General features: G+C 42.3%; 1 protein-coding gene and 1 long non-coding RNA gene across 2 annotated transcripts; both read left to right on the forward strand.

Moving 5' to 3' along the window:
- Positions 1 to 7,396: 7,396 nt before the first annotated feature.
- LOC109896605 (uncharacterized) lies at positions 7,397 to 42,484 on the forward strand. The gene is made up of 5 exons (XR_004210960.1): positions 7,397 to 7,579; positions 15,608 to 15,698; positions 24,919 to 25,016; positions 39,656 to 39,723; positions 40,454 to 42,484. It is a non-coding gene; the product is annotated as an uncharacterized LOC109896605 (long non-coding RNA).
- Positions 42,485 to 56,376: 13,892 nt separating this feature from the next.
- On the forward strand, positions 56,377 to 60,117 carry LOC109896596 (normal mucosa of esophagus-specific gene 1 protein-like). The gene is made up of 4 exons (XM_020490875.2): positions 56,377 to 56,634; positions 56,928 to 57,016; positions 57,263 to 57,323; positions 59,009 to 60,117. The coding sequence occupies exons 1-4, from the start codon at positions 56,536 to 56,538 to the stop codon at positions 59,075 to 59,077; spliced, it is 318 nt and encodes a 105-aa protein (XP_020346464.1). The 5' UTR covers positions 56,377 to 56,535; the 3' UTR covers positions 59,078 to 60,117.
- Positions 60,118 to 60,948: the final 831 nt, after the last annotated feature.

Here is a 60,948-nt window from a genome sequence, read left to right on the forward strand (position 1 = left end):
TACAGATGGACTATTCATATAAAGTGTTATACTGCATTGAGGGACCCAAAACAACCCCAGAGTATGTGCAATATTAGGGCATATGTCAAGTAACAATGGGTTTGTAGTATCTGAATGATGATGCTCTCTGACTTCAAATTATTGAGGACTTTCAGTAAAGTATTATCAAATACATTTGCATGTCATAGTAAAAGTTCTTAATCAGACTGTTTATCCATACAGCAAGTGAATAAATGATGTCTCTGAGCATTTTTCTCAGGCCCCGTCAGTGAACACTGTTACACCCTCCATCCCTCCACCCCACCACCTATACCCATCCACCCTAGCTTCCTCCATCCCTCCACCCCACCACCTATACCCATCCAACCTAGCTTCCTCCATCCCTCCACCCCACCACCTATACCCATCCACCCTAGCTTCCTCCATCCTGAGAAATGAGAAGGGACAGCCTTAGTCAGGGACCAGCACAACAGGCAATTAAAAAGGAATTAAGAGCATGCAGGGGAAATCAGATATGATACACAATGCCTCGTAAATGTCAGCGTTATTATTGTGTTGTTGATTCTCCATTTCTCCTGCTGCTGTTGCCGTTTCAGAAGCAGGGACATATAATCCAGCAGACTTAATGAAGCTGCCGGCACCGGCGAGGGTCTCTGCGAGGGTCTCGACACCAGCGGCGAGCGCCCATGACCTTTCCCTTCCTCAGAGCCTTCTCTGGGATGCCTTGGCTCCAGAGAAGAGGAGAAAGCTATTTGCCGTGATGGTTTACTGTCTGCCTACGTGTAGGATTTTTGTGTTGGTCTGTTTGCCATCATAAAGTCTGTTCTGACTGCTTGCTTGTCTATATGTCTGTGTGTGTTTTTTGTCTGTTTTCATGTTTTCCCCATTGTCAGTTGTCTGTAATGATAACAACATAATGGGCTTGTTTGACATTGCAGTTGACAGTGCAGGGGACTGCCGAATGACTGATCTTCAAAGAACCTTGCACTCATTATTATTTGTAGATCAGTCACTCAATTTACCCATGATACATTGTGGTTTTGATCCTCTTCAACAGGGGCAATATATTTTTTTAATTCTTCCCGTTTGTCTCATTGTGGTTGATTTTCAAACCTCTGTTTAGCAATTCCCGTTTTCAATTCCCGTTTCCTTTATTTAACTAGGCAAGTCAATTAAGAACAAATTCTTATTTACAATGACGGCCTAGGAACAGTGGATTAACTGCCTTGTTCAGGGGCAGAATGACAGATTTTTACCTTGTCAGCTCAGGGATTCGATCTAGCAACGTTTTGGTTACTAGTCCAACGCGCTAACCACTAGGCTACCTGCCACCCCAAAACTACTGTATGTTTGACAGTCTTTCTAGTCTAGTCTATTGCTTTTGGGCGACCAACCTGACTATCTGACGTGAAATATTTAACTATGGGCTTAAGGATTCATGATTTGTTCCCTCCAAATGAATTCCCTGCATTGGAAACCGATTGGCTACCCCTGTGACATTCCATTTAGAGGAATAGCAGTCAAATAAGTCCAATGAACAGAGGAGAAAATAAAATGAAAAATTGTGAGGGCAGAATGAAACTCAGGACAGGTCAAATGAACAGCCTTGGGTGGACAGTAGACACACAGATCACACCGTCCGAACATAGAACACTCAGGTCCCTGGGCAGAAATAGAAAGGGATAGCCTCATCCACAGGTTATTACGTATGGCTTCAACATGACAGATATGCTATATTACATTCCCTAATGGGTTCTTCGCGGGCCAGGTAAACAAGGCTCTTTAATACATTCATCTCTTCATAGAGGCTTTTAGAGACGGCACTATTGGAAGCATGTAGAAATCCATAAATCAATGTTGGGGCCGAATGGACTCTAAACTGAACAACGAGGAGCATTTTTCAAAAGTGAAATGTACATTGCAATGTTTCATGAATAACCTTTGTGCTATGTTAAGGTGTGAAAGGCTGTTATTTATGATAAACGTGAAAGGTATGCTGCCATTTTGTTTTGCTGCATAGAGTGTGTAGAGAGCGAGAGATGTTCACGAATCAAGGCTTATCAACTCCAGATAATGGCAGAGACATTCTGATATCACAGAGACATTGTGATGGTCATAACACCAATTGGTAGTTACAATCTTGTCCCATCGCTGCAACTCCCATACGGACTCGGTAGAGGCAAAGGTCGAGCACCGCGCATCCCCCGAAAAACATCCCCTCCAAGCTGCACTGCTTCTTGACACAATGCACGCTTAACCCGGAAGCCAGCAGCACCAATGTGTCGGAGAAAACACTGTCCACCTGGCGACCGTATCAGCGTGCATGTGCCCTCCCATAACCTGGATGACGCTAGGCCAGTTGTGCGTCTCCTGGTCCCGGCCGGCTGCGACACAGCCCGGTATCAAACCAGGATCTGTAGTAGCGGCGTCAGCCCTGCGATGCAGTGTCTTAGACCTCTGCTCCACTTGGGAGGCCCTATCACAGAGACATTCTGAGGTCACATAGACATTCTGAGGTCACAGAGATGCAGCTCATCATCACCTGTACCTGGAAGAAGGTAAAACATTTAATTGAAGTTTCCCAGACAACAAATGGAGTAAACAAGTTTACCTGAGCGGTAACAAATTACCTGAGCGGTAACAAGAAGAAATATAAGCTCTGTATCACACTGCACAAGAACATACTCACACGCGTATGCAAGTACACAGACACAGCAGTGAGGTATAGACAACACCCTGAGACACTAATTGTATCCTCTTCTGCCAGAACTGGAAAATAATATTGGAGAGAGCAAAGAAGAAAATGGTTTGTGGTCATACTGTAGGTGTGTGTGAGGTGTGCACTGTTTTTGTGTACGCATTCTAGGAGAAATGTGTGTGCAGACAGTATGTGAGTCCTTAGGCATGAGTGTGTGTTCCCTTGTTCTCCATCCCTGTCTCTGAGTCAGTCCTCAGTTTGTCTTTGCTTATCTTCTGTATATCTGAACTGGATGACAGCCATCTGACATCAGGATGAAAGACACTATTACCAGCTGAGTTTCTGGCCAGTGACATGACCTGAATGAAGACTGGAGCACACACACACCAAATGTCATATCCATATACATTACCAGTCAAAGGTTTGGACACACCTACTCATTCCAGTTTAAATGTTTACTATTCTCTACATAGTAGAATAATAGTAAAGACATCAAATCTATGAAATAACACATATGGAATCATGTATTAACCAAAAAAGTGTTGAACAAATCGAAATATATTTTATATTTCTTCAAAGTAGCCACTGCACATTCCCCCCTAACTGATGTCTTCATAAAGCTGCATGTGTTGTCTGACTCTCTCTCCATGTTGTGTCTGTGTACAACACAATATCCATCTCTCTCTGTCTGTAGTGCATTCTCTGTTCCTGTTTCAGGATCTCCCTGTGCTCTGTAATCTGTGTCTCTGTCTCTGTGCGTGCCTGTGCACTGATGGCCCTACTGTGTGAGTGTGGGTGGCAGAGAGAAGCACCTGCACAGGCACCGTGCTCTGTCTCCATGCCCTTGAGCTGTAATTGGCTGAATCTCACCGATAACGAAGGCTTTAGGGCAGGGAAACCACAGCTCCCAATCAGCCAGCTGTCAATCATTCCTGCTGCCAAACTAATACCTGGGATAACGGCAGAAGAGTCCAACAAGTTCATCCTAGAGATAGAGTTGTGGTTATCCTCTCAGAGGCAGACAGGGTCTGGTACTCTGAGTACAGCACCGTGATACCGCCATAGACACTCTGAGGGCTGGTGCTTTCAATGGAGAATCTTTTTTTTTAAAGGTGGAATATACAGTGCCTTGCAAAAGTATTCATCCCCCTTGGTGTGTTTACTATTTTGTTGCATTACAACCTGTAATCTGTATTTTTATTTGGATTTCATACAATAGACATACACAAAAGAGGTGCGTGCATAATTATTCACCTCCTTTGCTATGAATAAAAAACAAAGTATTTCACCTTTATTTAACCAGGTAGGCCAGTTGAGAACAAGTTCTCATTTACAACTGCGAACTGACCAAGATAAAGTAAAGCAGTGCGACACAAACAATAACACAGAGTTACATATGGAATATACAAACATACAGTCAATAACATAATAGAAAAGTATATATACAGTGTGTGCAAATGAGGTAAGGTAAGGGAGGTAAGACAATAAATAGGCTATAGTGGAGAAATAATTACAATTTAGCAATTAAACACTCAACTTGATAGATGAATGTGCAAGTAGAGATACTGGTGTGCAAATGAGCAATTAATTAATTAATTAATAACAGCCCCTAAATAAGATCTGGTGCAACCAATTACCTTCAGAAGTCACATAATTATTTAAATTAAGTCAACCTGTGTGCAATCTAGGTGTCACATGATCTGTCATATGATCTCAGTGTGTATATATACACCTGTTCTGAAAGGCCCTAGAGTCTGCAACACCACTAAGCAAGGGGCACCACTAAGCAAGTGACACCATGAAGACCAAGGAGCTCTCCAAACAGGCCAGGGACAAAGTTGTGGAGAAGTACAGATCAGTGTTGGGTTCTAAAAAAATATCTGAAACTTTGAACATCCCATGGAGCACAATTACATCCATTATAAAAAAATGGAGGGAATATAGCACCACAACAAACCTGCCAAGAGAGGGCCACCCACCAAAACTCAGAAAAGGAGGGCATTAATCAGAGAGGCAACAAAGAGACCAAAGATAACCCTGAAGGAGCTGCAAAGCTCCACAGCGGAGATTGGAGTATCTGTCCATAGGATCACTTTAAGCCGTACACCCACAGAGCTGGGCTTTATGGAAGTGTGGCCAGAAAAAAGCCATTGCTTAAAGAAAAAGATTTTGCAAACACATTTGGTATTTGCCAAAAGGCATGTGGGCGACTCCCCAAATATATGGAAGAAGGTACTCTGGTCAGATGAGACAAAAATTTAGCTTTTTGGCCATCAAGGAAAGAGCAATGTCTGGCACAAACCCAACATCTTATCACCCCGAGAACACCATCCACAGTGAAGCATGGGGGTGGCAGCATCATGCTGTGAGGATGTTTTTCATCGGCAGGGAAACTGGTCAGAATTGAAGGAATGATGGATGGTGCTAAATACAGGGAAATTCTTGAGGGAAACCTGTTTCAGTCTTCCAGAGATTTGAGACTGAGACGGAGGTTCACCTTCCAGCAGGATAATGACCCTAAGCATACTGCTTAAGCAACACTTGAGTGGTTTAAGGGGAAACATTTAAATGTCTTGGAATGGCCTAGTCAAATCCCAGACCTCAATCCAATTGAGAATCTGTGGTATGACTTAAATATTGCTCTACGCCAGCAGAACCCACCCAACTTGAAGGAGCTGGAGCAGTTTTGCCATGAAGAATGGGCATAAATACCATAACAACAACATACCTCAAGAGACTTGCAGCTGTAATTGCTGCAAAAGGTGGCTCTACAAAGTATTAGCTTTGCGGGGGGCATGGATAGTTACGCACGCTCAGGTTTTCTGCTTTTTTGTTTTATTTCTTGTTTGTTTCACAATAAAAAATATTTAGCATCTTAAAAGCAGTAGGCATGTTGTGTAAATCAAATGATACAAACCCCCCCAAAAAAAACATTTTAATTCCAGGTTGTACGGCAACAAAATAGGAAAAATGCCAAGGTGGTGAATACTTTCACAAGCCACTGTACCTTTAATGTGCCACTGGCTTTAAAAAAATGTGTTGATTTCACATTTTTGATTATATGTTCCAATTAGGTGTTTCAAAACGTCAAGATAAGATTCCGATCTCTCTGATCCAGATATCTTGGTGGTCGTCCAATCTGACATTCTGTCATAAATGCAGCAACTGTTTCTTTTTCAGATTTCAAAGGTGGAGATTGGGATCCTTTTGATCCTGTATATTGGGATAATTAGGATCCAACTCAGGGAGAGGATTTGGACGTTTAAATGCTATATCAACAGTTTATTTGACATAATTGGTATTGCATGTCTGTTTTCTTTACATTTGACATTTATGCCAGAGAAAATGCTATGACCAATTTAAAAGCAAATATTTTTAACACAAGTCAAAACAATCTTTGCATACAGTATTTCTCAACTACATTCCATTAGTTCCTACTCAACTACATTCCCTTAGTTCCTTCACTCAACTACAAAATCCCTTCTCTTAGGTCTCTCTCCTTCCCCATTCCTCCCTCTCTTCTCTCTTTCCCTCTGCAGCCAGTTCTTTCCCTCACCTTTCTTTCTCTTTCTCTCTAGCCTGTGTACTCATTCTCTCCCCTCTGCTTTTCCTATCTTCCTCCCTCATCTCTCTTCCTTTTTCACTCTCTCTACCCCCCCCCCCCCCCCCCCCCCCGCCACACTCCACTCCCCTCCCCACTCCCCTCCCCACTCCTTTGCTCTTGATTATGCCGAGCCTGAGAGGGGGAAAGAGTCACTATGGAAACAGGGGATGAGGCAGTGTGTGAGAGCTCTCTTTCGTAGTGAAGGGAAGAGCAGAAAACAGAGGGGGGTGGAAGGTAGAACACCGACTGCAGTCAGAGTCCAGGGATGATCTTACCCGCTCTCCCTCTGGCACTGATAATAGCAGGGAGAGCACTTCACCTTTTCTGCCATCATCAGCTCAATCCTCTGAGTGTGTTTCTGTGTATGTGAAGAGACCACTCCGCTACTCTACCATTCAACTGCTACAGTGGCCATAAGCTGACCTGTGTGTGTAATGTTTGTATTTCCTCTTCTACAGTATATTGGAGCATTGGCAAAAAAAATGCATGTTTTTGTGCGTGACAATCAATAGGCATTAAACAGAGTTCACGGATGATGGCAAGAGCTCATCGGCATCTCTGCTATTCTGAAGGATGGGGCGATCAGCGATCACTACTGACCAGCTTCTCAGGTCCTACACACACACACACACACACACACACACACACACACACACACACACACACACACACACACACACACACACACACACACACACACACACACACACACACACACACACACACACACCTCAACCTGTTTCTAGACTTAATTCATTGTTCCTAAACCACACACACTCGGGCTTGGACAAAGGGGTTCCATCCTACGTACGCAGAGGGACAGGTGATACTTAGTCAACTCCCTCCATTCAGGATTTCTAAATAATCCTCAAATATTCATAGAATTTCAGAATTTCATTGGGATAAAAGCAATTCTAAAGATTGAGAGGAGTAGGGTTGTGTAGGGAGGGAGAGAGAGAGAGACAGGTAAAGAAAAAGGTGGGCAGAGTAGAAGAGAGAGAAAGAGTGGGTTAGAAAAGGGGGGGAATGTAGAGGGGTAGAATGAGGGGAGGAGAGAACGAGGGGAGTAGGGGAAGGGAGGGAGCAAGACGTAAGGCAGAGAGAGTGGGGGAGCGAGTCAGAGAGAAGGAGGGAAGAGAGGAAACAGCTCCTCTCCTGTTAAAGGATGTCAAGTCTTCAGCTGAGAGCTTGTTGAGGAGCACTGATGCATCCATCCTTCCTGCTCGTCCAGATGAATCTCACCACTGCGACTCCACAGCCTCGGCACAGCCTTGTAGGTATGTACCCCTCTGCTGTACTCTCTCCGCTATACTCTCTCCTCTCTACTCTCTCCCCTCTACTCTCTCCCCTCTACTCTCTCCCCTCTACTCTCTCCACTCTACTCTCTCCGCTCTATTCTCCCCGCTGTACTCTCTCTGCTCTACACTCTCTGCAGTGTTCCCACCATGTCCCTCAGCTGTCCTGACTGCCTACACTTAGCTCAGATCAGACTGGCTCTTGTGTGCTTAGCTCTATAGCAAGGGAGTGACAAACGCTACAGAGTACAAAGCAGACTAGTCAATGGCAGGTTGGAGGAATGTGTGCGCACGCACGTGTGTGTGTGTGTGTGTAGGAAAGAGAAGGTGCTTTATGCAACCTGGAGTATTGTGCAACTAGTATGTCTACATCTGCATGAACCTACTAAATGTGCTGTTGCTAGTGACCCAAGTGAAGAAACTGTGGATGTGTGTGTGTTTGTCCGCGTGTGCAAGTGTGTCATAAAGGGAAGTTTGCCAGGTGCGCTTTTTTAGGAGACAATTTGAGCCGGCTAATAAAAGAGAGCAGATTGTATGTACTTTCTGCATTACCTCAACAACAAAGGATACAGGTTTTACAGGAGGTTTACAGGGGGATTACAGTAGGTTTTGTTGGTGTCTGCATCATTTTCAGCAATTGTGTTGGGTTGCGTTCAAGAGAGACATGGTAAGTTCGAACATTGCGTCAGCGGTGTCTCTGCATCTCTAAGCCAAGAGAGAATTGATTTGACTTCTAACTGATATGCTTTCTGGTTTATAACCTGTGTGATTGTGGATATATTTTGTGTACATTTTAATACGAACAGGATGAATGCTGCTATATATAATACTAAACATATACTACTAAATAGTCGACGTGGTTGTTTCCTTTGTGGTCTTAGGTAAAAATATATTGATAGATTTCATATAAAGTTGGTCGAGCAGTGACAAAAACATTTGTTAAAAAAAATATGAACCAATGTGCATATTTGCGGAATGGGGCTATTCACATAGCTAGCTCATTGACATTAACCGTCCTCCTGCGGCCAGGTTCCTATCCTTCCATGTTGTTCTACTAAGTGTGGATGAATTTACATACATGTGTGCTCTATTCATCAGCTCTATTCTCTATTTGTATTCATCAGCTCCAGCTATATGTCCAAGAAAATCCTTGTGGCGGTTTCCAAATGGACAGTACTTTGTGAAAAAAATATAATAATTGTCATAGCAGTTTGTTCAGGTTGTGGCAATATTGCAGTAGTTCAAGTTCCTATATCACAGTGAGAAATATTAAATGCAACTCTTATTTTAATATAGTCGTGATACCTTTCCATCAGTCATTATGGAAACTGTTCTACAAGCGGTCAAATAATTTGCCAACACAATCCCTCAGCCATCATAGGGCACAGTGTAATTCAGCGGGTGGACAAAACATCAAATCTCATAGTTTCCCTTTGAAACTCGACGTATTATGGATGAAAGTCTATTTTTGAAGCATTAATTCTGCGTGGGTACATGGGTTGATTCCGTGTGGTTACAGAGTTAAAACAGAAACAACTCTAAAGGCTAATAGTTTAGGCATTACTTCTGAGTGGTTAAGGTTAGGGCTATGGTTTGGGGCAGGAATAAAACAAAATCATAAAAAACAATGCCCTGTTTCTATCATCAAGTATTCTCACGGTTTGCTAGAGCATTGTGAACTGCGGTGGCGCAGTGGTCGAAGCAGCGCGCTCCGGCTCTGAGCATGATGAGTTTGTGCCCATTGCTGGGCGAGTGCAGAGGAAGGCAGACATCCACGCTCTCAGGACCTTTTCACATCCAAGTCCATTTCTAGTGCTCAGGCTGGGACAAAACCACCTCATTAGTCCTGTGAAGATCATGTAAACATTGAGGAATATGTTGAATATAGCTGTACGGAAAGAAATCCATACACATATTTGAAGTTCAGAAGAGAGACAAGAGCACTGAAGTGCCTTGGGAGAGTATTATATATATATATAGTGCTATAAAGGCCTTATTCATACAACTTACTGTTTGAACATAATGAGAAACTCATTCTAAATCTAATTCTTTAAGAGGTATACTAAAACAGTGGAACGTTTAATATACATATGTAGGATTTTGTGTCATTTTGTATCAGGCTCACATTTGGCTTATGTTTGTGTGAGTGTTTATAACAAGTTTGCATTTAGGTATGTGTTTGTAGTCTATGTGTAGATGTGTGTGTGTATTTAGGTATGTGTTTGTAGTCTATGTGTAGATGTGTGTGTGTATTTAGGTATGTGTTTGTAGTCTGTGTGTATGTGTGTGTGTGTATTTAGGTATGTGTTTGTAGTGTGTGTGTATGTGTGTGTGTGTATTTAGGTATGTGTTTGTAGTCTATGTGTAGATGTGTGTGTGTATTTAGGTATGTGTTTGTAGTCTATGTGTAGATGTGTGTGTGTATTTAGGTATGTGTTTGTAGTGTGTGTGTATGTGTGTGTGTGTATTTAGGTATGTGTTTGTAGTGTGTGTGTATGTGTGTGTGTGTATTTAGGTGAGTGTTTGCTCAATCTGTTACGTCTGTTTCACTGCCCGTCTCTCGTAATGTGATCATGGGTAACTGTGGGTCCCTTGAGAAAGGTTTTCCTCGCTCTCTGTAGACAGCTCTCTTCATTAGCGCCAGTAGGAAGTGGCTAACGTTATTCTGAAGATTGGCTGTATCGATCTCCAACCTCTCCCTCTGGGAGCAATGGACGATGCAGCTGCTGATCTGAATGCAGCTTTTCAGTAATTCTCGATTCAACATCTTAACAAACCAAGTGTCATATATCGTATTGATGAGTTAAGATGCTTTTAACACACTGATCAATTGGTAAGTTTAAAGAGTAGGACTGGGGTAGGGAGAGATTATCCTAGACATGTATTTAGGGATAACTTCCACCTGGGGTGTATTCCTCAGAGCTGATCCTAGGTCTGTACTTAGGGTTAACTTCCAGCTGGGTTGTATTTCTCAGAGCTGATCCTAGGTCTGTACTTAGGGTTGACTTCCAGCTGGGGTGTATTTCTCAGAGCTGATCCTAGGTCTGTACTTAGGGTTGACTTCCAGCTGGGGTGTATTTCTCAGAGCTGACTCTTTCTTATCTCCTGTCGTTCTCCGGGGGATCATCCCTGGAGGGTTTCCCATGATTCACTGTACCATCACTAGAAAAACGATCGTTCCTAGCAGGCTGTATTATAGACCGAAAAGAAAGAGTGTGGTCAACACAGTATTTTTTGTAAACCTTGTATACTACTGTAGCCCCACCTTCCCCCGCCTTGCCCTGACCTTATTTGTCCAACTCATGAGATCATCAGATTTACTCATGCTACTTGGGACAGGCCTGCACACCCAGTAGCTCTTCAGGACTTGTCATATGGAGAAACTCACCACATCGTAGAACCCACCTGGGTGATGCACGACAGCCATTTTGTGCCAGAACTCTCACCACATATCCACTGTCACAGTGAAGTGGTTATGCTAATTTGACACTGGGAACCAGGCTACATGGCCACGATGGAGTGATGGGACAGGTTTGGAATTTAACCAGGACACGGATGAACAACACTCTTGCGATAAGAGCGTTGTTAAGAACTTGCACTTGTCTTGTTTTCCATGAGCATATCCAGTCGTAGATAAAATACATTTAGTACTACCAGCATGGTTACCATAGCACTGTTGCAATGCCCTCTTTTTGAATAGGTCAGATGTGTTTTACAGCTCTCTGCTTTGCATCTGAGTGAATGGGACTGTGCAGTCAATATTACATGGGTGACCACAATTTGGTGAGCACTCCCTGTGAAAGATACGTTTTGACATGCAAAGCACACTCAAGGTGCTATCAGAAACAATGAAAGAGACATTTTGCATCGAGACCCGTGATTTGTCCTTGAATTTCTCTTGAGAATGTAAGACATTCATCTAACTTCACATACAAGGCTGAAAATGGTGCATCATATTAATTTAGCAAGCCAGGCCCAGGGGAAATAATTAGCTTATTCAATTATATGATCATAAATTGAAAATTCTATTTGATTAACTAACTAGACTTGCTGAGGTTATTTGGTCACTGGAACAAAATCAGCAGAGGGTGTTCTCATAAGGTGTTCTCATACTGTAGGTTGTTTTCATTGGGTGTTCTCACAGGGTGTTCCCACAGGGTGTTCTCATAGGATGTTCTCATAGGGTGTTCTCACAGGGTGTTCTCACAGGGTGTTCTCAATGAATGTTCTCAATGAATGTTCTCATAGGGTGTTCTCACAGGGTGTTCTCACAGGATGTTCTCATAAGATGTTCTCATAGGGTGTTTGAAACTAAAACCTTGATTTGTTAGGGTTAGGGTTAGCGTTAAATTGTCAAATTAGATTGACCTCTTATTTCTGTTCAGTCAGTGTGAAGCAATTCCAACCAACACCACAACCGATGGTAGAACAATGGGAAATATGTGTTTCTATGTACATAGTCCATAACAATCATTTGCCAATGTGTATGTTATGAGTTATCACATGAGATATAAAGAGAGCATGAGAACGTACTGAGTATAAAATAAAATAGAGTCATGCAGAGGCTACAGGTTTACAGGTTTATAAATGTCTGAGAGTGGGTTATATTGATTACACCCTTTGGCCTGGATAATGTCATTCTAATGCACTGTAATAACTGATTGTATTGATATTACTAATTTGCCTGATTTCCAGATTGTATTTGACAATAAACCTTAATTTAATACGATTATAATAGATGTATTATTTTAATCTTCATGTTTTTTTTGTAGATGTTGTCATCATAGTTTGGGTTGGTTAGAATTACAAATTAAGTCAGAGACCTATTTTAACTCTGGGTTTAAATTTGTGCAAAATTGACTGCAATAGAGAGCAATAGTAATGGCGTCTTTTTGTAGGCACTAACTCTAACTGTAGGCATGACTTGTTGGTCAAAGCCTGGGGAAATGAATGGAGTTTTTCTAGGGGTTTTGGATAAACACTGAAAATAAGGTCTGTGGTAAACACAGGCTTAAGAGATCTTATACGTTTTTGGTCTATGAGATAATCTTTATCAGCTAAAGTCACAGATTTTTTTTAGCATTTTTGTAATAAAGAAAATCACATAAAGGCTTCATAATTCATAAAGGTCATGTTAACTGACTGATAATATCTCATAGAACAAAACGTAGAAGATCTCCTAAGCCTGTGTTTACCACAGACCTTATTTTTTATGTTTATCGCAAAACCTTATTCTTTACTCATTAATTTCCCCCATGGGATTGGCTGAACGAACCTGAGGTTACTTACTCTCTATTGAGAGTTAAAATAACCAATCACTGCAAATAAAAATGTACATTTACTCATTCAAACCAATTAATGTTCAAATAAGCCAACTTCTTCCCATTTTTATTTAATTTAATTGCTAGATATTACGAAGTTGAAAGGGCATAAAGAAGTAAGTGAAATATAATATAATATATTTAGATGTGGATCTGAATAATATCACTGATAGTAACTAAACCGAAATTATTTACGAGCAACTAGTTTTCCTGCTTTTTCTTCACTGTGTTTAAATACAGCAATGACCTCACGCAACTACGGTAATTCGTTACCGTAAAAACTTGTTGATTAGTTCTTTGTGACAATAAGATGGAAGAGTAAATTAACAAGGCACTTGTCATGGCTGTACTGTTTCTAATACTCTGTTTGGCACAGTGGGGTGTCTACATAGAGGTTGTTCACTTGTGTTTGATGTTTCATCACAGACTCAATGTACTTCATGCGTAGCTGTGCATGCCCGCGGGTGGGACTGAACGTATGTGTTCATATGTGTTTCGTATGTGTTTTGTATGTGTTTTATATGCGTGTGGGGGTGCTGCAGAGAGAGAGAGAGTGTTTGGAGATCAATGTGAGCAGCTGTTCTCTCCTCACTTCAAACGCCGCCTGTGTTGTTGGTGCGGCTGGGCTTCCGACAGCCTTCGCAGGGGGATCAAAGGGTAACGAGACAGGCAGCGCACACACGCCCGACAGCCCCATGAATATTGATACGGCTCGGGAGAGAGATGGAGGCAGTGTCTTCAATCGCTCATCAACCTCCACCGATGAACAGGAGGGGGGGGGGGGTTGTGGATAGGTGGGTAGGGGGTGGTGGTGGGGGCTGAGGTATGGGACAACATCTGCGAATAGCTCCATTTGGCCGACAGACTGACACACCCTTAACTTGGGCAGTTGAGTTAATCGAGGTGAGGGATATATTAATTCTGCCTTCCTGTTTACCCTTTAAAATGGAGTCTTCTTATCTGACCTATGTGACGTCCATTCTAACACAGAAAATGACAGTTTGATTACCCTGACTCCTCCAGGGCAGGTACTTTAACCTGAGCTATGTTGCATATTAGCCTTATTAAATGGCAGACAGACAGACACTGGAGGGTGGACAAACGTGGAGGTGGGGAGACTGGTGTGAGCATCATGCTAAGCCCCACTGGAGGCAGGTCGTTTGTGGGGGCGACTGTGGTGGATGGGGGTGCCTCAATCTTGGTACTACGGTCGTAAATCAAGCTACCTCTCCAGGGCTGTTATCGTCAGTCTCAGGCCCCAGGATGGCTTGTTCTGTGGACTGCGACCGAGGGCGAGGCGGATGCGGCGGTTGTCACAGTGGTTATCGATCGTGTGGGATGAGTGTTGCCATGGGATTCCTGTCCTGGCTCGGTCACTGACATATCTCCTATCTAGAGCCGAGTCGACACAGTCTAATGCAAAGACACAAATACAATACAGACACGGGTCCGAGTGCTCACTCAGTTTAATTACGACATCAATCAAACATCAACCAAACACTTTTTTGACTTAATTAACTGAACTTAACTTGATAGCCCAAGTTGCCCAAAATATTTTTCTGCAGAATTGACAGTGATGTTAGACCACCAGGATCTGGAATATTTTGCAGTTATTTGCGAGTCGAGGAGTTGAGGCTCATTGGAGGAAACCTCCCAGATGGTTGAGGTGACTTGGATTGCCTGCGTTGGTGTCAAGTGAAACATCAACTCGATCAAGCGGATATGAACTCAAACAAAGTCGCCCTCTTCAACAGCCATTTAACCCGTCATCCTGTTAGGCATCATCAGAACCTCCTCGTTCTTTGTTCTCCAGCAGACAAGTTCAGGAGCATCACCCCATGTTGGGTATCTCTGACTGACAGAATAGTTTCTGAGACTCTACCTTTAGCGCTGACAATAGCTTTGCCACTCGGGGAGGCAGAACCTGAGAGCATTAGAAAGCAATTTCCCTCTAATCAGGTTCACTACAAAGCCCTCACATCCAACCACCCTGGTATGCCGCCATTGTTGCCGCTGTTCTATTCCTCTAGGCTCGTATTGTTTTTTAATGAGCGTTGCGTGGTGCAGACTGTCCATTGAAGTTTGAGGTTTTTTTCTCCCACTGCCTTTATGTTCACAGTTCTTTGAAGATGGGGATTAATGCCGGTGATTGACTTCATATAAAAACCGTGTTTCACCGGATAGCGAGACCCCAGCAAGTCTTATCAAAATGACACACTGTTGAAGTCAATCGCTACATTGATGCACTTCATAGCGGAAGATATGTTGTTGTTCGTCTCTGGGCTGTGGTGTTGACAGAGCACCACCTGACACTCTTGGAAACAAAAGTGCTATCTAGAACCTAAAAGAGTTATTCAGGTGTCCCGATAGGAGAACCCTTTAAATAACCTTTTTTGGTTCTAGACAGAACCTTTTTGGTTCTGGGACAGGTATAACCCTTTTGGGTTCTATGTAGAACCCTTTCCAAAGAGGGTTCTACATGGAACCCAAAAGGGTTCTCCTATGGGGACAGCCGAAGAACCCTTTAGGAACCCCTTTTTTCTAAGAGTACCACTGAGACTGTGTCAAGTTGGTTTTAGGTTTGATGTTGAAGACCTCTATTGGTCATGTCATAAAAAAAAAGAGAAAGTGAAGAGAGAGAGCGTGAAGTTAATTCGTCATTAATGTATTCTTTATGATTGTCCTTCAGGTGGAGGAGACGAGGAGCTGCTCTGTGCCATGAAGACGAAGGTGAAAGTGTTCTCCTGCCCCAGGCTGAGTGGAGTGCACTGCATACAAAGGTGTGCCATTCTCCCTCCTGTCAAATATCCTCATCTCGTTGATGACTAGCTTCAGCCAGGATCGTAGGGTGTCATTGTGATGACTCCAGCTGATGTATTACACAACTACTACTGTTGGGCCTTTAACACTCCATTAAGGTGTGTGACTGACATGTTCCCATGTTCCCAGGGTTATCTGTGATCACCTGTTGGTCTGGGTTAGAGTGCATTACTGGGACGCCTCCTTTCCGTGGGTGGGATGTCACCACTTATTCCATGCTGTATTGTTTTGCGCTTCCTTCCCCCCTGTTGCTCATTGGCCAGACTGCACTGCTAGTGTAAAATGTCACCCGTAGTGTGTTACTGAGGCGGCCGTTGGCTAAGTCACACTGTGATAATTACCAAACCATTGCAGCAGTAGACATCACAAGACAGTGCTCTGATTCACTGGCAGACGGATGGAAGAGCTTCACTTAGTGCTCCCTTTGGTTCTCCCTCTCCTCATCTGCATGCGTTTCAGACCTTTTCTCTCTCTCTCTCTCACTCTCTCTTCCCTCGTCTTCAGTAGTGCTAGTTGCTCTCTACGATCGACAGGCTCGCCGCCCCATTCTCGGTTTGTGCCGCAAATGTTAATTAAACCCTCTAATTAGCTTTCTTCGCTAAAAGGGTGAATTAAATCAGACCCGGAATGGCAAATGATTCCTGGCATTAGCATAATTGTGTTTTTGAAGTGTAAAGATCTAGGCATTAGGATGCCGGCAGCAGGCATTGTGCAGTGATTTGTTGTGTTTGTGCTGAGGCCCCAGGGGATTGTGGGATGGCTAAGTGACACGTGTACGGTGCACTCTGACCCTGCAGTGGTCTTTAACGAGACGTGTTCCAAGACATGTGTGTGTTTGTGTGTGTGTGCGCGCTCTACAGTAGGTGACTAAAGCCCTAAAAACATATACCGCACTGCAGGTTTACAAAAAAATGTTTGTGAAGGTGTATTGTTAGGACTGATGTTATTTTGCCTCAATATCCAATGACATTGTTGGTGGACAGCTTGCAGGGTATGTTGTCTGAATGCAGTCAACACCCCTTATATAGCATAAACATTCTAAGTGAACTTGCACTGCGGTTTGCATCCACCTGGTAATTGATTGTTGTGTGCTTGAAAGAGGACGTGAAGTAGCAAGAAGCCAACAGTGGGGAGAAAAATAGAGAAATTGGTTTGTGAATAACGATCAGTGTGTGTGAGTGTCACAGGAGGTTGACTTAATTGGGAAGGATGGGCTCGTGGTAATGGCTGGAGCGGAAGTGGTGGAATGGTATCAAATACATTAAACACATTGGTTTCCATGTGTTTGATGCCATTCCATTCACCCCATTGCAGCCATTATTATGAGCTGTCCTCCTTTCAGCAGCCTCCTGTGGTGTGCATGTGTGTGTGTGTGTGTGTGTGTGTGTGTGTGTGTGTGTGTGTGTGTGTGTGTGTGTGTGTGTGTGTGTGTGTGCGTGCGCACGTGTGTGTGTGTGTGTGTGTGTGTGTGTGTGTGTGTGTGTGTGTGTGTGTGTGTGTGTGTGTGTGTGTGTAAGCAACACAAGACTGGCTTCTCTGCTCTTTTTGGAATCCTGACATTCATTTGGTCAGTGTTCCCCACTGTTAGATTGATGGCAGGAGTGCTCTAACAACAGAGGAACCAAGGGCAACGCCACAGAGCTGCAACTCCACTCTGAGAAAAGCAAACAGCACAGGACAGAGACTGAGAAAAGGTCAGAGAGGTCCAATAAAAACGACAGATGGAGAATGTCGGCTGAGACGATAGAGAAGATTGGAGTGCAAAGACAAAAAATGAATCAAAGAACTAAACGAGCTTAAACGCAACATACAGTACATGGAAATGCAGAAACATATGAACAAAAAGGAACACGTTCATGTCCAGATCCATTCGCACCACTGACATGATGAGCATCGTAACAGCTGACCTGTATGACAACAAGACTCCTCTAACACATGAACCCCCACACACATAATACACGGTGTCTTCAGAAAGTATTCAACCCCTTGACTTTTCCACGTTTTGTTGTGGTGAGAGACTATAAAAAAAGGTTTTCAGTACTTCAGTGGAACGTGAAGGAAATCACACTGCAAACTATCACCCTTGTGCACTTAAGGAGATCACAAATATCACAAACTATCACCCTCGTGCACTTAAGGAGATCACGAATATCACAAACTATCACCCTCGTGCACTTAAGGAGATCACGAATATCACAAACTATCACCCTCGTGCACTTAAGGAGATCACGAATATCACAAACTATCACCCTCGTGCACTTAAGGAGATCACGAATATCACAAACTATCACCCTCGTGCACTTAAGGAGATCACGAATATCACAAACTATCACCCTCGTGCACTTAAGGAGATCACGAATATCACAAACTATCACCCTCGTGCACTTAAGGAGATCTCGAATATCACAAACTATCACCCTCGTGCACTTAAGGAGATCTCGAATATCACAAACTATCACCCTCGTGCACTTAAGGAGATCACGAATATCATGGACACATTGGAACTAATGGTTATACTGTATGGAGGTTAAACAACCCTGACCTAGTCAGATATACAGTACTTTCAGAAAGTATTCACACCCCTTCACTTTTTCCACATTTTGTTGTGTTACAGCCTGAATTTAAATTGACATGTTTCATCACTGGTCCACACGCAATACCTTGTAATTTCAAAGTGTAATTACGTTTTTCAAAATGTTTACAAATTCGTAAAAAATTCAAAGCTGAAGTGTCTTCAGTCAATAAGTATTAAACCCCTTTGTTATGGTAAGCCTAAATAAGTTCAGGAGTAACAATTGGCTTAACAAGTCACATAATAAGTTGCATGGACTCATTTTGTGTGCAATAATAGTGTTTAACATGATTTTTTAATGACTACCTCATCTCTGTACCCCACACATACAATTATCTATAAGTTACCTCATTCGAGCAGTGAATTTCAAGAACAGATTCAACCACAAAGACCAGGGAGGTCTTCCAATACATCGCAAAGAAGGGCACCTATTGGTAGATGGCAACAACAAGAAAAAGCAGACGTTGAATATCCTTTTAAGCGTGGTGAAGTTATTAATTAGACTTTGGATGGTGTATCAATGCACCCAGTCACTACAAAGATACAGGTGTCCTTCCTAATTCAGTTGCCAGAGAGGAAGGAAACCCCTCAGGGATTTCACCATGAGGCCAATGGTGACTTTAAAATAGAAACAATGGCTGTGAAAGGAGAAAACTGAGGATGGATCAACAACATTATAGTTACTCCACAATACTAACCTAATTGACAGACTGAAAAGAAGGAAGCCTGTACAGAATAAAACATATTCCAAAACATGCATCATGTTTGCAACAAGGCACTAAAGTAAAACTGTAAAAAATCTGGCAAAGAAATGAACTTTCTGTCCTGAATACAAAGTGTTAGGTTTGGGGTAAATCCAACACAACACATCACTGAGTACCACTCATCATATATATTTTTTTGGTGGCTGCATCATGTTATGGGTATGCTTGTCATCGGCAAGGACTAGGACGTGTTTTTATGATAAAAATAAATGAAATAGAGCTAAGCATAGGCAGAATTCTAGAGGAAAACCTGTTTCAGTCTGCTTTTCCCCAGACAGGACAGTAACCTAAAACACAAGGGCAAATATACACTGGTTGCTTACCAAGACAACATTGAATGTTGCTGAGTGGCCTAGTTACAGTTTTGACTTAAATTGGTATTCAAATCTATGGCAAGACTTGAAAATGGCTGTCTAGCAATGATCAACAACCAGCTTGGCAAAGCTTGAAGAAAAGAATAATGTGCAAATATTGCACTATCCAGGTGTGCAAAGCCCTTAGACTTAGAGACTTACTCAGAAAGACTCACAGCTGTAATCGCTGCCAAAGGCGATTCTTACATGTACAGTATTGACTCAGGGGGTAGAATACTCATCTAATCAAGATACAGTATATTAGTTTTATTTTTCATTCCACTTTGACATTAGTGACAAATAAATGACAACTAAATCTATTATAATCCCACATTGTAACACAACAAAATGTGGAAAAAGTAAAGAGGTTTCTGACATTTTCTCACTACACACACACACACACACACACACACACACACACACACACACACACACACACACACACACACAACACACACACAACACACGCAAGCATACATCTCCCCGAGGCCTGATTGAGTGTGAGTGTCTGCACTGCTGGTCAAGGTCAGCTGATAATGGGAGTGATTGAGAACGGGGAGCAACAGTCTCAGGTAATGAGATTTACGACCCTGAGCCCCCCCTCCACCTCCCCCTGACCACCCTCCACCTCCCCCTGTCCACCCTCCTCTCCCACTAACATGATTTATGGCTCCAATAGAAGTCTACGCTCCCCAGATAGAGGCTTCACTGCACACATTACCACTGAGGGAAACTCATCCTTCCACAATGTGTGGGTGACCAGAGAAACAACTCTACCAGAGGCAGAACTAGGTAAGAGCTGGCGAGGTGCTATAGCCAAAGCCACACTGCGTAGCCTCTCTACCCTATGCTAACTACCAGTATACCACACAGGAAGAGCTTTCCACCAGGATACTACACAAGTAGAACACCGACATTGACATTTGCAATATCCCAAGTGTTTGGTGACCACATAATGTCAGCACGTCTCGAGTTTGCTTTTAGAGTGTATACTGTAGCATACATAGTCATAACTTACCAACGGCATACTGCTGTTACTGCCAGGCTATACCAGATCACATCAGACATCAAAAGGTCGTGTCCAGATTTATCTAAACATTGATGCACATTTTAGGTTGTTACTTTTTTAAATTTCATACACATAAAATAGTACATTCTTTGTCTATTCTGCTTTTGAGGAGGATTCTAGAAACCAAACGACAGTGAAACAGTCAGATAGCATCCCACTAGTTTTAATGCTAATATTTGCTGTGGCTCAAAACACCAACTGTACGTGTTCAAAATGAAGGTGAGTGGGATTTGGCTTCTTGTTCTGTTGTTTGCACTGAGCCGGTCTCCAGGCTCGTTGTTTTAACGTAGGAAATGAGACCCTGTTATAAGCTCCTCTAAGCCGAGGTTGGCAGTTATTGACGTGCCTTGTCCTTGGCTGGAGGTTTATTTTGTTGATTTTTCCCTCTGCCAATCAGAAAAGTCGCAAGTAGCAGTCACTTTGAACAGCCTGTTAATCTATAATCTCATATCACTACACCCTGGCAGGGAGTGGGTGGAGGGGACACTGCATCGAAAAGCAAACAATAGCTGATGGTGCAGCGTAGCCTATGAATGTTGATGTGAAGTGAGATGTGGTGACTGTTGATGTGAAGTGAGATGTGGTGACTGTTGATGTTATGTGAGATGTGGTGACTGTTGATGTTATGTGAGATGTGGTGACTGTTGATGTTATGTGAGATGTGGTGACTGTTGATGTTATGTGAGATGTGGTGACTGTTGATGTTATGTGAGATGTGGTGACTGTTGATGTTATGTGAGATGTGGTGACTGTTGATGTTATGTGAGATGTGGTGACTGTTGATGTTATGTGAGATGTGGTGACTGTTGATGTTATGTGAGATGTGGTGACTGTTGATGTTATGTGAGATGTGGTGACTGTTGATGTTGTGTGAGATGTGGTGAATGTTGATGTTAAGTGAGATGTGGTGACTGTTGATGTCAAGTGACATGTGGTGACTGTTGATGTTATGTGAGATGTGGTGACTGTTGATGTTATGTGAGATGTGGTGACTGTTGATGTTATGTGAGATGTGGGGACTGTTGATGTTGTGTGAGATGTGGTGAATGTTGATGTTAAGTGAGATGTGGTGACTGTTGATGTCAAGTGACATGTGGTGACTGTTGATGTTATGTGAGATGTGGTGACTGTTGATGTTATGTGAGATGTGGTGACTGTTGATGTTATGTGAGATGTGGTGACTGTTGATGTTATGTGAGATGTGGTGACTGTTGATGTTATGTGAGATGTGGTGACTGTTGATGTTATGTGAGATGTGGTGACTGTTGATGTTATGTGAGATGTGGTGACTGTGGACGCTATGTGAGATGTGGAGGACTCTCACTTGGTCATCTTCTGGTATGTCAGAAGCATGTTGGTCTGTTGGTAATTTTACTGCTGACCAGACCTGGGTTTAAATACTATTTAGGGTATTTCAATTACTTTCAAAGACCTCTGGAAGTAAGTATTCAGATATTTGTATTTGTAAAGTAGTTGAATAATGGAATGTATTTGTAAATACTCAAATACACTAACTCAACTACACTCCCATGCATTTAACCCAAGTATTTTAAAAATAGTCTTTGAAAAGTCTTTGAAAATACTTTAAAATATTTCAATAGAGGTAGTGGATTCGGGTCACATTATTTGTAAATACTCAAACACACAGAAAATAAGTATTTAAATAACAAAACAAGTAGTTGAACCAATGTCTACTGCTGACTTTTTAAGACAATAAACCAACATCAAACTGTAACTATGCATTTACATGGTCGCTCTACAGACAGCTACAGTTTAGTTATACATTGTTACACATTAATACCTGTTTGCATCATGCATCCTATTTCAAGGATTTACAAATTAACTCACAATTGTAATTACACTCAACATGGTCTGAGGGACATTTATTGTAAAGTGGGACCAGCTTAGACAGAGACGGGCTGAAATTGGCCAATACACATTTTTCTTTGAAATAGGACCTCCATGATTTAAAAAAATGTAATAAACACTTTCTTCTAATTTCCAGAGTCACGGGCCTACTGGGAAGGCTAGAGGCAGACAAAAATAGAATAATTGAGAAGAAAAAAAAGTGGAGGACCATCCTCCAGTCTCGATGGGCCCTTAAAGGCAGTACATGTATGTCACTCCTTTCTGTCTCTAAGGACTTCATTAGGAGAGCCCCATGTCTCCTCTCTGTGAGTCCTTGTAAGGTCTCTGCAAGCCTCTACCTGGCTTTGGGAGCCCCCCTGCTCTGGACTGTTTAAACCAGCTTTAGAGACCCCAATTTCTGCTAGTTTTATTGTCTCTAGTGAGGGAAATTCATTCATGGGAGGTATTGCTATTGCTAAAAAATCTCCCTCTGTTTGGACTAACTTCCAGATAGGTATTTGTCACAATCATTTGAATTATTAAACTATGTGAAAAGGAACTACTGACTTGGAAAGTAGGTCTACCGATTATGACCAGATTGTCTGTACAAAATCCACTCCATCACCAAAATGAATCGTAGAGAACAGATTTTGTGGCAGTGTTTTAAAGAATGTATAAATGGGGTTACATGTCTTAAGTGATGAAGAGCACGATCCCATTCATGATACCAGACTGGAGACGTGCCAATATCTTCTCCATGGTCTCCCCAGGGAGTTACAATGGTGTTAAGTTGAAAGGGCAGTTTTAATTCTCTGTACAATATATGCGGCTTGCTGTGGCTGCTTTGATGCTCATACTCGACTGGTTAGAGAGAAACTCCCATCATCTCACATTGACTGCAGGGTACTTGATGCTGCCATGTGTCAGAACGGCTGAGGATGCACTGTAGCTGATTTGCCACCTGTCAGCATCAAACGTCGAGAGGAAAGTCAGTAACCTCACACAACTCCCTGCTGAGGTACAGAGTATGTTCTTCTTATGCTGGAGAAATGCGTGTTTGGATATTTCAGTCATCTAAAGAATGTTCACTGCGCTGGTATCGGTTCAAACGTACTATTATTGAGTCTGTGCATGGTACATGTATTGCTCTGCTTCGAATATTACACCCACATTTGTTGAGGTGTTACGATCATAGTCACCACCAGCCTTAAAGCTTTTCATTGAACTTAACAATAAACGTGGACAGTCCCTGAACCAGTAATTATTTCACTGGGAGCGACTTTGCCTTTTGTAACCCAGCCATCATGTTAGCGTCACACAGATCCCAGTACAGCTTGAGTTTGGACCTGAACGAGGCCCAACAGACGGGAGAGAAACGACTAGTTGGATGACTCAGTCGGAGGCAGCAGCTTGTTAGAGTGGAAATGGATTAGCCGTGGTACAATGGGAGTCTTAGGCGTGTCTTAGGCGGCTGCGCTACAGCCTGCCTGTGTCACCCGGGCTGCTAGACTCATTTGTGCCCAGCGGTGCATGCACCAGCCAACTCACACACTGTTTTTCTAATTGCCACAGTTTCACTGTCGGCATCAGCCAAAGCTCAAATTTACCCTACGGCGTCTCGATCTCATTCTGTCTGTGATGTGAACAAAATGTTTCTTCTTGAAAATGGCACCTTTGCCAAACATTGCTCCTTATTCAATCAGAACGGAAATGATTATGGGATATCATAAAAATGACTTGACATGAGAGAAGCGTTTTATGTTGTATACTAGAATGATAATGTCTCTTTCACCTAGACCCTTACATACACTGCCATGTCTTTTTCACTGAAACCAATTTGCACCTGCTCTACCACTGGAACTGAACTGCACATCATTTATTATACATTACTTGCAAACTAATGCATATTGTAAATTGCTATATAATACTTACATTGTACTTAGTTACAGTTTATACACAATCTAGCAGTTACATATACACAAGCTGATCCTGGATTTGCAGCCAGTGAGAACTTCTCCTAATCATCATCAGTATCTATTTAAGCAATAAGGCCCGAGGGGGTGTGGTATATGGCCAATATGGTTACCAACATAATTAGAGCAGTAAAAATAAATGTTTTGTCATACCCGTGGTATATTGTTTGATATACCACGGCTGTCAGCCAATCAGCATTCAGGACTCGAACCACCCAGTTTATAATCTTAAATGTCATGACAGTCAACTGTTTGTCATTAATCATCATCAGCAATGAACATAACGACAGACGAGAAACCAAACATGCTGTCATCATCAATCAGGCACAGGTTTCTATGTGACAGCCTTAACATATTGCCATAGTCAGGTAGGGACAGGCAGACAAATGGCCATGCAAACATGCTGTCAGCAGCAACCAGAGAATGAGATCCAAATCTGCTCGCATCCTCCCTTTGAGATAGATGGTAGGATAATAGCACTTGCTAGATAATGTGTTCTGAATTTACATGGAAGGGATTGTAGAGTATACCGTTTTTATGATAAAGATAAGAGATGTCTTACTGTCTTTGATAATGGGTCTCTTCTGTTTTTGTTATGCAGGTAGACTGATGTTCATATTCTACTATGGACGGTGTGTGGTACAGACGGACATCGACTGGAACGGAACAGGCCACGAGGACCATTCAGCTCTACCATAGGTGTGTCATCATGTGTGTGTCTGTGTGCATCAATACTGAAACCATTAGTCTGTATTTATCCACCTACTGCATCATCTTTACTCATTTTAACTGTGAAGAATGTTTAATTAGGCTGTGTTTAGACAGGCAACCAATTCTTATCTTTTAATCATTAATTTGTCTTTTGACAAATCCGATCAGCTCTGAAAAATATCTGATGTGAAAAGATCTGATGTTATTGGTCAAAAGAACAATTAATGTAAAAAATATCAGAATTTGTCTGGCTGTTTACATAGGCAAAGTATCCACCTTTTCCTGGTGGATCTGTGCTTACTTTAAAAAAAACATATTTTTAATTAGGGATGTGCGCATACATTGTAAAGTTTTAAAATATTAAACTTGAATTGTGTTCTTGTTGCTGCATGTAATTAGATATTCTAATCAAGTAAATTTGTTAATTGTCTAATCTCTGAAAGTCATTGGATAATATGGTGCTTAAAACATTTAAAATATTCAATTTATAATGAAAAATACTCAAGAGAATGCTTCATAAATATACAAAATCCTATTTCCTCTCTATTACATGCCTCCCAAAAGACCTTGCAATGTCAACCCTTTGTGAGTCTGTGTGATGAATTTGTTTGCTGGCTGCTCGAAAGCAACCAGGTTTGTATTGTAAGGCGGATGTAATCTCTCTAGATCACCTTGCTTGGATCAAGGACTACAACTAAGGGAAATGTGCAAAATAGAGGTGTTCAGAGCTGGTGTGTGTGTGTGTTTGTGTGTGTGGCTGAGCAGGGGGGAGCTAGCGGGAGCTGGCGGGTGTGGGAGTGTGTGGAGAGCCCAGGTAAATTGTGATTGACAGGCCCTTAAGCCCTCAACAGCGAATAGATGAATAATATAATATCCTGTGGTGCCAGCCCCCATCCAGAGCTTGGAATGAGACACATACAGTGGGGCAAAAAAGGTATTTAGTCAGCCACCAATTGTGCAAGTTCTCCCACTTAAAAAGACGAGAGAGGCCTGTAATTTTCATCATAGGTACACTTCAACTATGACAGACAAAATGAGATTTTTTTGGGGGGTGGAAAATAAGTATTTGGTCACCTACAAACAAGCAACATTTCTGGCTCTCACAGACCTATAACTTCTTCTTTAAGAGGCTCCTCTGTCCTCTGTCAACTCGTTACCTGTGTTAATGGCACCTGTTTGAACTTGTTATCAGTATAAAAGACACCTGTCCACAACCTCAAACAGTCACACTCCAAACTCCACTATGGCCAAGACCAAAGAGCTGTCACAGGACACCAGAAACAAAATTGTAGACCTGCACCAGGCTGGCAAGACTGAATCTGCAATAGGTAAGCAGCTTGGTTTGAAGAAATCAACTGTGGGAGCAATTATTAGGAAATGGAAGACATACAAGACCACTGATAATCTCCCTCGATCTGGGGCTCCACGCAAGATCTCACCCTGTGGGGTCAAAATTATCACAAGAACGGTGAGCAAAAATCCCAGAACCACACGGGGGGACCTAGTGAATGACCTGCAGAGAGCTGGGACCAAAGTAACAAAGCCTACCATCAGTAACGCACTACGCCGCCAGGGACTCAAATCCTGCAGTGCCAGACGTGTCCCTCTGCTTAAGTCAGTACATGTCCAGGCCCGTCTGAAGTTTGCTAGAGAGCATTTGGATGATACAGAAGAAGATTGGGAGAATGTCATATGGTCAGATGAAACCAAAATATAACTTTTTTGGTAAAAACTCAACTCGTCGTGTTTGGAGGACAAAGAATGCTGAGTTGCATCCAAAGAACACCATACCTACTGTGAAGCATGGGGGTGGAAACATCATGCTTTGGGGCTGTTTTTCTGCAAAGGGACCAGGACGACTGATCCGTGTAAAGGAAAGAATGAATGGGGCCATGTATCGTGAGATTTTGAGTGAAAACCTCCTCCTGAAACGTGGCTGGGTCTTTCAGCATGACAATGATCCCAAACACACCGCCCGGGCAACGAAGGAGTGGCTTCATAAGAAGCATTTCAAGGTCCTTGAGTGGCAGCGCCAGTCTCCAGATCTCAACCCCATAGAAAATCTTTGGAGGGAGTTGAAAGTCCTTGTTGCCCAGCAACAGCCTCAAAACATCACTGCTCTAGAGGAGATCTGCATGGAGGAATGGGCCAAAATACCAGCAACAGTGTGTGAAAACCTTGTGAAGACTTACAGAAAACGTTTGACTTCTGTCATTGCCAACAAAGGGTATATAACAAAGTATTGAGATAAACTTTTGTTATTGACCAAATACTTATTTTCCACCATAATTTGCAAATAAATCAATAAAAAATCATACAATGTGATTTTCTGGATTTTTTTTCTCATTTTGTCTGTCATAGTTGAAGTGTATCTATGATGAAAATTACAGGCCGCTCTCATCTTTTAAAGTGGGAGAACTTGCACAATTGGTGGCTGACTAAATACTTTTTTGCCCCACTGTAGCCTTCTGAGCTCTGACAGATTCTGAGAATGATTCTCTCTGTGTGTGTGTGTGTGTGTGTGTGTGTGTGTGTGTGTGTGTGTGTGTGTGTGTGTGTGTGTTTGTGTGTGTGTGTGTGTGTGTCTTTTCTCATTTTGCGACCAATCTTTATCTATGAGACACCCAACCACATACCTTGTCTCAACCTACCCAGGGTTGGGGCTATTAAAGACAAGTGTCTTAAGCTGACTGAAACCACCATCACCCTTCCAGGAAGAGGAGAGAGACTTATTATGATAGATTCTAAAAGATGTTGGCAGGGTCTACTTGGACCTTTGTGATTCCGACCACCTGAGCTAAGACCAGAGCTCTCTAGGAACATGGTGATGAGACGTGAGTGGGAGTCACTCCTGTCTGCAAGGCACCAATCAGGGGAGAGGGTTTCTTGTCCCTGACAGTGTAGTGTCAGTCTGGGAGGTGGTCTTTAAGGTGCTCCGTGGAGGCCCTGAGACAGAGAGACATGCCCAGAGATCTGGTACCAGATGGCTAGTAGAGCTAAGGCTTAGGGAAGAAGGAGCCACATCCATACAGAGACACAGTTATATAGCCACACTGCCAAACCCATTGGCCAAATCCATTACTTACCGGTTCCCTATGGCCTGCTCACTCAATTATTCAGTCACGTGCACACACACACGCACACGCACACACGCACGCACGCACACACGCACGCACACACACACACACACACACACACACACACACACACACACACACACACACACACACACACACACACACACACACACACACACACACACACACACACACACACACACACACACACACACACAGGCCATGTGTCCCTGTCTGCCAGACCTGTGAGGTTTCCCATTAGTTGGGGTGCAGTGTGCTGGAGAGGCGCGCTGGGGCGAGAGACATCAATTTGCTTCCTCTAATGCGCTCGCTGCCCCCACAAGACATATTGATTATTTTCCCCCCGCAAAGTGACAAACAGCATTTTCTGGGGCATAATGGAGATGGATGGTGGGTTTATGAGCAGCCCTGGGGAGAAGGTGTTGGGGGGGACACCCCTCCTTCATACTCTCCAGACCCCCCACCGAAAAACGGCTGAAAACAAACATAGCTAACAAGGAGAAGAAGAGATGGAGCCGATGGGGTTGCTGCGGCAGAGGGAGGGGTGTAAACGGGGATGGGGGGAGGCAGATGTCGAGGAGCGATGTTCCTTCATTAGATACCTCCTCTCTGGAGAACCCCCTCGATCACCCTCCCCATCTTAATGGCCACCTCACTGAGAGTTGCAGCTGCTTCAATATTAACTCTGCATCAACACCAGCCTCGGATAGGTTTACCTTACATCTAGCTCGTCTGCAGTGGAATTTACTTACCAAACAGCTGAAGAGTGATTGAATTTCTTTTACATTTATGTGTTGTAGGCTTTATTTAACATGTTTTTAGACTTTCAGTTGATTCATAGTACCATTTTCTTTTGACGTGATATTTGACTATTTGACTATTGATATTTATTTAGTCCCCGTCCTGTCAGGAGATAGTGGTGTTTGCTACACCAGTCTAGTCATGCCTAGCAGTCATTACCTCAGGGAAAGGAAAAGGGAAGGGTGCATTTTAAATGTATTTACACAGAGCTCCTGCCAGGGAATGGAATGAGGATAGCAAGAAATGTTAGAGCTTTGAGACACCATGAGATCGGACATCAGGTAGCCTAGCGGTTACGAGGGTTGGTTCAGGAACTGCAAGGTTGCTGATTTGAATGTCGTAGCAGCCTAGGTGAAAAATATGCCGATGTGCCCTTGAGCAAGGCACTTAACTCTAATTTCTCCTATAAGTTGCTTTGGATAAAAGTGTCTGCTAAAAATGACAAAAAAATAAATTATTAAACTCACCAACTGTGCTCTCCATCATAGATAAGACCTTCAGTTGGGATTTTGCTTCCCACTGGTAAGGTGAAAGGATGCCGTCTTTGATCATAATTCTGATCAATACTCTGCTTACAGATCATCATCACCTGAGCAAACCTTGCTTTTTGACAGCTCTTTGAAAGATCTGAATTGCCTTTCTTTCCCACTACCATATTTTGTTTTAAGAAGTGTCTAACATTTTTTGAAATGGTTCGTTTGACAGAGCTGACTGGTTCTCCACACTAGACATTTTCTTTATTTAATTCTTCAAAACTTTGCGATATTGACCTTTGACTCTCTGTCTTTTCTTCTCTACCTCATTTCCCTCTTCACATCTTAACAAATCCCCATAATTGATTTGTTCCCTTTTAATTCCACAGAAAAAAAACAGCGTTTGGTTATTAGAAATGCCTTAACTGTCAGACAAAGAAATTTGAAACAAAAAAAAATTATAAACATGCATTTGTCATGGTTGAAAATAGAGCGCATATGAGACTGGGTAGCAATAACCTTGTGCAGGGCCTTTTTTTTGTCATTCACAAGCAAAAACATCTCAGATACCTGAAAATACATCAAACAGAACAGCCCCAAACTGAAAGGAGTCTGACACACGGTAGACAGAACAGGAGAGTGAGCTTAACATATACATACTGTCACCACACAGAGCAGAGCCAAGCTGTCAGTGATCACAACAGACGCTATATGGGAGGGACTGGCCCAGCCTGATAAGCGGAATGATCTGCAGTGCTGATAAAACCGGCGGGTGGGATGGAGGGAGGAGGCGTCTGCTGGCTATTATCCTGCATCGATTTCCTCCTGTCAAGGTTGGCTGGGCACGTAATGAAGTGTGGGATCTTGGGATGGCGTGCGTGCTCGTCTGCACCATATAGCTTTTTGGTGATATTGGGATTCTACGAGAGTTGGCGTCCGTGTGTGTGTGAGTGATTGTGGACGGGAGAGGAGGTGTTTTCTGCAATCACATTTTATTGCACAAATAAAGTGTTTTCTCTTTCATCCTGTTTGATTGATTGAATGCTTGCTTGTTTTTTTTTGTTGATTAAAGATTGTTGCTACCTTTAGCAACAATTCAGTTGGTCAGCCCAGAACTCACTGAACGACTGCAAATGGTAAGTGATTGTCCCTGTGTACGATTTCCACGACAGGTATAAGGTAGAACTTGCCTTCAACATCCTTTTCGTTTTCTCTCTAGGCACCTCTCTCCCTCTGACTTTCTCTCTCTCCCTCCCTGCCTCTCCCTCCCTGCATCTCTCTCTCCCTCCCTGCATCTATCTATCTCTCTCTCTCTCTCTAATCCATGGCCCTACAGATTCTCTTTGTACTGCTGTCTGACAAGTCGGCTCATTCTCCAGCTCTAAGGACTGCCCCGGTGCTTGGGATAATGGGACAATACGCTGGGTGCCGTGGCGCGATAAGCCCTGAGGATGCTGGGAAACACACAGAGAGTGTCACCCAAAGCGATAAAGCTCTATTGTCTTCTGTGTCTGCAGAGCCGGGATTATGGTTTTATGGACGGCTTTAGCGTTTCTCAGAGCCTTTTGGAGAACGGCATGCAACACAGACACCATGGCCGTTCAGGCAGACAGCGCGAGCATGAGACATAGGTCTACAGCACGTTTTCACATCTGTCTCATCCAATCGTCCTCTCTGTTTCTCGAAAGACTCGCACCCTCCAATCGTGTCATGTGTCTGTATGTATGAAATCACCTCACCCAATAGCCTTGCCTGATGACTTTTTGCTCAGGTAGCTCTCGTCCAATAGCTTTTGTGAGAAATACACAATGGCATCTATGCCGTTATCCAGTTATCCATCTCTGTCTCGCGATCTTTGATGCTATGGCGCAACAACCAGGCTATGATATTGATCTAGCCAGGGGACAATTTATCAATCTATTTTCTTTCAGTAATACCACCCAAACCTTCTGTTTGCTGCAACACTATAGGAACTGTTCAATTTGCAAAATACCACCAGAGGCAGCTAAAGTTCTATTGAGTATGCACCCCGAAGGAGCTTGATAATGTACTTTCTTTTCCTCTATTGCAAGAGCAGGCATTTCACCAGCCTCACCCAATAGCCTTGCCTGATGACTTTTTGCTCAGGTAGCTCTCATCCAATAGCTTTTGTGAGAAATACACAATGGCATCTATGCCGTTATCCAGTTATCCATCTCTGTCTCGCGATCTTTGATGCTATGGCGCAACAACCAGGCTATGATATTGATCTAGCCAGGGGACAATTTATCAAACTATTTTCTTTCAGTAATACCACCCAAACCTTCTGTTTGCTGCAACACTATAGGAACTGTTCAATTTGCAAATAAGTGCTATTGTGTGGCTCCAATACCCAAGTGACTTTTTCTTCTGTTCTTCTGTTCTTGCAGAAAGGCGTGTTTCAGCACCAGAGGCAGCTAAAGTTCTATTGAGTATGCACCCTGAAGGAGCTTGATAATGTACTTTCTCTTCCTCTATTGCAAGAGCAGGCATTTCACCAGCCTGTCTGGGGGGGGGGGGGGGGGGGGTTCGGTGGAGATTCGTGGGCACCTTTTCTCAATATCGCCTACCACCCATCCCTTTGACACAGCCTTAACAATTGAGTAGGGGAGCAGTAGGCTGACCTTGCCTGCTCAGATGACGGAGTGGGGGAACGCCTCATGTGAGCAGATCCCCTAAAAATAGCATAGGCGGCAATTAAGCGCCAATCTAATCATCCGCCTGCGTAAACGAGCCGACGATTCCGCCCTCATATTCCCCAGGCTTTCCAGACCGTTTCCTCATCATCTTTGGCTATCTGTTTAATTACGCCCCCGTCAGCCCCAGATGAGGGAGCGATAGCCTTATCACCACGGCTCATTTCCGAATCCATGAAATTAATCAAGCTAACCTCCCATCAGCAGACTGCTATGGCTTGGTGGCTCAGTGACATAGTGGCATAGTGGAGTCAGTGTGAGAACTTAGCTAACTGGAACTTTAGTTATTTTCCCAGGGAACAGAGGATGTTCCTAGACCTGGAGCAATGATGTTCCCCAAGGTGCTCCTTACATACAGTTCTAACACACAGCTGTTTAGATGCATAGTTCACAAAATATTATCATGTGGCCTTGATTAACCTGACCAATTGTAAGGTATTAGTGAGTACCTTTACAAAGTGGCATCAGTGGCAGTGGAGCTGTTCCAACTGCCAAACCTCCAGAGGAAAAGACTGTGCTCGGCCAACCACAGCCAGGCTGAGTTTCTCTCCGAGGTGCGCTCCATTTTGACAGCCAGGGTCTCAGACATCGATTTTGAAAGCGAAGGTTGGGCGGATCCGTCACCACGTCGGGGGCTGGCAGCAGAACCAGACAGGCGGATGGAGAGCTCCCCCTAGGTTTGGGCCGTCATTTATCTCTAAATGACAGCAGATGGTGGGCTTGGCGCCGGTGCCATCCTCTTAATCTCCCAAGGTGCATTTCTCTGATGGATGTGGATGAGGGGAGGGCTGGGAAGTGGCTGTGCACATCTGTGCTTCTCGATAACGGGGGGCTAAGTGTGTCTGTGTGCTAGCCGTAACTTCTCGCATATTAATCATACCACCTTCCTCTGAGTTTATTCACTTCTTAGCTACATCTCTCACCGCTTGTCCCTCTCAAGTGGTGAGAGAAGCCCTCCATTCGATCCTGTGGAGGAATTCTTACCAACAAGATTTCACACTGTTACAGCCAAATGGACACTAAATTCTGTTCTGAAGGTAAAGTATTCCTTAGTTTAGTTTTAATAATATAACACAGGGTATCCTTAACTTGGTCCTCAGGAGCCCAAGGGGTGCACGTTTTGGTTTTTTGCGTTTTGTTGTTGTTTTGTTTTTTTGTAGTGTTATGGCAAAAACCAAAAATGTGCACCTCTTGAAGTCCCAAGGACCAGGTTTGGGATACCCTGTGTTATACCATTAAAACTGAACCCCTTGGGGGCCTCCCGGGTGGCGCAGTAGTCTAAGGCACAGTGGCGCAGTGGTCTAGAGATTCTGGGTTCGAGGCCAGGCTCTGTCGCATCTGGCCGCGACCGGAAGGCCCATGGGGCAGCGCACAATTGGCCCAGCGTCGTCCGGGTTAGGGAGGGTTTGGCCGGCAGGGATATCCTTGCCACATCGCACACTAGCGACTCCTGTGGCGGGCCGGGCACGGTCGCCAGGTGTACGGTGTTTCCTCCGACACATTGGTGCGGCTGGCTTCTGGGTTGGATGTGCATTGTGTCAAGAAGCAGTGTGGCTTGGTTGGGTTGTGTTTCGGAGGACGCATGGCTCTTGACCTTCCTCTCCCGAGTCCATAAGGGAGTTGCAGCAGTGAGACAAGGCTGTAACTACTACCAATTTGATACGACGAAATTGAGGAGAAAAAAGGGGTGAAAAATACACAAAAAAAACGGAACCCCTTGAAGTCCCAAGGACCGAGTTTGGGATACCCTGTGTTACACCATTAAAACTGAACCCCTTGAAGTCCCAAGGACCGAGTTTGGGATACCCTGTGTTACACCATTAAAACTGAACCCCTTGAAGTCCCAAGGACCGAGTTTGGGATACCCTGTGTTACACCATTAAAACTGAACCCCTTGGGATCCCGAGGACCGAGTTTGGGAAACCCTGGTATAACATGTATCAAAGATGATTGTGTTTGTAACACATGAGTTGTAATATATTCTGAGAGCTGTAAGGCCTCAACATCCTGTATTCCTTAAAACGGCTCTCTCTTTGTCACTCACACAAACACGCAAAACACGTAGTAGACAGCAGGTGTATTTGGACAGTAGAGGCCCTCGGTCATTGGCTGACCTCCTTGTTAGGGTCATCTCATGATGTTAATAACCCTGGCTTCTTGCCAGAACCATTAAAGTGGAGATAACTGCATCATTAGCCCGCCCATCCACGTCCTAACGCTCACATCTCCATGGAAACCCTGGGCTCTGGCTGCTCCGCGAGGCGCCCTTGGGATGCTCCCTGCGTCGTCATGGGGTGGCAGCTCAGGAGTGAAAGCTGATTTAGCGGCTGCATCAGAGAGCTGGCTGATTAGTGGAAGGGAAATAGGGGCCAGCAAACAGTCAGCAGGGTGATTGGCTCAGCAATAACAGAACACCCCTTTGCCGACAGGGACCGGCACTATGCGGATGCAATGACAAAAAAGACAGTTAGCGAACTCCCTCGGGGCTTTACGAGGCGTGACTTGCTTTCGCATAGACTTGATTGTAGATGTGCCATTCAGTAGTGTGATTATGTAATGATGGCAAACTGTTACAGAGGACTTGAAGCAGTAAAGGACCCGACACATTGGTTCCTAGGGGACATTAAGCATGGCGTAATGTCCATCTTAATAATACCGTACGTAAACTTACATGCACCTTAATGTTAAGCATGGCGTAATGTCCATCTTAATAATACCGTACGTAAACTTACATGCACCTTAATGTTAAGCATGGCGTAATGTCCATCTTAATAATACCGTACGTAAACTTACATGCACCTTAATGTTAAGCATGGCGTAATGTCCATCTTAATAATACCGTACGTAAACTTACATGCACCTTCATGTTAAGCATGGCGTAATGTCCATCTTAATAATACCGTACGTAAACTTACATGCACCTTAATGTTAAGCATGGTGTAATGTCCATCTTAATAATACCGTACGTAAACTTACATGCACCTTAATGTTAAGCATGGCGTAATGTCCATCTTAATAATACCGTACGTAAACTTACATGCACCTTAATGTTAAGCATGGCGTAATGTCCATCTTAATAATACCGTACGTAAACTTACATGCACCTTAATGTTGTACTCGTTGTGTTATTGTACTCTTGTTATTCAGTGCTGTCAGCATGTTATAAACCTGCTGCAGTCTATCAGAAATGGTCCCATTAGATAACAGTACATCCCTTCGTCTTCAGTGAGGTGGATGAAGAAAGGATTTAATGAATTGAGTCATTCATGCCCAAATAAACAAATCAATTATTATGTTTGAGAATGACACGGTGCTTTATTGAGAGTTCAAAGGAGTATCAAACTAGTGAGTTCTTGTATTTCCTTTCCCAGTCTGTTGGTTCAGGCTGTTTGATCACACTTTGGGCAAGGCGATCGAGCAGATTGTCTTAACAGATTGGTGTGGAGGATGAATCTGGAACAAACGTGTGGGAAGCAGAAGATTCTGTTGGATAATTAACCTCCTTACATCCCCTCTCTTACTAAAATATATCAGTGTAATATACCAATGCATACACTTGGTGGGCCTGCATCCATAGCTTTGCATTCAGCTCTCTATATGCTTGTAACACGCCACGGCATGTTGATAAACCAACAGCTGTTGTTATGGTTGTTTTCATTGTTTGAATTGGCAAATGTCTTTAGTGACGGCAAACCTGAAACGTACCCTTCAATCGATTTCATTGATGCCAGACGGTTGGTGAATTGATCCCATAACAGGAGTTACGGTGGATCTTCTTTAGACTTTGAAAGTTTTATAGTCGCAGATCCTTGTTGGAATCAAAAGCTAAATGAAGTAGGTATCATACTAAAGGGTGACGTAAGGGTTATGCTACATTTGGCAAAGTTCCAGACTACGGACCTGTTTAACCAACCATTATGAATAGTCAAGGAATATACTGTATGTATGCATTACACAGGGTTTGATATATACTTCATTATAAATGGTTTAAGCTACACTTTCTGAGACAGATAACTCTTTTAGGGTTAGGGTTTTAAAAGACTAGGTGTCTAACATAAAACATGAATGGAAGAATGGGCAATATGTGGTGTGTTTGTTTAGCGAAATGTTGAATCATGAACGCTCCAGACGGTTTACAGAGCTTCTAGGAAAGCTGACACTCACTTAGCCCCAAAAAACATCTATATCTAGTCAAGATCCCCCACTGCCTCTTACCATCGATCCTCAGCACAGAGAGAGATGGCTCAGGTCTAAATATTGTCCTTTGTGTTTAAGTAACGTCTCTTAGCGACAGACCCAGTTACAGAGGCTTTCCGGTGTACTTGGCCTGAATGTGTTATTGCTGTTTCTCTGTGTAGACCACATCATCACTTGATGCAGACTGATAAACTGCTGAAGGACAGTATTCTGAAACAAGACGTAAAGTATTACAGATTCTAACACAACAGGAAGACTGCTGTATAGCTGGCTCACAACAGGAAGACTGCTGTATAGCTGGCTCACAACAGGAAGACTGCTGTATAGCTGGCTCACAACAGGAAGACTGCTGTATAGCTGGCTCACAACAGGAAGACTGCTGTATAGCTGGCTCACAACAGGAAGACTGCTGTATAGCTGGCTCACAACAGGAAGACTGCTGTATAGCTGGCTCACAACAGGAAGACTTCTATATAGCTGGCTCACAACAGGAAGACTGCTGTATAGCTGGCTCACAACAGGGAGTCACTTTCAGTTGAAAAGGGACATTTAATATGTTATTTGTCAATGGGACAGAACATGCAAAGACGGTCTGTGTCTTTGGAAAAGGGCATTTGCAAATATGTAGAAGTAATATTGACAGAGCTTTGGAAGTTCTAGTGCTGTAGTGGTTCAGACACAGTTCTGAGGACCTTTGGGCAGAGTCGTGAAGTAAAATAGCAGCACCAGTTTAGCACCTGTTCTCCAAGGGAGCTGACAGGGTGACCTGTAGAGTATATGGCTGGACGGTATTCTCAAGGTTAGAGTGTCCTCTTCCGCCCTTGAGATCACACGGAAACACTCCGGGAAAGTTTTTACGTTGTGCCTGCCGCCTGCTCCTTGCTGACGGGCAGCTCATTAGGGCAGCGACGCGCCAAGCACGTGTTTGCTCCCAGACAGGCCGCGCCACGGGCTGCATGCTAATTGGGGAGGCGTAGCCGGTGTTGAAACGACCTTGTGTCCGCACCAGGCTCTGATTATGTGAGGGGGGCGGCTTGGCGGGACGCCCACACGGGCGAATCGCAAACACGTTTTGTTGTCTGCCTAGCAGGGGGCCTCTCTCCTCCTCCGTTCCGACTTGCTACTCCTCACCCCTTCAGCATCTTGTGAAGCCTTCGTTCTAATCTGACCTCCAGGTTTCATAGCAAAGTCAGCCAACTCTGACCACTCATCCCACGTGAGAGCCGTCAAAGGAAAGAGAGAGTGAGAGAAATGAAAGAAAGAGAGAGATGTGAGAGGATAAGAAATAACGTTGAATAAGGACAGACATACAGGAATGCTGGAAGAAGAGAAGAATGGTGTAGAACATAATTCTACAAACAAAGTTAGACTTTTCCAGTCAGAATCAATGCAGCATGTACGGTTATGTTAGTTGTAACCTAACGCTATACTTCTGCCGAGTCATTCACCAACAGGCAGAGAAATGTAAAGGGGCGCTATGTAGAAATCACACATTTCCTGGTTGCTAAAATTATAATTATTCGCCTAATTTCAGTTTATGTGACAAAACAAGCAACTATAGTGTATAGAATCATTGTACCATCTAAATTGTTGGGAAATATTTTTCAATAACCAAAAATATTGTATTTTCAGCTGTTTGAAGCTGGCGTACAAAACCAAAAGTAAAAGACGCAGAAACGACAGATCTATAACTAACATTTCTATGTGAATTTAATCCAGTCGCCCAAAAAGTTACATATTGCAGCTTTAACTGCAATATTTTTCATAACATTGTCATCATATGGTAGATATATCATAGCAGAGCTCTCTTCTCACAATGCAGGAGGCACGTTTTCAGAGTGGAGAGGGTTGCCAGCCAGAGTGTTTAAGTGCCATCAGTCCTCCTGCCCTGCCCTCGTAGATAAAGAGGGACCTGCCATCAGCCACACGGCCGTCTCGTTCAGTCCTCATTAAAAAGCCATCGTATTAAGAAATCATTTCAGCTTGTCCTGATGAGCCTTTTATTGCCTACTCTAAAATCTTTTCACTTATCGAGGAGTCGAAGGGAGTGGGAGTGCTATGGAGAACGAGAGGTAGAAAGAGAACAAGAAAGAAGCTGAATGGAAGATTGCAGGGGAGGACAGATTTGATTTTTAAATTAAGGGCATTTTATCATGACATTCTGAAGGCTATTTCATCCTCAAGGGTGAAATGCTGGCTTTGGCTTCTCCAACATCAGACATGGATGTCCTATCTTGCTGCAGGGAAACACTCTTCAGAGAATTGTTGGCTAAGTTGGGAAGGGGTCTTCAGGCCAGGTCTTGGTTGTGTTGAATTATTGAGTGCAGTAGTCTGTGTGAGGAGTTGCTCCATGATTTCTTGGGACTTACAGTATTAGGGCAGTTTTCTGACTTGGATGTGTTCTTTGGTCTTTAGCTCAACAGGTGTATCATCGTGAAACGTGTCATAATAGTTGGAGAGATGCTGGTTATTAGAAACAGTGTTGAGGGAAGCTTCCTTCTACTAACATCTCCTATTCTCTTGGATGCAGTTTGGTTTGGTTTTGGGGTGTGGCTCAGGGGCAGCCATTACAGCAGTAGCCCATTACTCATCCTCCTAGCTGCTGTCTCGGAGCTCCCGCTCCAGTGCTAATGCAGATTACAGGGATATATGAGGGCTATTTTGTTCTCAGTGGGGTGGGAATGATCACTAGCAACCATAGCTCTCTCAGATGCACGAGTATACATCTGTTCCCACTGTGAAATCGCACCCAAAGATCCATCAGAGCCAGAACCCAATCAAATCTGTGGATAGTACATAAATTACACGTTAATTAGCACTTTATAGGAGTTTAATTATTCATGTACAACATGTTAATAGATGGCAAGGCCTTTGCAGTTTGGAGTAGTTCCAGAGTCCACTTCTAATGGTTAGAGTGAGTCATTATTCATCTGTTGTGTAAATAGCCCATTTGTCATGTAGTGCTATTGGAGCTAAAAATGTTTGAGCAATCTGTCTCTCCAATAGCGCCAGTTTGAGGCAGATCAATCTATCTTTTTACAATAAATATGTCACTGCTCATTGTGTGCCATGTAATACTGAACCATTTGGAACAAAATTGAGAAGGGAAGAAAATAGGACACTTTGAAAAGAGAACCTATTTTTTGCACATCTATCAAATGAGGTCCATAGGGTCTTATAGAAGGCTTCAGTTGTGCTGCTAATGGCAGTACTACTAACTCATTTTATACTGCTGCCATTAACAATAGTGATGTTTAGCAATGGTGATAGTAACTGTCACAGCATTACATTTATATGATTTTATATAATAATTATAATAATCTATCCCCCCGTTCTTCTTTCAGGGCCCCGCAAAATCATTTGGAAGAAGTTGTTTCAGTGACCAACATGTCAGAAATTAGCACATTAACAGGTGGGTCGGCTGGTGCCACCATCTCACATATCAAATTCAAATCAAATGTATTTATATAGCCCTTCGTACATCAGCTGATATCTCAAAGTGCTGTACAGAAACCCAGCCTAAAACCCCAAACAGCAAGCAATGCAGGTGTAGAAGCACGGTGGCTAGGAAAAACTCCCTAGAAAGGTCAAAACCTAGGAAGAAACCTAGAGAGGAACCAGGCTATGTGGGGTGGCCAGTCCTCTTCTGGCTGTGCCGGGTGGAGATTATAACAGAACATGGCCAAGATGTTCAAATGTTCATAAATGACCAGCATGGTCATATAATAATAAGGCAGAACAGTTGAAACTGGAGCAGCAGCACGGCCAGGTGGACTGGGGACAGCAAGGAGTCATCATGTCAGGTAATCCTGGGGCATGGTCCTAGGACTCAGGTCCTCCGAGAGAGAGAAAGAAAGAGAGAAGGAGAGAATTAGAGAACGCACACTTAGATTCACACAGGACACCGAATAGGACAGGAGAAGTACTCCAGATATAACAAACTGACCCTAGCCCCCAGACACATAAACTACTGCAGCATAAATACTGGAGGCTGAGACATGACATACAGGTTAGTCATGTCTTCAGAAGACATCTATTATAGAGATAGAGCGAGGTTATCGGTCTATATAATACTTTACGCACCATGTCCATAATTCTACCTGCAATTGTGTAACCCCCCATCCCCCCTCTTTCTAAAACAGGTCACAAGATGTGCTGGGCTCACCCTCCATGAATCCCAAGAATCCCATCATGCCCTAGGAGTTTAAAAGCTCCAATCCAGCTCGAACTCAACCTCACATGACTCCAGTTCCCATCACCAACTTGACTCCAGTCCCTTGTTGTTCAGTCCTGCTGTTTCCACCCAGCGGTTTAGTTGTGACAGTGGCTTTCAATGAGAATCCAGTTGGCCTTCCCTCTCTTGTACCCCTCATTAACGTTGGCCCTCATGTCAGAGCCCTGTGGGCCGCAGAGGGGAAGGCTCTCATGGTGTCTCTGCTGTACAGAGAGCCAGGTCTGATCCCAGCCATGAGGAGCCCACAGGCGGAGAGCCCTGTTTAAAATTCCGCTCTGCAACATGTCGGCTTTCCAATCCACCGGGATTGCATTATTAAACTTACACAAGCTCATTTCCATACAAAGCAGGATATCAGCGGCAGACAGTCATGCATATTTATCGCCGTGTGCCTGGCTTACGCACGAATACACTCGCACAATAACCCACATGCAGGCATAACTTAGTCGTGGTACATAAGTGAGGGAGGAAACTGAGGTGCATTCCTAATGGTTTGAGCATGAGAGGTCCTGAGTGAGGATGGTCAGTGAAATCTACATGTCAATCACCTGATAAACCGACACATAAACAGGCAGTTTCTCACACGCAAACAGGGGAGATGAGATGAGTTACACTTTGAGATCTGACGAGAAGTGTATTACTGATAATCTACACGCAGAGTCATGCACACACGGTCCAGCCAAGCCTCCACCTGTCCATGTTGACTGTTCCCTGCTAGTAGCTAGTTCCCTTAATGTCCCTGTCTCTGTGTCTCCCCCCGTCCCTACGTCCCTGCTGCCCCACTGTTCTTCTCCTCCTCCACTAGTTTCCGAGCACCGGTTTCTCCTCTCCTCCTCCCCCTCTTTTCTTCCTTGCCCTCCTTCAGGTGATGTCCGTCCCTCCTCCTCCTCCTCCTGTGAGATTGCTGCTGTGTCTTATGGCTTTTTATTCCTACGTGAGGGTAGATGTGTTCATGTAGGGATAGAAGCCACTAAACACACGGTGAGAGGTCAACGTGCAGGCCAGTAGAGCCAAAGCTTCCTTTTCCACACAGAGCAAATAGCCTGCGGTGACGTTACAGTGGAGTTTACTGTCTAACTCTAGGCCTACATGCACCCGTTACTTTTAAACGGGCCTCCCGGGTGGCGCAGTGGTCTAAGGCTGTGCCACCAGAGATTCTGGGTTCGAGCCCAGGCTTTGTCGCAGCTGGACGCAACCGGGAGGTCCATGGGGCGACGCACAATTGGCCCAGCGTTGTCCGGGTTAGGGAGGGTTTGGCCGGCAGGGATATCCTTGTCTCATCGTGCACTTGTGACTCCTGTGGCGGGCCGGGCGCAGTGCACGCTGACCAGGTTGCCAGGTGTACGCCAGGTGTACGGTGTTTCCTCCGACACATTGGTGCGGCTCTCTTCCTGGTTGGATGTGCATTGTGTCAAGAAGCAGTGCGGCTTGGTTGGGTTGTGTTTCGGAGGACGCAACCCCAAATAGGATGAACATTAGAATACTGAGATGAATCATTGTAAAGTGTGAAATGTTATTCTATGTGCTTCATAAAACCTACTTCTAGCTGCCATCATAGCTGAAGTGTAATAATTCAACACCCTCACTAATGTACATGAATGTTCACACTATAAATCTACATCACAACACATGATAGGAGCATCAATTATTGACAGTGTTTTCTATAGACCTCCAAGCTTTCAGGGAGAATGTGTTGGAATAGATTACTGCCAATGGATTCACTGCCTGAGGCTGCGTGTGGCTGTCTGTTTTCCTGAGTTGAGTTGATGCATTAATATAAAGTCTTTGTATGTATATACATGCATCTCTGTCTTTTAAGAATCTATCTCCTGGCAGATTTTCCTGTAATAAATAATGCTCTTTTGTGTTGTTGCCGTTCTTCATTTGTTTTCATATTTTCAATGGTGCGAATTGATGAATAAATGATGCATTCAGCCAACCTTCTGTACCGATCTGTTTCTTTTGCTCATCTGCACTGTTATTTAAATGATACACACACACACACACACACACACACACACACACACACACACACACACCAAAGCATTCTTTTCGCAACACCTAGACAAACTTGTGTTCTCAAATTAAATACTGAAAGGCTGTCGCAGGGGTTGAAAAAGTCTAAAATCCTACTCATTGGCTTGGCAAACAATATTTCGGACATGATTGTCAGGGAAAGCCTGAGAGAGTTTGAGTGATTGCAGGGACAGGTGAACCGTGACAGCAGAGTGGAGCGGAGCAGTCTGGAGTGAGTGATTGAGTTAAAGTGGAAACTTGATAGAAGACCAGCATGTTTTTCTTCTTCACTGTGGTTGGGAGCAACCCGCCCACACACACCAGCCATTTGTCTGGGGGATCCAGTTTGTGGTTTCATGATGAAACTAGAGGAAATCCGACTGCTGCCGGCACACCACACATTCTCTTTTCTATTTCTTCTCTCCTTTCTTCAATAATTCCTCCTCGTAACCTTTTCCCCCAAGCGCTGCTTCCACTTCTTACCGCAATTAGCGTAACGCAAAGAAGCCCACTTGTTTGTCAGCACGGAAATAAAATGGTAATTGGATAATCCATGGAATTTCGCAGTGTGTTCGGGGAGTTTGTAATTAAACCTGAACTTCTGACAAATATTGAATCAGATGAGCCCAGTGAGTGAAACGCATGCTAAACAACTGCAGGGTGAGCCAAATGTAGTCTAAACTATGCCAGTCTAAGAAGGATTAAGATATATTTACACAGGCAGACAAATTCTGATCTATTTTTCACTAATTGGTCTTTGGACCAATCAGATCAGCTCTGAAAAAGATCTGAGGTGATTGGTCAAAAGACCAATTAGTGGTAAAAAAATATCAGAATTGAGGTGCCTGAGTAAATGCAGCCAGACTCATGTGTATAGTTGTTTCCCCATTAATTCAGAAAGTGATACTCAATGGTCATGTCCGAAATCTGTCTTGCCTACATTTTACTACAACAGCATACTGTATAGGCTGTTAATCGTAGTACACACTATTTGAATGTACTGCTTAGTAAAAATGATGCAGTAAGCAAAACATGTCAGCATACTAGGACTCACATACACTGAGAATGCGTCATCTAATGCACAATTGCATTTCCCGCCAATTATTCATTTTTGGTACAGCCTGTCCTGCCAGCGAATGATCAGTTGTTGTCAAACACACATGGGTCTGAAAAGACGATTCTCTTCCTCAATAGCATGCAGCCAATTCTACTAGATGAAAGGCCAAAATTAGTTTGCCATCTGGTGTTAAACAATGACTGACAGGGGGATGCTGTTTGGAAGCCACCACACAGCCATTTTGGTACTCTATAAAATAAATAAATATGAAGCTACAGAAATGCATTTAATAATGTCTACAGTCGTTTTGACAAGCATATTCTAATACAGACACCTTAATGCATACTTTACAATTATATTATGTGAATAAGACATAAACATGAATAATATATAAAAACATATTCCTTAAAGTAGTTTTTAGAGAGTGCTAATGTTACTGTCCCAACTACAACAAGGAAATACTTAAATACATGTAATTATGTCCTTGAAACGTTTTTGTGAATTATTATAGCATTCCATTCATTCCTATGACTGTGCCTTCTGAGGAGTATCAATATTTTTATTTTTATTTATTTATTTCACCTTTATTTAACCAGGTAGGCTAGTTGAGAACAAGTTCTCATTTACAACTGCGACCTGGCCAAGATAAAGCAAAGCAGTGCGACACAAACAACAACACAGAGTTACACATGGAATAAACAAGAGTACAGTCAATAACACCATAGAAAAAAAGAAACTATATACAGTGTGTGCAAATGGCGTGAGGAGGTAAGGCAATAAATAGGCCATAGTAGCGAAGTAATTACAATTTATTGGCCAATACATAGCATCAGCAATCCAGGGTTTATACACATTATTTGTTTTAAAGAGTACTCAAATGTTGAAATTGGCTACTACAGTATTTATAACCCAAGTTTACTGTAGGTATGGGTATTCGGACAAGGCCAGTATCTGCGTCCTCAATACCAGTAGTTTAATTAGTCATCTTTGACCTATAGTGAACCTTGCTGCTGAGTCTTATTGGCTATATATGTCTTAGCAAGACATATCTCACAATAATGCTTCCTTATCCCAGGTCCTCAAACGAGTGTGTCAGCATTCTGGCAGTGATCACAGTGGTTATGACTTTTTAATGGTCTGTTAATGGTCTTTGTTGTGTTGCATCCCAGCTGCCCAAACAACATTAATTGCTTCAATTGCTGCTGCTGAGTCCAGTACCAAGCTAAACCTGTAATTACTGAGAATGTTAGAGTTTTGCTCAGTCAACAACTGGATAATGTTGACTAGAAAATAATTCCATTCCTGATAGGAATGGCTATATTCTCTCCCCACAATCATCCAGTGTAAGGTTCTGCTTTTCTTTTCTTGGTCAACCTTGTGTTCTTTTTCTTTGTGTTCTTGAACATAACCCTGTTTCTTTGTGTTCTTGAACATAGCCCTGTTTCTTTGTGTTCTGGAACGTAGCCCTGTTTCTTTGTGTTCTGGAACGTAGCCGTCTTTCATTTTTGTTCTTTTATTTCACCTGCGTTCGTTTCTCACCTGGTCTCATCAGCTCCCTATTTAGTTCAGTTCTTTCTGTTTGTATGGTTGTGAGGTACTGTTTGTATTTTGACTGCGACCACAATGCCTGCCTTCTGTGAAGGCTTAATAAACATCTGCCACACTCTGACTGTGAATCTACACCTTTTTCCCATGAGTATTCATTACATCCAGACAGGGTTGCATACTATATCTGCTGCATTTCTATAGGGTTGTATTTCTATAGGTTTATACAAAAATGTTTTCCTGCAAAGAAAATTGCATTCACCACTGAACAGGCGCTTGAAGATAAATGAGACCTGATTGAATGTCCAGTTGAAGACAATTCGTCCCTTCTTGCCATACACATACAACCACCTACCTACAGCATGGACTAATGTCAACATAGATCCCCAACACTGTATATTAGGGTAGTGCATAAGCAAAGCAGCTCAGTGATCACACCTGAACCCAATACTGGGTAATGACTCAAATAGACACAGCACCCCCTGCTGTTGGCTGATTCTGCAACACCCACTCACTTTACATGCCACTGCACACTCTTACACTCGCTATCTAGAACCTAAAATGGTTCTTTGGCTGTCCCCACAGGAGAACCCTTTGAATTACCCTTTTTGGTTCCAGGTATAACCTTTTTTGGTTTCATGAAAAACCCTTTCCACAGAGGGTTCTGCATGGAACCCAAAGTTTTTTTTACATCAAACAAAAAAGGGTTCTACTATGTGGACAGTCGAAGAACCATTTTAGGTTCTAGATAGAGAGTGTAAGAGTGTACAGTGACATGTAAAGTGAGTGGGTGTTCTACACTCAAAAATTCTAAGAGTGTAGAATAAACCTTTCTGAATCCATACATGATAAACACAATCAGTTTGTGTTACCTAGAGTGTCAGCCATTCCAAAATGCCACAGGGCAAACTTAACCATTGTGGAATTAAAGGAGCCACAATGAGTCCCAAATGATGTGGTTTGACCTCATATAATTTCACAGCTGTTAGCCTACATATGAGCCTATTCTTGTCCTATTTGAACTATTTACGATATACTCTCTGGTTTCTGCAATCGATCTGAAACAAAGTGCATAAATACAAAATGTACTCTCAAACTTTTCGTAATGCTCATGGCAGCGTATGAATGGGTTTGACTTTCCTCTCACAGTGGGCTATTGATTGTGTCTGTGCCCCAGCTGAAGTCTTCCCAATTAGAAGATGCAATTGCTACGCTTGACAAGTGTTCCTCCCTACAGGTGTCATCTGATTTAGCATGGTAGAACAATGATCAACAGTGCTCACAACTGGGGTCTACTTCCATCCCCTCCTTGTACACATTTGATTAAATTAATTAGTGTAATTTGCTCTCAAGCATTCAGCGTAACACAGAACCCCTACTTTTCTCCATCAAGATGCTGAAAAGTCAGAAGTGATGCTATGTTGCAATTGGGTGGTTTGTAAATACAGAGAACCACTATCATACATAAAGAGTGGTATTAGTTAAATGGGAGTGGCTCACTGATTGGTATCATTATGGGAATGCCTGCAGGACCACTGACTGGGTGTGCAGCCAACGACATAGAGGAAGTTATTTGTAAAACTGTTCTACCAAATTTACTGTCTGTTCATGGAAAACCAATTTAAAAAATGACAGACGTGGTGCTTCCTCAGAATACTAACAATAAGTTAAAGTTATATTCTCAATCATTCATTCTATATTATCAGACTGTTTTTTTATTAAAAATATTTTTTGACAACGAGCCAGATGCTTTCTTAACGCAAGAATGCAGTCATATGCCATGTTCACGTGGTCGGAACTATAAAACTAAAATATTTTTGACGTACTAAATGTTTGAACGCGGCAGGTGTAGAACTACAACCAGTTAGCAAGTCGGACATTTCTGAGTTTCCTATAGTTCCGACTAGCACGTGAACACAGAAATAGGCTTACTTGTAAACTCATAATTTCCATTGCCTGGTTTCAAAGACATTATCTTTTAATTTTATTGGTAATCAATAAGTATATTTCCTCCCTCATTCTCTTACTCCAAGCCTATAAAAAGTGCCTAACAAAAGTAGATTGGAGGGCCTCATCAAACAAAAGACACTAAAAAGAAGTCTGTGTTATGTTCAGATAGCAACAGGCTTTCAGAGCAACCAGCAACACAGTACACACACACCAGTGCAAACACACACACACACACACACACACTGTTGCCGTGTCCATGATGCCAAGGATTAATTAGCACAGCACTATCGGCCCATCGCTTGCCAGAGAAAGCTCCGTCCCTTGATGAAGTTGGCTGTGCCACCTGTCTCAAATATGCTTCTTCACCACGTTCCTCCGCTTTTCATTCATTCCCCCATTCCTTACTCATTAATTTAGCAGCCACCCTTCATCCAGGTGGGTTCACCATCGCTTAGCGACAGGGTTAAAAGTAAGATGTTAATCCACCTTGTTCATATGCTTTCATTCTTCCTGAGGACACTTGGTCACGTTAATGAGGGAAATGTCAAACGTTACCGTGTGCAATTACAGCAGTATGGCACGTTTGACTGTAACGGACAAATGTTCCATTGACTGATAATGATAAGTCCTTTATTACAGTTTGACTTTTGGGCTCTTTCATTCTAAATGTCCTGACAAACATCTCAAGTGTGTCTTTGGAGGAAACTGTATTGTCATTAGCTTATAGTTTAGTTGATTATTTTTGCACAACGCTAAAGTGTCCATACAATCAGTGGTGATTTTAGCAAGTATATCTTGGTGGGGCAAACTTCCACCACTTGTTTTTAGATGCATGCCAATAAAGCCACTACACAATATAACACTAAACAATACATTAATTGCACTTCAGCAGTGATAAACGGTGCCCACAAACTGTTAGGGCCTACATAAAGCTGTTCCAACAGCAGTCCCAACACCTTACCTTTGCTACACCTGGCTATCAACAGAGCCTTGTCTGGCAGTGAAACAGTTAATTCAGCCTAATTTATTGCCTTTTAAACAGCAGGTAGCGAGTTCAAACAGGTGCAGTTAATACAGGTAATGTGTGGAGAACACGAGGGCTTCTTAAAGAAAAATGAACAGGTCTGTGAGACCCGGAATTCTTACTGGTTGGTAGGTGATCAAATACTTATGTCATGCAATAAAATGTTAATTAATTACTTAAAAATCATACAATGATCTTCTGGATTTTTGTTTTAGATGCCGTCTCTCACAGTTGAAGTGTACCTATGATAAAAAATTACAGACCTCTACATGCTTTGTAAGTAGGAAAACCTGCAAAATCGGCAGTGTATCAAATACTTGTTCTCCCCAAATGTATCTCCCTTGCATTTTACATAATTTATTGCAGCAGCATACAATAAATTTTTGGACTCACCTTGCTGTGCTCACTTGAACAGGAATGTGGCGTGGTGGTCCTTTGTGGGTACATTTTGTCATCAAACTTTGCTATCAAAGTCTGGCATTTTCTGGATTTATGGTGCTTTCAAGACAACTAGGAACTTTGAAAAAAACAAAGTCGAATCATGATGACGTCAGTGATCTTCAGGTTGGAGCTCTAGAAAGAGATCTCGACATGCAATTCCAAGTTGGATGACCGTTCAAAACTTATTTTCCCAGTCTGAGCTTGTTTTTTTCAGTTCCCAGTTGTCTTGAACGTACTGAGATGTCCCAGTTCTGAGTTTCTAGTTGTTTTGAACGCGGCTGAAGTCATGCTGGATTGACAGCATGGCCAATGTTGAAGGTTTATCTTTTTAAGCTTGGAAAAGAGACCCTTAAACCCAGACTTGGACCACACACACACTCCACTGTATAGCAGGCTAGTGATTGCTTTGCAATGCTTGCAGGTCGCCACTGATTCCTTCCAAACCACTCATTGTTGAATTAGCGATTTCAAACTTCTTGTGTTATGTTTATGTCCAATGGCTGATGAGCACCGATACGTTTTATCTATATTTTTCTCTTCATTATTTCTCTTCATATGACAAGGATTAAAAAGGATTTGCCAGTAGATTGTCGACTTGATTCCTGATGATGACTGCTAGCTTGCTAGCTATGATATTGAACGTATGATGTTGACATGTCAATCAAATCACAGCTACTGTAGATATAATGTGATTTGACATCATTTTAGCTGTGGCCAATGACCTTGAGCTTTCTTGGATGGGCACTTCTAATGTAACTCTATGGCAGCACCCAAAGGGCTTGAATTTTTGAGCTCTACCGTATATTTTTCAGTGACTTAGTATCCCCATAAGTGACTGAGCCAACACTGAGCCAATCACGGCACAACTAGAGAACATTACCAACACCTACACTCCTCTGGCTGCCCCACCACTACAGAAATCACTGAGCTAGGCTGAAACACCTGCATTTTGAAGCTGCCTTACTCAAGAAAGCAAAAAAGAGACCAAGTGTGTATGCAGCTTTATTAACTCAATGAATGTTTTTTATTTTATTTTTTACATTGTTTGCAAACTGATATGTGACACGTATTAATGCAAAAGTAACATGCAAAACAGGTGCCCCAACTGCACTGAATGACGGGTCGTCACTGCATACAATATAATTAAAATTCAAATTGGCTTAGTAACAGAAGGCATCGCAGAGCTTCAGCCTGATCTGATCTGGCTGCAGAGTGTATTATCCTGCATTGATCAGTCTGGAGCTGCTGCTTATCTAACCTCAGAGAGAGGGAGCGGAGCGGCAAGGAGGGAGGCTCCCTATCAGTGCCTGAGTCGTTGAACCTGGTTAAATATAGAAGTGGACGAGATGGGCATCGATTTTTTTTTTAGTTGACGGCCCAGACTGACAGCGCTGAATGCAGCAGGCTTCACAGAGCCGTCGAGGGAATTTGCCAGACGAAGGTGATGAGATGAGATGGAAAGATCACGGCTACAAAGCTGCACAGCTACACGCTCCAAGCTCCCTCCACCCCAGCACAGCGACTCCCCCAAAGTAATTACTGCGCAGACCCCCACTCTCCAACTCTGGGAATGCAATAGGATTTTGGCTGGCTGAGCACCAGCCTGCCTCATCGCACTCCTTTTGCCAAAAAAAACAACCTGCACACACACACACACACACACACACACACACACACACACACACACACACACACACACACACACACACACACACACACACACAGACACACACACACTCTCTAACACAGTCTCAGTCATCCTTATGTCTCTTTCCCCCTCCAGCTATACACCCCCTCCCATTTACAGACAAATGCTTGTGTAGTAACACTGTAATTATGATCTCTATTCATCTTGTGTGATTAAAAAAACGCTCAACTCAATTGCTATACAATTACTAAACTATAGTGCAACAATATGTTAATATGCCTACATTCATTGTTGTTACTAGTGTCACCAAAAAGGAGTTATTCTAATTTTCTGTCTCCTACTGTATGTAAAAACTGTATGTAAAACGGTATGTTTTAGCCCTGCTTTCTTTCAGCAGGAAGTTACAAAGGTTTCTGAATCTGCCTGTAGCACAAGGAATGATCCCCTTGCATCCTAATGCACCTCCTCCCCCTACAACCGTCATGGTCAGCCACAGAAGATCTCACTCTTTGATTGGCTTGAAATGTCCTCAATGTTCAGACGGGCACTAGGGCAGAGCGGCTGTTTGCAATCTACTGTGGCCGACAAGGGAATCGATGACCTATTTTCATCCCAGTGACCTGGGCGAGATAAACCGCAGCTTATCATTTTACCTGAGATTGATTGAGGCCAAGTGCAAAGACCCAACTCTGCTGGCTTCCTGACATGTAGAAAGACAGAAAGTGTTTTAATCTAGACAGCCCTGTCAGTAATTCAATAGCCCTTTGTGCAATCGGGAGAATGGTCTCCTGTTTAAGTCTATGGTGACTCATTTGAAGTCATAAGGTCCTAATCAACCAAACTTGGGATTCTGGGTTCTAAAATATTACTGCTAGGCCTGTAGATTGGGTCCTTCATTACAACATGCTGTCATGCTGTGGTTCAGGCAACATATTTATACTGCCCCTGGACTATGAACAAATGTGTCGAAAAATAACTAATGACGCATTGTCCTGTTAAATAAATAATCAAATGAATTAACAACTAAATTGGTGTATATTGAATAGTGGCCTTGCTTTGTCTTATCATTTCTGACTCATTACACTACTGGTATGTTGAATCAAATCAATACAATTTTATTTGTCACATGTGCCAAATACAACAGGTGTTACAAGCCCTTAACCAACAATGCCGTTTTAAGAAAATAGAGTTAAGAAAATGTTTAGTAAAAAATACAATACAAAAAGGTAACAATAAAATAACAATAATAATGTCACTCATTTAATTTGTTATAGTTTAATTTAGACTTTGATATTATCTCTTTTGAAAATTCCCTCAATGTCCCCAACGTAAAGTCGTGTGGCTGAAAATCCTCTACCAGTTTCACAATTGTGAAATGTATTTCATCAGAATCCTGTACATTTAATTCAACTATTTTTTAGGTGGGACTTTCTACCTTTTTCTATCAAATGTCACACTTCTAACTATGGAACACTACATGACCATTTCATAAAATGAGGACAAAATAGAACAGGTTTTTAAACAAATTTAATGAGCCATTGGAGGCCTTGAGACATTTTGCCTAATGAGGCATTCAGGTTCGTCTCTCGCTCTTCCTGCCCTTGTGATCTGTCCACCCCTGGTTAAATTGTTTGAGTATTGAGACCATTACAGCATTTCACTGTAAGGTGTGTGACAAATACAGTATAGCTGTTGTATTCGGCGCATGTGACAAATACAATTTGATTTGATTTTAGCTGTATGAATGTATGGGCTTCTGAGTGGCGCAGCTGTTTAAGGCACTGCATCTCAGTGCTAGAGGCGTCACTACAGACCTTGGTTTGATTCCAGGCTGTATCACAACCGGCCGTAATTGGGAGTTCCATATGGCCCTATGTCGTCTGGGTCCAGTGTCGTCTGGGTTAGGGTTTGGCTGGGGTGGACCGTCATTGTAAATAAGAATTTGTTTTTAACTGACTTGCCTAGTAAAAATTTAAGGTTCAATAAAATAAATAAATAAAAATGTCCATCCCTAGTCGTCTTGCCACAGACCATATCATCCTCTCTATACCATGGTATTTGTCTCTCTCTGGTGGTGATTACGGGTAAAAGAAAGCCCTGTCAGAGCACTACATAGGGACCTCAGAAAATATACTATAGTATTGTGCATCAAATAGACCAGTGCTTCTCAAACCTCTCCCCGGGGATCGCCAGCCGTTCCATGTATTCATCTATTCCAGAGCCAGCAAACCTGATTCAGCTTGTCAACTAATCATCAAGTCCTTGACTAGTTGAATCAGGGGAGCTAGTTCAGAAAAATAATTGTTTTGAAACGTCTGGGGGTCCCTGAGGAGAGGTTTAAGAAGCACTGAAATAGACAACAGAAGTACAAACGGACACACATTATGCACAACCCAACACACACACAAAAAGCCTACACAACTTCTACTGTGATTGTTGATCAAACGGTCTAAAACAGAGAATTGATCAACAAGCAACATCACAACAGCTGAGCTGTTCCAAAATGTACTGCTTAAAACAACTCCAGCACATCACACAGCAGTGCATAGGCATGCTTGTGCCACATCAGAGTATTAAGGTGTACACAGACTAACATTTAATTGACTGGTCTGCTGGCCGTGCATTACGCCAGTGTCACGCCCTGACCGTAGTTTGCTTTGTATGTTTATAGGTTTTGTTTGGTCAGGGTGTGATCTGAGTGGGCATTCTATGTTGTATGTCTAGTTTGTCTGTTTCTGTGTTCGGCCTGATATGGTTCTCAATCAGAGGCAGGTGTTAGTCGTTGTCTCTGATTGGGAACCATATTTAGGTAGCCTGTTTTGTCATTTTGGGTTGTGGGGGTGATTGTCTATGTGTCAACACAGTTCGTATATAGCGTCACGGTCGCTGTTCATTTATTGTTTTGTTCAGTTTACTTTGTTTTCGTCATCCGTTAAAATGATGCATTCACATAATAATAATGTTCTGAGAACTGTATACTTCAGAGTTCAAACAGTTAGAGACACTTGAAATGTGTATGTACTGTAGGCTATACAGATGTATGATCTTAATTTGATCACCCTTTTGATGCTGAGAATTTTCCTGCGCAGTGCATATGAGCTTCGGGATTTACATAAATTACTGAGGTTATATTAACAGTTTCCCACTTTTCATGTAGCCTAATTTTGACCAGCTAATAACTTAACCACCAATCAAGCAACATTTTGGACCAAACGTTCAAATCCTGTTGCTGCAGGATTATTTTGCTGTGACAATATAGGTCAAATTAATATCCTACACCTGTAGGCCTACCTAACTTGACATTGAACAACCCATATTAAGGAACCCGAAATGCAAGAGCTAAATCTTGATGTTTATCTATGTAAACTGACAAACTTACCGATCCTGCTATGTGCTAGAAAGGCCTGCCTTTGAAGTTACAGCAGGAAGCCCCGCTGGAGAGGGTTATTGAGAACTTCCAACGCCGTTCATGCTTCATCCAACTGTATTTAAAAATATATATATAATTAACCTTTACCTAGTCAGTTAAGAACAAATTCTTATTTCAAATGATGGCCTACCACAGCCAAAACCTAACACTAATGCTGGGCCAATTGTGCGCTGTCCTATGGGACTCCCAATCACGCCAGTTATGATATAGCCTGGCATCAAACCAGGGTCTGTAGGGACGCCTCTAGCACTGGGATGCAGTGCCTTAGAGTGCTGTGCCACTCGGGAGCCCATGAAAACTCAAGTTTATGTTACCCATAGACCAAATTTAATGGTGCATTCAAGGGAACTCGGAACTTGGACAAAACAACCTCCGACTGGGAAACATTGTTTTGAACGGTCATCCAACAATTACAAGTTGGAAACTCGGGTATCATCTAATGCCATGTTTAAGACAACATGGAACTAAAAAACATGAGGCCCAAGTTTCCCACTTGGGAAATTTCAGAATCAACCAATAGGAAGCTCTACGCAAATAACTTAGGTTAATTTTAACTCAGAGGTTCTGAGTTTCTTCAATGCAACACTAGAGCTCTGACTTCTCCGACCTGAAGATAAAATAAAATAAAAATGTATTGGTCACATACACATGGTGTCACGCCCTGGTCTTAGTATTCTGTGTTCTCTTTATTATTTTGGTTAGGCCAGGGTGTAACATGGGTGAATTATGTGTTTGTCTTGTCTAGGGGTTGTTGTAGATTGATGGGGTTGTGTTTAGTATAGTATTCTAGGTAAGTCTATGGTTGCCTGGAGTGGTTCTCAATCAGAGGCAGGTGTTTATCGTTGTCTCTGATTGGGAACCATATTTAGGCAGCCATATTCTTTAGGTCTTTTGTGGGTGGTTGTCTCCTGTGTCAGTGTTTGTATCACATGGGACTGTTTTGGGTTTACACGTTTTTTTTTGTTGTTGTTTTTTTTTGGTAGTTTGTTCTTCTATAGTTTTTCTTATTAAAAAAAAACATGAACACTTACCACGCCGCATATTGGTCCTCCGATCCTTCTTGCCTCTCCTCTTCGGAAGAAGAGGAAATCCCTTACACATGGTTAGCAGATGTTAATGTGAGTGTAGCGAAATGCTTGTGCTTCTAGTTCCAACAGTGCAGTACTATCTAACAAATAATCTAACAATTCCCAACAACTACCTAATACACACAAATCTAAAGGGGTGAATGAGAATATGTACATATACAGTGAGGGGGAAAAAAGTATTTGATCCCCTGCTGATTTTGTACGTTTGCCCACTGACAAAGAAATGATCGGTCTATAATTTTAATGGTAGGTTTATTTGAACAGTGAGAGACAAAATAACAAAAATTTCAGAAACACGTATGTCCAAAATGTTATAAATTGATTTGCATTTTAATGAGGGATACACAATTCCTGACTTTTAATCCTAATAAAAAAATCCCTGTTTTGCGGCAGTTAGGATCACCACTTTATAAAAGGAATGTGAAATGTCCGAATAATAGTAGAGAGAATTATTTATTTTGGCTTTTATATCTTTCATCACATTCCCAGTGGCTCAGAAGTTTACATACACTCAATTTGTATTTCGCAGCATTGCCTTTACATTGTTTAACTTGGGTCAAACCTTTTGGGTAGCCTTCCACAAGCTTCCCACAATAAGTTGAGTGAATGTTGGCCCATTCCTCCTGACAGAGCTGGTGTAACTGAATCAGGTTTGTAGGTCTCCTTGCTAGCACACGCTTTTTCAGTTCTGCCCACAGATTTTCTATGGGATTGAGGTCAGGGCTTTGTGATGGCCACTCCAATAGCTTGACTTTGTTGTCCTTAAGCCATTTTGCCACAACTTTGGAAGTATACTTGGTGTCGTTGTCCATTAGGAAGACCCATTTGCGACCAAACTTTAACTTCAGGAAGTTGTCTTGAGATGATGCTTCAATATATATACATAATTTCCCATCCTCATGTAGCCATCTATTTTGTGAGGTACACCAGTCCCTCCTGCAGCAAAGCACCCCCACAACATGATGCTGCCACCCCCGTGCTTCACGGTTGGGATGGTGTCTTCAGCTTGCAAGCCTCCCCCTTTTTCCTCCAAATGTAACGATGGTCATTATGGCCAAACAGTTTCTGTTTGGCCATAATGCACAGGAGGCTGGTGAGCGGTGGAAGGCTCATAATGTCTGGAATGGAGTGTTATCAAACACAACCATTCAATTCATTCTGTTCCAGCCATTACTATGACCCTGTCCACCCCAATTATGGTTCCACTTTTGATTCCAATGTGATAATGATGGCAAAGGCAAACAAAAAAAATGGCACAAAAGTGATCCATTTTAAATGATAAATGAAATGATATATTGATACAAATTCCAAACAAAACAGTAGATAAACACAGTTGAAACCTGTGTCTCTGCTTGGCATCTATCACAGTCTATCAATATAACTTTGCTGGTGCAATACAGGTAACTTACCAGGTATCACAATAAACAAATATAAGGTTTTTTAAATGTATTTTATTTACATTCCATACACAATTTCAGCACCTTTTAATTTCTATCTATCAGTGACTATAACAACATTTACTTAAAATATTTTTCTGCTGCCTGAATGCTAAGAAAACGTGTACAAATAAATGCATGTAATTTTCACCTTGAATATTTAAAACCACAGGGGGGAGATGTGCTCAGACTTGATCATGTGCATCTGTCTACGTGCTTTACAACTCATATCACCTCTAGTCGGCTAGGAGTCTACTTCAGACAGACGGTGCACAAGCACCTTGGAACTCTGTCAGTAACAGGTGAGACAGACAGCATCTATTGACCTGTTGCCTTATAGGATAGACCTACACAGATGAAAGATTTACTATACACAGTAAGAATTGATACCGAATGGAATTTGAAAAACAAAATGAAGTTTGGATTGATTCAGATTATGAGGAAGAGGAAACAGGTGAGTTTCTCTCTATTTCTTGTTTTGGATCAGTGTTTCTATGGTTTCTGATGAAGGTAATTCTATCCTCCTATCCTAGCAAGGTTATTCCCCTCAGGAATTTAAAGGAAATTCCAAATAGAGAATTTAAGCTTGTCTTTACTATCAGGTTTATTTATTTATGGGAATTTCATTTCCCAAGCTTCCTGGATTGAAATACTGTATGAGGACCTTAATTCTCAAAAGGAGTTAAGAACAACCCAGTTATCCACTATAAGAAGTATAAGGCCCTCATCCTGACATCTCTCTCCCAGGTGATTCCTCTGATTGGCTGCATGGCATTGTCTACTGCTGGAGCCATCTTTGCCTCCCTCTACTTCCTATTTACAAAGAATGATGTCATGTGAGATTTAATGTATACTATTTAATATGGATTATATTTGTTTGTCTTGCATTTGTTTTGTTTCTAGTAATGTGAACTAGAAGTACTAACCTGACATTTAAAAAAACTTTTATCTAAAGTGAATTTGGTTATCAGTCTCTGACAGGTCTGCCGGTTTTTTACTTTCTTATTTGATAAATGACAAACCCTGACATAGCAGGCAGGGATATATTCTGTTTTAATAATTTGTCTTCAACTTTCTTTCAGTTTAAATGAAAGTAGAATCCCTGAAACCTGGGAGGGAGTGGACCCATCTAAACCACAGAAGGTGATTTATAACATTATAAGCACTATTTCTATGTCTATTTCTGTCCTCTCTACGTTGGCGTTGGCATCAGTAGCCATTTGTGTCAGTGGTTCCTTCTCTGTTCTGCTTAGTCACACAAACAGAGCAGCATTGCCAAGTATAACTATAACTCACTCATCGTGGGCAGGATGAATCTATCCCATTTTAACTGTCATCTAAACGTCATTTAAACTGTAATCTACACGTCTGTATTCATGGGTTATACTCTGCATGGGCACCTATTGGTGAAGGAGGCAGGCGCCAGTAGTGTTACATGATGGGTGATTGATTGACTGTGGATGTAGTGAGAAGCTAGCAGTGTTGGGGAAGCTACTCTGAAAATAAAATTTACCAAGCTACCAATTACTTCACACTGAAAGAAGTTAAGCTACTCTAAAGCTACCCCTGTGAAAAATATAGTTTACTTAACTAAAGCTGCGTTGAATAACTACTTCATGACTACATAATTACATCGTAACTACTTCATGAAAAATGATCATATGTAAATCTGAATTATAGGTAGGTAATTTAGCCTATTAAACACAAAAATTATGTTTCAAGTGAGAATTAGGTAAGTCTTATTCTGAAAAGGAAAGGAAATGATTATTTCACCCATATTTAATTTTCTTTCTGCAAAAGAAGTAGTGTGTAGCTCCAGAAGTTAGCTACAGCACTACATGGTAAAGAAGTAGTGTGTAGTTCCAGTAGTTAGCTACAGTACTACATGGTAAAGAAGTAGTGTGTAGTTCCAGTAGTTAGCTACATGGTAAAGAAGTAGTGTGTAGTTCCAGTAGTTAGCTACATGCTAAATGAGTAGTGTGTAGTTCCAGTAGTTAGCTACATGGTAAAGAAGTAGTGTGTAGTTCCAGTAGTTATCTACATGGTAAAGAAGTAGTGTGCAGTTCCAGTAGTTAGCTACATGGTAAAGAAGTAGTGTGTAGTTCCAGTAGTTAGCTACATGGTAAAGAAGTAGTGTGTAGTTCCAGTAGTTAGCTACATGGTAAAGAAGTAGTGTGTAGTTCCAGTAGTTCGCCACACCACTACATGGTAAAGAAGTAGTGTGCAGTTCCAGTAGTTAGCTACATGGTAAAGAAGTAGTGTGTAGTTCCAGTAGTTAGCTACATGGTAAAGAAGTAGTGTGTAGTTCCAGTAGTTAGCTACATGGTAAAGAAGTAGTGTGTAGTTCCAGTAGTTAGCTACAGCACTACATGGTAAAGAAGTAGTGTGTAGTTCCAGTAGTTAGTTACATGGTAAAGAAGTAGTGTGTAGTTCCAGTAGTTAGCTACAGCACTACATGGTAAACAAGTAGTGTATAGTTCCAGTAGTTAGCTACACCGCTACATGGTAAAGAAGTATTGTGTAGTTATAGTAGTTAGCTACAGCACTACATGGTAAAAAAAATCTAAATAGACAAACTAGTTCAGTTCTCCCCAACACTGGAAGCTAACAGGGTTGGTATCAATTCAATTTAAATTCAGTCAATTCAACAAACTGACATTCTTATCAAGCAATGAGGAAAAATGTCACTTTCCATTGTGAATTGACCAAATGTAAATGGAATTGACCCCAACCCTGGTGAGTATTTGTAGTAAAATGTGATCAGTAGTGGTGCTTGTTGTTGTAAGTGTTGCTGTTGTGTAAGTGACTGTGTTGTTCCTATTCTGAAGCTGGCCACTATCAACCAGAAGTGGAGACCGATTGAAGAACTGGAACAGGTGAAGAGCATGACCAAGTGATCTTGCACATGCGGGCTCTCTCTCTCTCACTCTCTCTCTCTCTCCACCCTCTCCCTTTCCCTTTCCCCTCCCCCTCCATCCTGATTGGGAGCCCACCAAGTTGCCTGCCTCCCCTTCCATCAGTCGAGCAGAATCATTTCGACACAAACTAGATTCTCTAATACTGCACAATAGACTATAAGTGTGCCCAAAGCTATTTGTTTGTGAAACATAATGTATGTGTGAGGGTGAAATAAGTGGGCATGGGCATGGGCATGGCTTGTGTTATTAATGATTCATGAGGAGTGTGTGCCTGTGTGATCCAATCTAAAGCAATGGCTGTAGGATGACAATGCCACCATCAGAAAAATTGCTTTAAAAAAGGTGGTCTTTCCAGCTAAATATATTGTACTATACTAATGCACTGATAGTTCCTTCAGAAATTATTCATACCCCTTGACTTAAGCAACATTTTGTTGTCTTACAGCCTGAATTAAAAATGTAAATTCTTTTTTTTTTTTACAATGAAGATCTGTGAATTTATTTTGGATTTTTACGAATTATCTTTGAAAGACAGGGTCCTGAAAAAGGGACGTTTCTTTTTTTGCTGAGTTTATATTGGTAATGCAAAAGCAAAGTGCACTATCTAAAATCTAAATGTGTTTATCCAACTTTCTTGGCTTTCTCATAGTGTGTGTGTGTGTGTAAGGGCGTCATGATTGGGATAGCCTAAACTCAGGGCCCGATAGAATATCAAGGCAAATCACAGTAACTTCAGTGAAAACATGGTGGAACAAAGCCAGAGTGCATTTAGTTACTTCATTTACTGCTTTTTGCCTTGGTTTTTACTTGGATTTTGTAGTTACAGCAAATTTGACACAAGATAAACCGATACTACAAAGCCTGATTTCAATTTTAACTCAATTTTGACCAAACGTGTAGTTACTGCTCTTTTCAATTGTAATATTTTTTTGTCCATTGTGTATTTCCGCTTGCGGAATGTTTAGATAAAGCCTGGAATAAAAGAAAAAGGGACACCTAGCATTAAATTGTAAAAAAGATTTAGCTTCTATATGTGGTAAAATGCATGTGTACAGTATATAGATTGTGTATAGGCTTGTCTCCCATGTGAATCTTCTCTTTGTGCCAGATTGGGTTCAAATGCCTTCTGGTTCTTTTTTTCTGTATTTATTTATCTTGTATGTATGTATGTACCAGGCAAAAGTTTGGACACACCTACTCATTCAAGGGTTTTCTTTATGTTTCTATTTTCTACATTGTAGAATAATAATGAAGACATCAACACTATGAAATAACACATATGGAATCATATAGTAATCAAAAAAGTGTAAAACAAATAAAAATATATTTTAGATTTTAGATTCTTCAAAGTAGCAAACCTTTGCCTTGATGACAGATTTGCACACTATTGGCATTCTCTCACCCAGCTTCACCTGGAATGCTTTTCCAACAGTCTTGAAGGAGTTCCCACATATGCTGAACACTTGGCTGCTTTTCCTTCACTCTGCGGTCCAACTCAATTAGGTTGAGGTCGGGTGATTGTGCATAAAAAAGTGGCCTTTTATTGTCCCCAGCACAAGGTGCTCCTGTGTAATGATCATGCTAGTTTAATCAGTTTCTTGATATGCCACACCTGTCAGGTGGATGGATTATCTTAGCAAAGGAGAAATGCTCACAAACAGGAATGTAAACAAATTTGTGCACAAAGTTTGAGATAATTAAGCTTTTTGTGCATATAGAACATTTCTGGGATTTCTTATTTCAGCTCATGAAACTTGGGACCAACACTTTACATGTTGCGTTTATATTTTTGTTCAGTGTAGTTGAAAACAGTGTGTTTGCTTGGTGTCTATCAATGACTGACTGCACCA

Source organism: Oncorhynchus kisutch, linkage group LG9 (assembly GCF_002021735.2).
Source record: "Oncorhynchus kisutch isolate 150728-3 linkage group LG9, Okis_V2, whole genome shotgun sequence".
Classification (NCBI taxonomy): domain Eukaryota; kingdom Metazoa; phylum Chordata; class Actinopteri; order Salmoniformes; family Salmonidae; genus Oncorhynchus; species Oncorhynchus kisutch.

What these genes read in the sequence shown, in the direction of transcription:
- LOC109896596 (XM_020490875.2), top strand. Translation starts at nt 56,536, where the DNA reads ATGAAAGATTTACTATACACAGTAAGAATTGATACCGAATGGAATTTG. An exon ending in TTTACAAAGAATGATGTCAT is followed by an intron (nt 57,017 to 57,262) that starts GTGAGATTTAAT and finishes ACTTTCTTTCAG; the next exon opens with TTTAAATGAAAGTAGAATCC. An exon ending in ACCCATCTAAACCACAGAAG is followed by an intron (nt 57,324 to 59,008) that starts GTGATTTATAAC and finishes CCTATTCTGAAG; the next exon opens with CTGGCCACTATCAACCAGAA.